Genomic DNA, 72089 nt, shown 5'->3' on the forward strand with positions numbered 1-72089 from the left:
ACTGCTCTCTAGCTTGGTGGCAGAGCAAGACTCCGTCTCAAAAAAAAAAAAAAAAAAAAAAAGAAAGAAAGAAAACATTAAGACCCATAATACAGGTAAAGAATTCTGAATTAAAGAATTAAGACCCATAATACAGGTAAAGAATTCTGAATTAAAGATGAGTGAGAATGGCTATTCTATGTGGAAAGAATTAGAGATGCTTAATAGAAGTAATGAAGACATCTTAAAATCTGCCTGAAAGGGTAAGTGGGGGCTTACATGAGTGTGAAGAATGGAACAGCCTAGGTGGAAGAGCAGGGAGGAGAAATGTTCTGGCATGTTCTACAAAGTTCCCGTGTCCTAGGTGCTAGGAATTCTGGAAGATAAGCTGGAGAGAAGTTGTTTATGGATGTTGGGGGACTTCCAACATTAGGCTAAAGAGTTTGGATACTTTTCATTGAGTGCCAGTGATTTTCTGCACAGTTGACATGATCAGAACCATATGTAGAATGTGAAGGCAATAAGATATAGAACAGGTTGGTGTGAGGGAATACTGGATGAAGGATGTCAGAAAGGACATACGGAAAGTGTGCCATTCACTATACTTGACAGCTGGTTTATGTGACAACAGGGAACCAAAATTGAACCTGTATTTTTATGGTTGAATGATGGGGCCTGGAGACAAGAAAATGACGACTCCATTTGGGGAAGGTTGAGTTTGAGTGCTCAGCATGTTCTTAATAGATTCAGCAAGTACTTTGTAAACACAGGACAGGAGCTCATGAGAAAGGATGGGACTATAGATTTGGATTTGGGAGTCACCTGCAAAAACGTGAGAGGGGTGTCAAAGATCAAAGTAAAGAAAAAGAAAACTAGCATGATGCTGCCTCATAAGCTTACATTTTATAAAGGATCAAAGACAAATTACTGGAAATTTAACTAAGAGTACAACAATAGCAACGGCAATAATACTGTGTAAATTTATTTTGCTGTGGGGGGCGGGTGGTAGATTTTGTCTTGTCAATCAGTACATCTCCAATCCCTTCACAGTTCCTGAAACATAGGCCATTGATAAATAGGTTTTTTAAACGAATTAATTATATTCGCACAGTGCTTTACCATTTTTAAGTTTAATTATCAATGTTCTTAGCCTCTCAACACTTTTTCATTTATGTGATAAGAATACTATTTAACATCCTACATTATTATACTTACAAAGACTTTTCTTTTGTGTGTAGCAAGAGGGAATCATATTTTCATCACATACTTTCCTGCAGTTAATGGACAATCTCCTCCCATTTATCCTGTGTCTAGTATAAAGCTGATCCCTTCAGAGTAGTCATCACAGGGGAAACCTTGAGAGAGAAGAAGGAGGCATACATAGCTGGCATCACTTCAAAGAGTATGTGTTTGGTCACAATGCAGAAAGACATCTGTTAAAAATCAGTGCCAGAATGCAGTTTGCACTTCCATGGTTGTGTTAAAGAGGTTCTTGCATGGTGTTACAGCACAGATTCCTCAGAAAAATAGCTGCAATTATATGAACTTCAGAGGGAAATTGTGAGAGGTCAATAGGGTGATGCTCGTAAATACAAAGTGCAAATTGCAAGCACCCAGGAGTGGTGATACATATGCTAGTTTTCTCATCACCATTAGCAAGTTCATCAGTCACCTGGGTGGCAGCAGTAAAACATTTCTAAAAATATTCCAGGTAAATCCCTTAATGGAGAAACATAAAGTTACCTCCAACCTACAGACATGAGGCCCTAATTGGATCATAGCTTTAGTGTTAAAAGTTCTCAACCTTCCTTGCATTCGTAATAGGCAGGGTGCAGCTCTTTACACCTGTGGCTTGTTAGGATCTCAATGATAGACATGTTTCCTGAGCAGAAGTCTGTTCTCTTAAATGCCAAATCCACAAGAAGAGTGTCAATAGTATGCATCTGATAATCTGATGACAAACATATTCACAATAAACACTGGTCATATTGCAAAGCCTTAGAAATATTATAGCAATCTTGTTCTGTTCTATTTGTAAGCTATTGAATGAGTTTTACTTACTTAGCCTTACAGTCTTCTTGCATTACAACACAAAAATTGAGTAAATATCATGAGACTCTTCTAATTTTCGCATTCATCCAGTCAAACTAAAATGAATGTTATGAAGAAGACACAACTTTGATGTTAAGAATTATGCTCATATCTCCTGTTTACCCTTTTGCATTCTCTTAACCATCACTGAAGATGGTTTGCTCTTCACTAAAGATTGCTCTCCCTCTGGACTGCTGCTTATTCTGTGTGGCTGTCCTGTATCCTAACTGACAAAGATACAGATAGATGAATAGATAAATAGATGCATGTGATATGTAATATATGCAAAAATATTACTTTGGTAGTTTCTAATTTGCTAAACAAAAACATAAAATCTATTCTTAGATACATTAATTTTATGTAGCATATTATTTGCAAAACAATCTCTGAAGTTTATAGGACACATATTATTAACACTTGACAAGCAAAAAGCTGAGGTTTATCGACTTTAAGTGTTTTGGTGAAGATCACATAGTTAGTCCTGGTATCAATTAGAATGTTTTTGTTGCCAGCAAAACAAATCTACCTAAATGAAAAAATTGAATTTGTTAGAGAGTCTCAGAGATGCGTTATGAAAGAAATGACAGAAAATTTGAAGATTCAAGCTCATAAAATAACTTAGAATGTCTCAGTCTCACACTCATCTCAAGAGCACTCCTGAAGCAAATGATTTCTTACTGTTTTAAGTCTGCTTTGTTTATCTCTCAAGATTCAAATTCTGTGGAGAAGGATCTTGTTGGTCTTGTTTGGGTGATGTATCTGCTTTTTCCACAGATGTTTTCTTGACACATTGATTATAGTCCCACCAGACTGGGTCAAGTGAGAGAAAGACAATCCTTCCAAGAGGTAGAGTAGATACTGGGTAGTCACAAAGCCACAAGTGGCCCTATAGGTCTATATCCTAGATTTGCTGTTCTCAATTCAAATACCTTTGCTGTGATAGGAATAGATTTTTGCCCCCTGCAGTCAGCATTTATAATAGCTACAGACATACTAACAGCCAGTTGAAACATTCTGGGATGTGAGCTACAGAGTTAGAACTGTTTTAGAATTATGTTAGGACGCATGCACCCTGCTTTCTCAGTCAGCTTCACTGCCAATTCCTGACTACTTTTTCATGTTTGTGAGGATCAATCAAATTGCTTTGGGTGGTTCCATTCTAGATGGAATAAAATATAAGACAATTGGTAAAAGTAATAATACCACTGTCACTGGTAAGGATAATTTATACATAAATAATAAGCTGTATTCTAATGAGGTAGTATTTTCTCCAGGTTTAATTAGCTTGGAATGTGAGTTATAACCTCTTTGTGAAGGAGGAAATCAATTAAATTCTTTGCAGAAGGAGAAAAAGCAGTCTGAATATTTTCAACACAAAAAGGTAATAATTTTTCCATATTAATTAAAGCCAGTTCTCATTATCTAAACATAAATCATGGTTACTACTCTTAATTTCTGCAACAAGAGGACAAGGCAAATGTAAAGAGGAAAAGCATAAAAGAAAACTGAAAAGGATAAGGAAATATGGAAGATTCAATAAATTTTAAGTTTCTGGCAGGGATCTCTATAGCACATTATGTATTTCATCATAACTGCCAATAAACAAGTTTTGTAAGCCAAGACAGATAAATTGTCAATACACACATTAGTCTGAAGCTACCTAATGTATTTTACTCATTAATTTATTAAATAGAAAGTTTGTTTCTTCCAAGGATTGGTCGTCAGAATAGATATACTGAATTTATTTATTGAGTACTTATCTACTTGCCTTGACCCATAGATTATAATAGAATGGTAAAACAACATGCTTTGAAGCAACATATTTGGGTTCATATTTGGTCCCTGACACGTATAAGCTTGGGGAATTTTTTTTAACCTCTGAACCCTAATGAAATCCTCTGTAAAGTAGTAACAATAATTCCTTTCTCATAGGCTTATTGAAATAAAACAACTATGTGAAATTTCTCATGCATATTTGACAATTGCAAATATTTGTGCAAATGTGCTTATGGTATCATAGGGAAAACAAAGGTTTTTAAGGGCATAGCAGTAATTTAAGTTCTAATTGGAAAGTAAAATAACACAAAGAATTGGTCAAGCCAGCTTCACAAACATTCAAAACCTTACTTAATGGGAAGCTTCACTAACAATTTTAAGACCAGAAGTCATCATAAGGTGCAGGGAAAACAGAAAACCTGGGGCCATCAGCATGGTTTCCTGGGTTCTTGTTTGCTTCTTCAGAGACACTGTAACCCAGAGGAACATGAGATTCTTAAGCACTGTGTGTGGTTTGATCATTGACCTAGAGGAGATTTATCTCAGACATGAAACATTTCCATGTTATACCCAGGTAAATAGCTTACATGACACTTTCTAAGAAAACATGTCTCATAATCAACAGATTCCAGATATTTTCACAAGTAATCTTAGACCAGGTGCATCCTTTTGAAAGCATCCATAGGTAAGGACCCTCCTGCTAGCATATGCCATTGGTGTGTTTGTCAAAAGGACTCTTGCTAGGGGCAGGACAAGTCAATGGTGACTAACTTCTTTCTTTTGGAGAGGGGTGATGGCAGACCTGCTTCTTAACCCTTTATTTTCTCAAAGGCATTAGACAATAAAATATGACAATTAAAAGGAGTGTAAATATATGCATGTTAGGTATAATCTAACTCCACCTTTTAACTTATTTCTTGCAACTTTATTCTCAAACCCATATTGGTAATGGTAAACGCAGACTGCTCTCAAAACACATAATGTACTCATCATTGTATCCTGGTTCCCAGAACAGGGCCTGACACACATTGGATGCTGAATTAATGATTTTTTTGTTTTGTTTTGAGACAGAGTCTTGCTCTGTCACCCAGGATGGAGTTCAGTGGCATGATCTTGGCTCACTGCAGCCTCAACCTCCTGGACTAAAGTGATCATCCCACTTCAGCCTCTCAAGTAGCTGGGACTACAGGCACACACCACCATGCCTGGCTAATTTTTCAATTTTTTGTAGAGAGAGGTTTTCACTATGTTGCTCAGACTGGTCTCAAATTCCTGGGATGAAGTGATCCTCCTGCCTCAGGCTCCCAAAGTACTGGGATTACAGATGTGAGCCACCACGCCCAGCCTTATTTATTTATTTATATTAATTTCAATTTTTATTATAAAGGGTACATATGCAGGTTTGTCAACAGGAGTAAATTGTGTGATGCTGAGGCTTGTAGTCCCAATGATCCCATCACTCAGGGAGTAAGCATAGTACCCAACAGGTGTTTCTTCACCCACGTACCCTTCTCTCCCTCTCCTGTCTAGTGGTCCGCAGTATCTATTGTTCCCATCTTTATATTCATGTGTATTCAATGTTTAGTTCCCACTTGTAAGTGAGAACATGTGGTATTTGGTTTTCTTTTTTGGCATTAGGCTGCTTAAGATAATGACCTCCAGCTTTATCCATGTTACTGTAATGGACAAGACTTTATTCTGTTCTATGAATGCATAGTATTCCATAGTGTCTATGTACCACAGTTTCTTAATCCAATCCATTGTTGATGAGCACCTAGGCTGATCACATGTCTTTGCTGTTGTGAATAATGTTGCGATGAACATATAGTTGCAAATGTCTTTTTGATAGAATGAATTATTTTTCTTTGTGTATATATCTAGTAGTGGAACTGATGGATCAAATGGTAGTTCTATTTGAAATTATTTGAGAAATCTCCAAACTGCTATTCACAGTGGCTGAACTAGTTTGCATTCCTACCAACAGGTTCTTATAAGCATTCGCCTTTCTCCATAGCCTTGCCGACATCTGTTGTTTTTTGACTTTTTAATAATCACCATTCTGACTGATGTGAGATGGTATCTCATTGTGGTTTAGATTTGCATTTCTCTGCTGATTAGTAATGCAGAGCACTTTTTCATACATGTTACCTGCTTATATGTGTTCTTTAGAGAAGTGCCTGTTCATGTTCTTTACTTATTTTTAATTGGATTTTTTGTTTGTTTTTTGCTTGTTGATTTAGTTTTAAGATCCTTGTAGATTCTGGATGTTAGACATTTGTCAAATGAATAGTTGAGAATATTTTTTCCCATTGTGTAAGTTGTCTGTTTACTCTGTTGGTAGTTTCTTTTTCTATGCAGAGGCTTTTTAGATATAATTAAGTCCCACTTGTAAGTTTTTGTTTTGGTTGCAACTGCTATTAGGGATTTAGCCATAAATTCTTTGCCAAGGCCTGTGTCAAGAAGGGTATTTCTAACTTTTCTTCTAGGATTTCTATAGTTTGACATCTTACATTTAAATATTTAATCCATCTTGAATTAATTTTCATATATCATGAGAGATAGGAGTCCAGTTTCATTTTCTGCATACGGCTAGCCAGTTATTCCAGCACCATTTATTGAGTAGGGAGTCCTTTCCCCTTTGCTTATTTTTGTTGGTTTTCTCAAAAATCAGATGGTTGTAGGTGTGGGTTTATTTCTGGGCTCTCTATTTTGTTCCACTAGTCTATGTGTCTGTTTTTGTGCCAGGACTATGCTATTTTGATTACTGTAGCCTTATAGTATAGTTTGAAGGTTGGGTAATATGACACCTGCAGCTCTGTTCTTTTTGCTTAGGATTGTTTTGGCTATTTGAGCTCTTTTTTGGTCCCAAATGAATTCAATATAGCTTTTTTTAATTCTGTAAAAAATGATTCTATAGATAGAAAACCCTAAAATCTCTTCCAAGAGGGTCCTAGGACTGATAAATGAATTCAGGAGAGTTTTGGGATATAAAATCAATGTACAAAAATTAGTAACATTTTTATATACAAATAGTGTTCTAGCTGAAAACCAAATCAAGAACATAATCCCATTTACAATAGCTACAAAGAAAATGAAATACTTCAGAATTCATCTAACCAAGGAAGGGAAAGATCTCTACAAGGAAAAGTACAAAACACTGCAAAAGAAATCAGAGACAACACAAATAAATGGAAAAATATTCCATGTTCATGGATTGGAAGAATCAATATACTTAAAATGGCTATACTGCCCAAAGCAATTTATAGATATAAAGCTATTCCTCTCAAAATATCAATGAATCAATTAATTAATATTACTTTCAGGAGACTTTCAGGTGCTTAAACATAATAGACTGTGCTTTCTATCTAAAGCATTTAACAGTAGCCAACACATAGTAGGTGTTCAATATATGTTTGTTGATACAAATTTAAGAACTGCATATGTCACAGTCACTAGTGACTTCTTGTGGATATTAGGAAGTGCAAAAAGGGTGGATTTTTCATGCTTACATTGAAATTCCAATGCATTTTATTGAATACCGGAGTATACTAAAGAAAGTTAACTTTTAGAAACATGTGAGACTTCTGTGCATATTGATATTTGGAAATTTGGGCTATCAGCAAGGTTGCCATTTCTTACTTATTTACTTAACTCATCAGAAACAACAACAAAAACATCTTCAGTAAAAGCCATTTGCCTAATCTGCACAAACCCAAAAGGTTTATATTAGTTTCCTAGGACTGCTGTAGCCAAGTACCTCATACTGGGTCTCTTGAAACAACAGAAATTTACTCTTCTAATTCTGGATGCTGGCTATCCAAAATCAGTGTGTTGGCAGGGCTATGCACCCTCTGAAGTTTCTAGAGGAGCATCATTCATTGTGTCTTCTGGCTTCTGCTAGTGCCATGTGTTCCTTAGCTTGAAGCAGATTGACTCCAATCTCTCCGGATTAGATCATCGTATGACTGCCTTCTTCCTGTGTGTCTCTATATCATCTCCCTACTCTGTGAGTTTTTCTCTGGGTCCAAATTCCTTCTTTTTATAAGGACACGAATTAAGTGGCATATGGGCCCACCTTAATGACCTCATCTTAACTTGATTATATATGAAAACATCCTATTTCCAAATAAAGTCATATTCACAGGTACTGGGAGCTAGGGATTTGGCATATCTTTATCTGGGACACAATTCAACCCATAACAAGGATTATATTTGTGTGTGTGTGTGACTACAATATGTATATATTATTTTATATATCAAAATTATGTAATACTATATATTCTTAATATATAATGTAAATATAAAGTATATATTAAATATAATGTATATTTACGAAAGAAAGAAAAAAATGACACTCGAAGAAACGAAAGCTTCTGGAACTGATAGCTTCAGTTCCAGATAATAAAATATATATTTTATATATATATTTATATATAAATATATATATAAATCCCAACTTTCCAGTTTGACTTTGGAAAGTCTATCCTGACAACTTGAATTATTCCAAGACAATTCTGATAAAAATCTGTTCTTTTTTGTTCTATACAAAGTAATGGATTCTACATCAACATGTACCTTTATTTGGCTAGACTACATATTAAGCCTTGAATCAACAGACCTCAGAATTTTATATTAACCTCAGATTTTTTCTAATCTAACAATATTCCCTAATTCTTTTTTCTTTATTTATTTATCATTCCTTCAGTGCCTTCTGTTTTTCATAAACTGTGAGTCATTTAATAGATCAAAGAACCAATAGACTAAGTAGCTTAATGAGGGTAGTTTTTAACCAATGGAAGAACATACATTTGAAAAGATAGATTTTGATTTTCAATTACGGCCTTATCTGAATAATAGGAATAATAAAAATATGTGGCCTTATTTCTGGTTTTAATTCTTACATTTAAAGATCTTGGAAGTCATCACCCCTCCTGCTCCCAACAAGAAAAATCTGAACAAATTGAAAATCAATGACTTTTATTAAAGGCATCAGTGATTTCAAGTAACAGGGCAAACTATCCCCTTAAGTGTGGAAAGACAGTCAAATTTATCAGATCACAGCTGGAATCCACCTACCTGGAGCAGAAGCTACTGGAGCCATTAACTGATAGGGACACCAGTTTATTTCATTATCCAGTAGAAAGACTGAAATGGTAATTTGACTAGTTTTTGGAGGATCAATGTGGAATATTTTGACAGTGAGAAATTCCTTAAAACCCAGTGTTAGGGAAGTCTCACATTTTCATGGATTTTACCTCCAGGAATAGTACCAGGCTCTTGCAGTAAAGATCATGGGTTGAAGGGGGGTAAAAGTAATAACTATTTTGAGATATACCCAAAACTTTTCCTGTTAAAAATGCGTAGTCAATGACAACAACAAAAATGACTTTACGAGAGCCTGATCTGCTATGGGAGAAGGGCAAATAGCCAATTTGAGTATCCCCAGTTTTTTGGTCTCATCTAAGGAAAGAAAAAACTGCTGAAAAACACTTTTGAAGGTCACTGGCCAGGAATTCAGTCCACTAAAAGCCTGAGACTTAATTATAAGATTATAGAACACTTCTCCAACTTCATACTTTATAACCACAGCAACGGAGTGCCATTATAACAACAGCGTATTAAAAAAGAAAGAGCTGTAATGTACAGACTATTTCAAAGGTATTCTTAGGCAACTCCAAAGATAACAATAAAGAAAGAAAGAAAAAAAAGACACTCAAAGAAACCAAAGCTTCTGGAACTGACAGCTTCAGCAAACATTAAACACAGCCCAGCACTTAGTTAAATTAACGTAAAACCTCACACTATAGGAATATTTACATCAGTTCCTATTACACAATATATTATGTCTTTCAACAAAAAATTACAAGGTATGATAAAAGGCAAGAAAAGACAGCCTAAAGAAACACAGTAAGCATCAGAACCAGACTAATATATAACACATATTTTTCTATTATCCTATAGGGATTTCAAAATAACTATGATTAATATGTTAAAGAATCTAATGGAAGAGTGGACAATATTGAAGGACAGATGGGTAATACATGCAGAGAGAAGGAAACTGAGAATCAAAAGAAAATGCTAGAAAAAAATGTGCTTCAACAGAATTGGAGAGTACCTTTGAATAAATTTCCTGTAGACTAGACACAGCCAAGAAAAGAATCAGTGAGTTTGAACATGTCAATAGAAACTTTCCAAACCAAAATGCAGAGAGAAGAAAAAGAATGTTAAAAAAAAAAGAACATAATATCCAAAAACTCTGGGACAATCATGAAATGTGCAACATATGCATAATTTAAATACCTGTAAGGGAAAAATAAGAGAAAGGAACCAAAGAAATATTGGAGATAGTAATAGCCAAGCTTTTTCAAAGTCAATAATGGACAACTAGTTACAGATTCAGGAAGCTCAGGGAGCACTGATCAGGATAAATACCAAAAATCTAGGCATGACATATTCAAACTGCAGAAGACCAAAGATAAAATCATGAAAGAAGCCAGAAAGAAAAAACAAGTGAACAAAGAACCAAAACTTTATACCTACAGATTAAGGCTAACAGTTATACCAGACACTGTGCAAGCAAGAATAGTTGAGTGAAATATTTAAAGTGATGAAAGAAAATTACCACCCAACTAGAATTCAGTATCAAGTAAAAATTAGATGAATGGCAGTGATGGTTGTACAACGTGAATGTACTTAATACCACTGAACTATATACTTGGAAATAGTTAAGATAATAAATTTTATGCTATGTGTGTTTTTACCACAATAAAAACAATTGGAAAAAAAGCTAGGAAGAAATAAAAAGACTTTCTTAGATAAATAAAATCTGAGGAAATCCAGCACCTGGAGAACTACCCTGCAAGAAATATTGAAAGTAGGTCTTCAAAGAGAATAAAAAGTCACAAAATCAGATCACATAATAAAAGGGTGCCAGAGAAAAAAATAAAGTTAAAATTAAAAAATCTTTTATGTTTCTTATTCTTAAGACATCTAATAGAAAACTCTTCATTTAAAGTAGTAATAGCAACAACATAATGGATAATTAGGGTATATGGATAATGACATAAAGGACAGTAATGTTATAATGGACAAGAGGGAGAAATTGGTAATACTTGGTTGTGAGATACCTGTACTACCTGTGAAACCATATAGTGTTATTTGAAGGTGGACTTAGATTAGTTGCAAAGGTACATTAAAACTCTGAGTAACTGCTAACTTTTTTGAAGAAGTAAAATATGTGCTAACAGTGGAGATAAGATGGAATCATATGAAAGCGCAATTAAAACCAAAGAAGGCAGAAATTCCAAGAAAATATATTTAACGTGTACGTACCTGACAGCAGACCATCAAAACATGTAAGGCAAACACTAATGGAACTACAAGGAAAAGGAGACAAATTCACTATTAGAGTTGATGATCTTAACGTCCCTCTTCAGTAATTTTTAGATCAAGCAGGCAGAAAATCAGTAAGGATTTAGTTAACCTAAACAGGGTATAGTGGTGCATGCCTGTAGCCCAAAAATATGTGGCCTTATGTCTGGTTTCAACTCTTACCTGTAAAGATCTTGGAAGTCATCACCCCACTTCTTCCAACAAGAAAAACCTGAATAAATTGAAAATCAATGACTTTTATTAAAGGCATCAGTGATTTCAAGTAACAGGTCAAACGATCACCTTAAGTGTGGAAAGACAGTCAAATTTAGCAAATCACACCTGAGATCCACCTACCTGGAGCAGAAGCTGCCGGAACCATTAACTCATAGGTACACGAGTTTATTTCATTATCCGGTAGAATCAATGAAATGGTAATTTGACTAGTTTTTGGAGGAGCAATGTGGAATATTTTGACAGTGAGGCTGAAGTGGGAGGATCTGTTGAGCCCAGGAATTTGAGCCAGACTGAGTAACTTGGTGAGTTCCCATCTCTAAAGACTAAATAAATAACAATAGAAAATTTTTAAAAAGATTACCGGAACAGTACTATCAATCCACTTGATCTAAATGACATTTAGTGAATACTCTCTCCACCAGCGTAATACACAGTCTCTTCAAGCTCACAGGGAAGTAAGATAGATCACATTCTGGGCCATAAAACTCACCTGGGAAAAGTTTAAAAAATAGAAATAATGTCAAATATATTCTCAGACCACAAGAGAATTGAGATTGATGTCAATAACAGATGATAGCTGGAAAATCCCCAAGTATTTGAAAATTAAACAATATACTTCTTCATGATACATGAAACAAAAAAAAGATCTTACAAGAAGTTTAAAATTTACTGAAATAAAAAGTAAAATACAACTTTAAAAAATTTGGGTTTCTGTGAAATCAGTGCTTAAGGGAAAACTTACAGCATCCAATTGTGTGTGTGTGTGTGTGTGTGTGTATGTGTGTAGTATTAAAATGATATATATGTATTAAATATATATTAGATTATATACATTACATATATATTACATGTATTAATATATTATAAGATATATATTACATATATTAAATAGATATTAGATACATATTACATATATTAAATATTATGTATATTAGATATATTACATATATGTATTGTATATTAGATATATATCATATATGTATTTAATATTTATTAAATTATTGGTTTATATCCTTATTTTAATATTTATATATGTATTAAAATAGCCATAAGTATTAAAATACATATATATGTACTTACTACATATGTGAGTATTAAAATGAAGATATAAAACCTATCATCTAGGCTTCTACTTTTAGAAAACTGAAGGTAAAAAAAGTGGAATTTAATCATAAAGCAAACAATAAAAGAAAAATACAAATTAGAGTGGAAATTAATTACATTGAAAATAAATTATTAATTAAAAAAATCAACAATACCAGAAATAATTATTTGAAAATATCAATAAATTCATAAACTTCAAGTAAGGCTAGTCAAGGAAAAGAAAATGATGCACATTTCCAATATCAGAAATTAAAGAGGTATCATTAAAATTGATATCAGAAACATCAAAAGGAAAATTTAAAAATATATTTTCAATAACTATATACTGCTAAATTTGAGAACTTAGATGAATGAATCGATTCCTTGAAAGACAAACTCCCACCTCATAGAAGGAGAAATAATCTGAATAAAATTGTATCTATTAAGGTGACTAAATTTATTAAATATTAAATTAATATTTAATAAACTTATAATAAATTATATTTAATAAACTGCCAAAAAAGAAAGAAGCAGGTTTAGATGGTGTCACTTTTGAATTCTACCAGAAATTAAGAAAGAAGACATAACAAATTTTTGCAGTCTTTTCCAGAAAATAAAATTAGAAGGACTATTGCCTAATTCATTCTGTAAGAACAGAATAACCCTAATACTAAAACTGAATTAAGATGTTATGAGAAAGGAAAACTACAAAATGATAACTCTTATGATCGTAGATGTAAAAATCCTCAGGAAAGTAATAGCAAATAAATCTAGCAGTGTATAAAAAGAAATATGTACCATGAAAACGTGGGATTTATTTCAGATGTTATGGACTGAAAATTTGTGTTCCCCAAGAATTCGTATGTTGAATCTCTAAACTCCAATGTCATGATATCTGTAGATGTGGTATCTGGAAAACAATTAGGATTAGATTAGGTTATGAGGGTGGGGCTCTTATAATGCAATTAGTGGCCTTATAGGAAGAGGAAGGAAGAAATATTTCTCTTTCTTGGTATCTTTCTCTCCATGCATGCAGCCAATGAAAGATGATGTCAGGACATCTGCAAGTCAGGGAAAGAGCCCTCACCAGCAACTGAATTGGCCAGCATCTTCATCTTGGACTCTCCAGCCTCCAAAACTGTGAGAAATAAATTTCTGTTGCTTAAGATATTCAGTCTATGATATTTTGTTAAGGCATCCTAAGCTGAGTAATACACCACATATGCAATGTTGGCTTAATTTTGGAAAAACTGATTAGTGTAATACACTGTATTAACAAGGCTAAAGAAGAAAAATATTGCAAATATATCAATTGATGTAGAAAAAACACTTGACAAAATCCGATACTCATTCATAACAATTCTCAGAAAACTAGAAATACATGGGAACTTATCCAACTTGATAAAGAACATCTGGAAAAACTCTGCAACTGATATCATACTTAATTGTAAGTAACAGGAATACTTGCTATGATCAGCAACCAGCAAAGATGTGCCCTCTAACAACTTTTATTCAACATTATAATGGAAGTGTTAACTAGTGCAACAAGATAAGAAGAGGAAATTAAAAGGATGTAGATTAAGAAAAAACTAAAACTAACTTTGTTTGTAGATGATATGATTGTTTATATAGAAATTCTGACAGAATTTAAAAAATCTTAGAAATATTAAGCAGTAATTATAACGTCACAGAATGCAAAATTAATATGCCACATTCAATTGATTTTTATATGCAAGCAATACAAAAAATGGAAATTATAATGAAAAAAGAAATATGATTTATAATAATGCCAAAATAATAAAATACTTAGGTATAAAGCTATAAAAATAGGTGCAGGATCCCTATGACAAAAACTCTCTGATGAAAGATACAAAAAATGGTATCAGTAAATGTAGCAGATTTTATGCACATGGATTGAAATATAATCAATGTTAAGATTTCAAAGTTTGGCAGGGTGCAGTGGCTCATTCCTATAATCCCAGAACCTTGGGAAGCCAAAGTAGGTGGATCACTTGAGGCCAGAAGTTTGAGACCAACCTGAGCAACATTGTGCAACCCCAGCTCTACTAAAAATACAAAGATTATCTGGGAGTGGTGTTGCATGCCTGTAATCCCAGCTACTTGGGAAGCTGAGACATGAGAATCACTTGAACCTGGGAGGCAGAGGTTGCAGTGAAGCGAAATTGTGCCACTGCACTCCAGCCTGGGTGACAGAGCAAGACTCTGTCTCAAAAATAAAAAGATTTAAAATCTTGCACCTTGATCTGTACATTCAGTGCAATCCCTGTTAATATTTTAGCAAACTATTTTGTGGATATCAATCAAATGATTCTAAAATTTATTTTGAAAGCCAAGCCTCAGAATGGCCAACTAAATAATAAAGAAGAAGAAATTGGAGGACTGATAATAGCCAAATTCTAGAGCTACTATTAAAGATACAGTCATTAAGCCAACATGGTATTAGCAAAAAAAAATATATATATGTGTATATATATATATTTAAAAAAAAACAGAATAGAGATGCTAGAAATTAACCCATACAAAAATAGCCAATTGATCTTTGAAAAAGAAACAAAAGCAATTCTTGAAGAAAGGATCCTCTTTTCAGCAAATGGTGCTGTAACAATTGGATGTCCATATGTAAAAGGATGAATGTAGAAATAGAACTTATATTTTTCACAAATGTTAACCCAAATTGGATCACAGACTTAAATATATAATACAAAACTGTAAAATGTCTAGAAGAAAACTGAAGAGAAAATCTAGATGACTTTGGCTTTGGTACAACATAAAAAGTACAATCTATGAAAAAAGTTATAACTTGAAGTTTATTAATATTAAAATTTTTGCTCTGTAAAAAAGACTGTTAAGATAATGAAAAGCAAGCCACAGACTTGGAGAAATTATTTGGAAAACACATATCTGCTATAGGATTTGTGTTAGAGATATACAAAGAAGTCTTAAAACTCAAGAATAATAAAATAATGCAATTAAAAAATGAGCAAAGGATCTGAATAGACACCTCTGAAAAGAAGATATACAGTGGCAAATGTATATGAAACTATGTTCAACATCATAATTCATTTGAGAATTTCCAATTAAAATAAAAAGGAGATACCAGTATACATTTAATAGAATGGCTAAAATCCTAAACAGGGGAAGCACCAAATATGCACCTGAATGTGGAGCAACAGAAACTCATTTATTGCTGGTGGGAATGCAAGATGATACAACCACAGTAAGACAACTATGCCCAATGGTTAGGCAGTTCCTTGCAATGTTAAACATAGTCTTATCATATATCCTAGTAGTTTTGCTCCTAGGTATTCTAAGTGAAAAATGTATCTACACAAACACACACAAAACCCTGCACATGATTGCTTGTTGCAACTTGTATGTAATTGCCTAAAACTAGAAGCAGCCAAGAAGTTTTTCAATGGGTAAATAGATTAACAAACTGTAGCATGTCCATACGATGAAATATTATTCAACAATAAAAATAAGTGAGCTACCAAGGCTAAAAGACATGGAGGAAACTCAAAGCGCATCTCTACTGGAATGAAACAAATTTGAAAAGGCTACATATTGTATAATTTCAATTATATGACATCCTGAAGAAGGCAAAACTTTGGGTACCTTAAGAAGATCAGAGTTTCAGAGTCCAGGACAAGGGATGAGTAGGTAAAGAACAGGGAGCTTTTGGGTGGTGAAACTATACTTTGTTATACACATGTGATACACGTATGATACATACGTGACAGTGAGTACTTTTTTTTCTTCCACTTTTGTTTTAGGTTCAGGGGTATATGTGCAGGATTTGCAGTTTTGTTACATAGGTAAATGTGTGCCATGGTGGTTTGCTACTCAGATCATCCTATCACGTATGTATTAAGCCCAGCGTCCATTAGTTATTCTTCCTGATGCTCTCCCTCCCCTCGCCGTCCCCACTTTGGCAGGCTCCAGTGTGTGTTGTTCCCTCCCTCCATGTATTCATGTGTTCTCATCATTCAACTCCCACTTATAAGTGAGAACAGGCAGTATTTGGTTTTCTGTTCCTGCATTAGTTTGCTGAGGATAATGGTTTCCAATTCCATCCATGTCCCTGCAAATGGCATGATCTTGTTCTTTTTTAAGGCTGCATAGTATTCCCATGCTATATGTACCACATTTTCTTTATCTAGTTTATCATTGATAGACATTTAGGTTGATTTCATGTCTTAACTATTGTGAATAGTATTTCAATTAACATATATGTGCATGTATTTTTATAACAGAATGAACTATAATTCTTTGGCTGTATACCCAATAGTCGGGTCAAATGGTATTTCTGTCTCTAGGTCTTTAAGGAATCTCCACACTGTGTTCCATAATGGTTAAACTAATTTACACTCCCACCAACTGTGTAAAAGTGTTCTTTTTTTCTCTGTAAGCTTGACAGCATCTGTTGTTTTTTGGCTTTTTGGTAATAGCCATTCTGACAGGTATAAGATTATATCTCATTATGGTTTTGACTTGCATTTCTCTTATGAACAGTGATGATGAGCTTTTATCCATATGTTTATTAGCCACATGTATGTCTTCTTTTGAGAAGTGTCTGTTCATGTCCTTTATCCACTTTTTAATGGGGTTGTTTGTTTTTTTCTTGAAAATTTGCCTAAGTTCCTTGCAGACTCTGGGTATTAGACATTTGGCAGAAGTATAGATGGCAAAAATATTCCCCCATTCTTTAGGTTGTCTGTTCACTCTGATCATAGTTTCTTTTGCTGTGCAGAAGCTCTTTCATTTAATTAGATCCCATTTATCAATTTTTGTTTTTGTTGAAATTGCTTTTGGCATTTTTCTCATGAAATCTTTGCCTGTGCCTATGTCCTGAATAGTATTGCCTAGATTTTCTTCTAGGGATTTTATAGTTTTGGGCTTTACATTTAAGTCTTTAATCCATCTTGTGTTAATTCTTGTATAAGGTATAAGGAAGGGGTCCAGTTTCAATTTTCTGCATATGGCTAGCCAGTTCTCCCAGCACTATTTATTAAGGAATCCTTTCCCAATTGCTTGTTTTCATCAGGTTTGTTGAAGATCAGGTGTGCGGTTTTACTTCTGAGTTCTTTATGCTGTTCCATTGGTGTATGTGTCTGTTTTTGTACCAGTACCATGCTGTTTTGGTTAGTCTTGTAGTATAGTTTGAAGTTGGGTAGCGTGATGCCTCCAGCTGTGTTCTTTTTCCTTAGAATTGTCTTGGCTATTTGGGCTCTTTTTTGGTTCCACATGAATTTTAAAATAGTTTATTTTTTATTATTTTTATTCTTTTTTCATTCTGTAAAGAATGTCAATGGTAGTCTAATGAGAATAGCATTGAATTTATAAATTACTTTGGGCAGTATGGCCATTTTAACAATATTGATTCTTCCTATCCCTGAGCATAAGGTGTTTTCCATTTGTTTGTGTCCTCTGTGATTTCTTGGAGCAGTGGTTTATAGCTCTCCTTGAAGAGGTCCTTCACTTCACTTGTTAGCTGTATTCCTAGGTATTTTATTCTTTTTGTAGCAATTATGAATAGGAGTTCATTCATAATTTGGCTCTCTGCTTGCCTGTTGTTGGCAAGCAGAGAAATGCTACAGAAATGCTAGCAATTTTTGCACATTGATTTTATATCCTGAGATTTTGCTGAAGTTGCTTCTCAACTTAATAAGTTTCTGGACTGAGACAATGGGGTTTTCTAGATGTAAGATCATGTCATCTGCAAACAAAGATGATTTGACTTCCTCTCTACCTATTTGAATACCCTTTCTTTCTCTCTGTTGCCTGATTGCCCTGGCCAGAACTTGCAATACTATGTTGAGTAGGAGTGTACAAAAATTAATTCAAGATGGATTAAAGACATAAATATTAGACCTAAAACCATAAAAACCCTAGAAGAAAACCTAGGCAATACCATTCAGGACATAGGCATGAGCAAGGACTTCATGACTAAAACACCAAAAGCAACGGCAACAAAAGCCAAAATTGAGAAATGGGATCTAATTAAACTAAAGAGCTTCTGCGCAGCAAAAGAAACTACCATCAGAATGAACAGGCAACCTACAGAATGGGAAAAAAATTTTGCAATCTAGCCATCTGACAAAGGGCTAATATCCAGAATCTACAAAGAACTTAAACAAATTTACAAGAAAAAAAATCAAACCACCCCATCAAAAAGTGGGCAAAGGATATGAACAGACACTTCTCAAAAGAAGACATTTATGCAGCCGAGAGACACATGAATAAATGCTCTTCATCACTGGCCATCAGAGAAATGCAAATCAAAACCACAATGAGATACCATCTCATACCAGTTAGAATGGCAATCGTTAAAAAGTCAGGAAACAACAGATGCTGGAGAGGATGTGGAGAAATAGGAACACTTTTACACTGTTGGTGGGACTGTAAACTAGTTCGACCATTGTGGAAGACAGCGTGGTGATTCCTCAAGGATCTAGAACTAGAAATACCATTTGACCCAGCCATCCCATTACTGGGTATATACCCAAAGGATTATAAATCATGCTGCTATAAAGACATATGCACACATATATTTATTGCAGCACTATTGACAATAGCAAAGACTTGGAACCAACCCAAATGTCTATCAATGATAGACTGGATTAAGAAAATGTGGCACATATACACCATGGAATACTATGCAGCCATAAAAAATGATGAGTTAATGTCCTTTGTAGGGACATGGATGAAGCTGGAAACCATCATTCTCAGCAAACTGTTGCAAGGACAGAAAACCAAACACCACATGTTCTCACTCATAGGTGGGAATTGAACAATGCGAACACTTGGACACAGGGTGGGGAACACCACACACTGGGGCCTGTCTTGGGGTGGGGGGAGTGGGAAGGGATATCATTAGGAGATATACCTAATGCTAAATGACAAATTAATGGGTGCAGCACACCAACATGGCACATGTATACACATGTAACAAACCTGCACGTTGTGCACATGTACCCTAGAACTTAAAGTATAATAATAAAAAAAAACCCCTCAAAACTTAAAAAAAAACACAAAGAATAGGTGCAGTGAGAGAGGGCAACCTTGTCTTGTGATGGTTTTCAAGGGGAATGCTTCTAGCTTTTGCCCATTCAGTATGATACTGGCTGTGGGCTTGTCATATATGGCTCTCATTATCTTAAGATATAGTCCTTTAATACTTAGTTTATTGAGAGTTTTTAACATGAAGTGATGTTGAATTTTATCGAAAACCTTTTCTGAATCTATTGAGGTAATCGTGGTTTTTGTCATTGGTTCTGTTTATGTGATAAATCACATTTATTGATACGCATATATTGAACCAATCTTGCTTCCTGGGGATGAATACAACTTGATTGTGGTGGGTAAACTTTTTGATGTGCTGCTGGATTTAGTTTGCCAGTGTTTTGTTGACGATTTTTGCACTGAGATTTATTATAAGGTATTTGCTCACATGAGGCTGAGAAATCCCACAATCTGCTATATATAAGCTCAAGACCCAGGAAAGCCAGTGGTGTAAATTCCAGTTAGAGTCTGAAGGCCTTAGAATTAGGAGTGTCAATGGTGTAAGTCCCAGTCCAAGGACAGGGGAAAACCAATATCTTAGCTCAATGAGTCTGGCAAAAAAGGAAAATTGAATTGGTTCTATCTTTTTTTTTTTTTTTTTTGAGCTCTCAAGAGGTTGGGTGATGCCCACCTACATTGGAGATGGCAATCTGCTTGACACTGTCCCCCAATTCAAATGCTAATGCCTTCCAGAAGCACTCTTTCAGACACACACAGAAATAACATTTAATCACATAGCTGGGTACTATGGCCCTGCCAAATTGACATAGAAAATTAAACATTACAGCCTGTAATAACAAAGGCCAAAGGAATTACACATCGTTACTGTACTGTGGCTGATAAAGTTACTTTCCTTGGGCATAGGGGTTAAGAATTCTGATATTTCTCTATGTGTATACTGGAATTAAACAATTAAGTAAATACATGGTGAATGCTGGGAGCCAGACTTCTCACTGTAAGAGTGGGAATTTGCATACAGTGGGAGGAGGAAGCTAGAATAACACAAGTGGTAATAGGTTAGACCTAGAGACATTGCTAAGAACTCATGTTCACCATCATATAAATATATATATTTAGATATAGAAATATTTTTAAATATGTATATATACATGGGTTATTATAACATGCATTTATTTGCACTATCTGCTGAGGGGGTCCTAAAAGAAATTACACCTCAGTAGCAATGATCATTTCTAGAACACAGATCTTGTTTCTAACACTATGCACCAGTGAAAGGACCCAGAGCTTGTAAGAGAAATATCTGATTCTTTGACTAGGATAGGCAATGTACAATCTGAGCCTGGAGCATCTTGTAGTACAAGAAAATATAGAAGTGCTTAAATAAATAAACAAACACAAAAACACACTGAAATGTGTCAACAAATCTGCGCAGAATAATTCTAAATAAATTATGTAGGTTTTCTGCACTCAGGAAGAGGGAGCTAAATCCCAACTCTTTAAATATGGACTGTGCATAGTGACTTTTTTCCAAAGAGTACAGTATGGGAAAGGGGGAAACTAAAGTAACTTTATGGTGCAGACAAATGATAACACTACTTCAGCCAGATGATCAAAGCCAACATCAACAGTCATAAAACATGCTGATAGTATGTACCCTTGCAATGGTAAAAATGAATGAATGAAAATACAGACAATATCTAAGTCCCTGATAGCATTAGAGAGCCAGTAAATGTGTCTTTATCTGTGTATCTCAGAATTTTTTGTTTCTCAAATGTGTGTGTGTGTATATATATATATAAAGTTCATTTATATAATATATAAAACTCTATTTTTAGTTGACACATTATAATTATACATGTTTAAGGGATACAATTGGATGTTTTGACACGTGTATTGTAGAATGATCAAATCAGGGCATATTTATCACCTCATGTACTTATCTTTTTTTGTGATGAGAACATTCAAAAACTTCTCTTCTGGCTCTTTTGTAATATAGAATACCTTACTGTTAACCATCATTGTCCTATTGTACAATAGAACACCAGAACTTATTCTTCTTATATAATTGTAGCTTCCTTAAAGTTGACCAAACTCTCCTGCCCTCCTTCCTCTCCCCAGTGTCTAGTAACCACTGTTTTACTCTCTGCTCTCATGATATTAACTATTTAAAGAGTTTTTTTAGGTTCAGCATATGAATGAGATCATGTAGTGTTTGTCTTTCTGTGTCTGGCTTATTACACTTAACGTGATGTCATCCAGGTCCATCCATGTTGTCTCAATTGACAGGATTACATTTTACATGACTGAATAGAATTTCATTGTGTGTACCATATTTTCTTTATCCATTCATCTGTTGCTGAACACTTGGGTTGATTCCATATCTTGGCTATTATAAATAGTGTAAATAATGCAAATAGTGCTGTAATTTGACATACTGTTTTCATTTTCTTTGCATATATACCCCATAATGTGATTGTTGGATTATATGGTAGTTCTCTTTTTAATTTTTTGAGCAACTTGCATGCTGGTTTCCATATTCTGGCTATACTAATGTACAATTCCAGCAATATACTATATTAAAAATACAGAAATGAAAGCTATATGATCATTTCAATAGACACAGAAAAAGTATTTGACAACATTTCACATCCCTTTTTAACAAATTAGGCATAGAAGGTATATGCCTCAAAACAACAAAGGCCATATATGACAAATTCACAGCTAACATCATACTGAATGGGGAAAAGTTGAAGGCTTTTCCTGCAAGATACAGGAGTATTTATGTGTTTTTCTATGTAAGAAAAAAAAAGTCCTACTAGACTGGATTAAGTCACTGTTTCATTGAGTTTTCTTTTACTTGTGTCTTAACATAATACTTTAAAAGTCCTTTTTTTTTTTTTGCTTTTTGTGAGCATGGCATTGAAAAATGTAAGCTGAAATGATCACTTTTGAAATTTTTAAATGCACAATTTTAATACCTGTTTTCCTTTGCCATAAAATTTTTATTACCCTTCTTTTTTGTTTTTCTTTTTACTAGAAAAATTATCTTTGCAGAGAAGAAGCTCATTTTCCCTTTCATCACTAAGAAATAAGGTTCTATGAGTGCATGCATTTCTGCTCATTTTTGTTGTTGTGTTACTATTATATAAGACAGGAGCTATCAAATAGTAAATGCGCAATAAATATTTGATAAAAGAGTATATCTCTATATTGTCTTCATTTACCTTTAAAACTCTTCACTTCACCTGAGGAGATACTAATTGAAATCATGGAAGTGGCTGGATTATGTTAAAACAGATTCTTGGTGTATGTCTACACACTAGGTTAAATGAAAAAGAAAGGGGGTAAAATGGGAACAGATAGTATCAAAGAGATGGGAGAAAGCTCAGAGGATGTTATGTCATGACATTCAAAAGAGGTTGAAATTTCAAAAATGAAGTTCTCAGTAATATTTCAGAGAGCAATGAGGAGCAAAGCTGCTGGATTTGTTGATGTGGAACACAATGATACAATTTTGAAAGGAAGAGTGGTTGGTAGGAAATTGAAGCAGTCGGGAAAGATTTTTCCTATGACTTTATGGTTGTGTATATATGTGTAAGGTCAGACAGGCTGTGCTTAGAGTATTTCCTGCCACATGATAAATGTTGTTGCTGTTCCTTTTATATTATAACAATTATATTTCAGAATGTTTTATTTATAGTTTAAAAGGGAGAAAGTGCATATTACATATTGTTTAAGTAGCTTTTGTGATCCTTCACAGCCTTAAGCATATTGCTGAATACACATCAAACTATTAATAAACACCATTCATTTCACTTGTATTAATGGTTCTATGTTCCTATTCCCTTTTTTTTTTTTTTTTTTTTTTTTTTTTTTTGGAGACAGTCTGGCTCTGTTGCCCAGGCTGGAGTGCAGTGGCGCAATCTTGGCTCACTGCAAGCTCTGCCTCCCAGGTTCACGCCATTCTCCTTCCTCAGCCTCCTGTGTAGCTGGGATGACAGGCGCCTGCCACCACGCCCGGCTAATTTTTTGTATTTTTAGTAGCGACGGGGTTTCACCGTGTTAGCCAGGATGGTCTCGATCTCCTGACCTTGTGATCCGCCCTCCTCGGCCTCCCAAAATGCTGGGATTACAAGCATGAGCCACCGTGCCCGGCTTCCTTTTTTTTTTTTTTTTTTTTTTGAGACGGAGTTTCGCTCTTGTTGCCCAGGCTGGAGTGCAATGGTGCGATGTCGGCTCACTGCAACCTCAGTCTCCCAGGTTCAAGCAATTTTTCCTGCTTCCACTTCCCAAGTAGCTGGGATTATAGGCATGTGCCACCACACCTGATTAATTTTGTATTTTTTTTTTTTTTTTTTTTTTTTTTTTAGTAGATATGGGGTTTCACCATGTTTGTCAGGCTGGACTTGAACTCCTGGCCTCAAGTGATCCACCCGCCTTGGCCTCCCAGAGTGCTGGGATTACAGGCGTGAGCCTCTGCGCCCGGCCCCTATTCCCTTTTTTAAACATTGATGATAGCTTGCAAAACAATGGAAATTTATACTTAATGATTAACTTATACTTAAAATGTATTGTAAGTTTGATGCTTGTAGTCAATAAATGGTTAGAAAAATACCTGCAATATTTTAGAAATAATAAATAGTAATACAAAACTCATTTGTGAATGTCTATATAATTTTCAGAGTACCTTATCTTCCATTGTTTTAACCAACTTTACAGCAACCTCACAAGAAATCATGATATGATATCATTATTTTCAGAAAAGGTAATAAAACTTATGATTGGGCTTGGGTTTAAATAACTGTCTTTGCCATTGACTATTTGTGTGACCATAGTAAATTCACTTAATCATTTCTAACTTCAGTTTCTTAAACAGTAAAATAAAGTTATGTCTACTTCACACACTCATTGAGACTACTTAGATAAACAAGTTCTCAAAAATATTTTCTTTCCATCTTCCTTTCTGTTACCTTGCTATGCACAAGCAGACATAGCCATAAACCAGTTCTGCATTAGTTAAAAAAAGAAACAAATAGAATATGTGTCTGACAACAAGCATCATGGCTGAGATTAAACTCAGTCCTTTGAATATGCAAAGGCTTTTTTGTAGCTTTAGACATACTAATATTTGGAAGTGCTAATCTTTGGTGTATTCCTTATTGGTTACATAGTGCACTTGATTTTTAAGTTTCTAAATTTATTCAAGAATATTTTAGTTATAATTTTGCTGAAAATTAAATGCAAAGTTTAAGTATCTCTAAAGGTAAATTTCCATTCCCTTAATAATAGCATAGAGAAATTACTCAGAAGTTCCTTTTATTCCAGAATCTCAGAAATTGAGTGTGGTAATGACAATGTATTCTCAGCCTTAATGTGGTAATCCCCAGTGGAGATCTTCACATTTTTAATTATTTAACGATGTCATTTAAATATTATCTGTCCTCTATGAATATTTCATGTTCATCAAAAATTCCCTGAGAAAGTAAAAATAACCTGTACATTTGTTAAAGAAGATAGTATCAATAATAACATCCAAATGGTATTTCATTGCCTTTGACATGGGGAATAGTTTTTAATCCACTGGTTTCAATCAATCACCTACATTTTTTTAAGAGTATAAAGACTAAGGGTATATTAACCGAAAGAGCCTTGGAAACAGGGCATTAATAACAAACTAGAACTAGAAAGAAGCTCTGTCTCAAGATTAGATGTTATTCAGGAACATGTGGAAGAATCTCTAAAAGTGAAAGTTGAGCCATCTTTTTTTTGAGACAGTCTCACCCTGTCACCCAGGCTGGAGTACAGTGGCGTAATCTTGGCTCACTGCAACCTCCCCACCACCGAGTTCAAGTGATTCTCGTGTCTGAGCCTCCCAAGTAGCTGGGATTACAGGTGCCTGCCACCGCACCCTGCTAATTTTTGTATTTTTAGTAGAGACGGGTTTTCACCATCTTGGCCAGGCTGGTCTTGAACTCCTGACCTCGTGATCCACCCGCCTCAACCTCCCAAAGTGTTGGGATTACAGGCGTGAGCCACTACACCGGGCCGAGCCAACTTTATTGATATGAGCAGTTTGACCAACATGGGTTATGGACTGAATTCCCCCAAAATCATATGTTGAAGCCCTAACCCCTACTTTGACCATATTTGGAATAGGTACTTTAAAGAAATACTTAAGGTGACATGAAGTCATGAGTGGGACTTTAATTCATTATGACGGGTGTCCTTACAAGAAGATGGAGGGACACCAAGGATGTGTGTACACAGAGAAATGGCCATGTGAGGACCCTACAAGAGGCAGGCATCCGCAGGACAAGGAGAGAGACCTCAGAAAAAATAAACTCTGCCAACACCTTGATTCTGGATTCTAGGCTGTAGAACCGTAAGAAAATAACTTTCTATTGTTTAAGCCACATGCCACATGGTCTGAGGTCTTGCTATGGCAGCCCTAGCAAACTAATACATTAGGAGGCATCATGATCTATGGAATACCAAGAGCAAAGTTTCATAGTTAGACAATTATGGGAAATATAGTTAAATGAATTGCCACATATAGAACAACTAGTAGGTGTCAAGTGATTGAGACAGATATCTTTCCAAAGCACACCCCTAATGCTGGCATTATTAGCTTCAGTATCAGATAAAGAAATTAAAATTTGGAGGAATTAAGTAACTTCCCCAAATTAAAGTAATAAAAATAATTAATTAAAAATTAGAACCTAGGGGTTTTTTTTTTTTAACTTAAAGTGATGACCTTGCCATTATGCCATAATGTGCTTTTTAAAAGTGACATAGTGGCCGGGCACGGTGGCTCACATCTGTAATCCCAGCACTTTGGGAGGCCGAGATGTGTGGATCATGAGGTCAGAAGATTGAGGCCATCCTGGCTAACACGGGGAAACCCTGTCTCTACTGAAAATACAAAAGACATTAGCCGGGCACGGTGGCGTATGCCTGTAGTCCCAGCTTCTCTATTAGGGAGCTGAGGCAGGAGAATCGCTTGAACCCGGGAGGCGGAGCTTGCAGTGAGCCAAGATCACACCACTGCATTCCAGCCTGGGCGACAGAGTGAGACTCCCTCTCAAAAAAAAAAAGAAAGAAAAAAAATGGACATAATTTCTGCTTTCAATGGTCCATTTAATATTAAGTCTAAACATCCAACCTGAAAAGAACAAATAGAAAGATAAATAAATTCTGTTTGATGATTCTAAGTTCGATTTTTCACTTGGCCCCATGTAGCCCCATTGGTGCCATTTCCTAGTGCTCTAGTGGCCATTGTAAGAATGGGGTTGTGGATCAAGGCCCCACTCCATCTGAGAAGTTGCTGAACTCATTTTCTGAAGTGAAATGACACACACTACTCATTTAACCAGTCGGCCAGGAGCATGTATTCTCCCCTACACGCCATCATTCAGCTTCCAAGTGATAACCTTGCAAAAGAGGAAGGCTGCAAGTTTCAATCAGTTCTGCTTACAGCGGGGCAGGGTGGCTACACCAGTTAAGCCAGAGAAAAGCATTAGAAAGCCTGTATTTTTTTCCGAGATCCATTCCACATAAATCAATCTCGCGTTGCTAGGTTGGCAAAATTGTGTGTGAATCAACTAAATCAGAGCCGTTTTGAGAGGAAAAACATCAGCAAAGAACAAGTTACTGGGAAAACAGGAGAACAATGAAGCTTTCTCTGGCATATGAGGACCTTTAATTGTTACCCATACGGAGGCATGCATGTAAAGGTAAAGTAAATCGAGCAAAGGCACCCAGTTATTTTTTAGCTTTTTGAGGTATAATTGGCAAATACAAATTGCACATATTTAAGGTGTACAATATAATGTTGTGATATACATATACATTGTGGAATAATTACTTCAGTCAAGCTAATTAACATATCCTCCCCTCACATGTTTACCACTTTTATGGTGCATGTTGAGAACATTTAAAATCTACTCTCAGAAAATTTCAAGAATACAATGCAGTGGTAACTACAGCTACCAGGGTGTGCATTATATTACAGAACTTGCTCATTGTGCATAACTGAAACTTTGTACCTTTGAGCAACATCTTCCCATTTTCCCCAGCACCCGCTCCCTGACAACCATCATTCTACTCTGTTTCTATGAGTTCAACACACACACATAAGTGAGATCATGCAGTATTTGTCTGTCTGTGCCTGACTCGTTCACTTAGCGTAATGTTCTTCAAAGTGCACCCATGTTTTTAAAAATGACAAAATGTTCTTATTTTTTAAGGCCGAAATAAATTCCATCATATATATTAACATAATAATGGATAAAGAAAATGTGATATGTATGTGATATATATTTTCCATTGTATATCACATATTATTATATATATCACATATATGCGATATATATTTTCCATTATATATGTGATATATATTCCATTATATATAACATTTTATATATATATTACATGTATATAACATTTTATATATATTTCTTTATGTGTATATATCATGCAGTATTTGTCTATCTGTACCTGACTAGTTCACTTAACGTAATGTTCTTCAAAGTGCACCCATGTTTTTAAAAATGACAAAATGTTCTTATTTTTTAAGGCTGAAATAAATTCCATTATATATATTAATATAATAAATGGATAAAGATAATGTGATATATATGTGATATATATATTCCATAATATATAGTAATATTTTCTATATATATTACATATATAACATTTTATATATATTCCTTTATGTATGTATATCTCATACATATATAGATGTATCTCATTTTCTTTATCCATTCATCTGTCAGTGGACACTCAGCTTGATTCTATATTATATCTTGAATAATGCTGCAGTGTCATTGGAATACAGATATCTCTCTGAGATTCTGATTTTATTTCCCTTGGATGTATACCCAGAAGTGGGATTGTTGGATCATGTGGTAGATCTATTTTTATTTTTTCATTTTGTATTTATTTTTTGAGACAAGGTCTTGCTCTGTCACCCAGGCTGGAGTGCAGTGACATGACCACGGCTTACTGAGCCTCAAACTCCCAGGCTGAAGCAATCTTCCCACCTCAGCCTACCTAGTAGCTGGGACTATAGGCACGCACCATCATGCCCAGCTAATTTTGTTCGTATTTTTTTTTTTAGAGATAAGATTTCGCCATGTTGCCAAGGCTGGGTTTGAACTCCTAAGCTCAAGCAATCCACCTGCCCCGGCCCCCAAGTTGCTAGGATTACAGGAAACATTCTATTTTTATTTTTTTTAAATCATATACTATTTTCTATAATAGCTATATCAATTTATCTTTTTCCCAACAGTGTATCAGGGTTTCCCTTTCTCTGCATACTCCCCAAACTTATTTCTCTCCTTTTAAATTAAAGCTATTAACAGGTGTGGGATGATGTCTCATTGTGGTTTTGATTTGCACTTTCCTGATAATTAGTGATGTTGAGCATTTTTTTGTATACATGTTGGACATCTGTATGACTTCTTTGGAGAAATGTATATCTAGGTCCTTTGCCTTATGTGATGGTTAATACTGTCGACTTGATTGGATTGAAGGATGCAAAGTATTGATCCTGGGTGTGTCTGTGAGGGTGTTGCAAAGGAGATTAACATTTGAGTCAGTGGGCTGGGGAAGACAGACCCACCCTTAATCTGGTGAGCACAATCTAATCAGCTGCCAGCAAATATGAAGCAGGCAGAAAAATGTGAAAAGGCGAGACTGGCCTAGCCTCCCAGCCTACACCTTTCTCCCATGCTGGATGCTTCCTGCCCTCAAACATTGGACTCCAAGTTCTTCAGTTTTCAGACTTGAACTGGTTCTCCTTGCTCCTCAAGCTTGCAGACAGCCTATTGTGGGACCTTGTGATCGTGTAAGTTAATACTTAATAAACTCCTATCTATGTATCTATGTATCTATCTATCTATCTATCTATCTATCACCTATCTATCATCTATCTATCTATCATCTATCTATCTATCTATCTATCTATATCTTATTAGTTCTGTCCCTCTAGAGAATCCTGACTAATACACCTGATTTGTAATAGGGTTATTTATTTTCATACTATTTAGTTTTTGAGGTCCTTATATATCTTGGATATCAATCCCTTATCATATATGTGGTTTGCAAATTTTTCTCCCATTTTGTATGTTGTCTCTTTACTCTGTTGATTGTTTCTTTTACTGTGCAGAAACTTTTTAATTTGATGCAATCTCATTTGTCATTTTTACTCTGTTGACTGTGCTTTTGAGATTATATTAAAAAAATCATTGTCCAGACTGATGTCAAAAACTTTCCCCTGCTTTCTTCTAGTAGCTTTACAGTTTCAGGTCTTATGTTTAAGTCTTTAAATTATTTTGAGTTGATTTTTCTATGTGGTATGAGCTAAGGATCCAAGTTCATTCTTCTGTGTGTGGATATTCAATTTTTTCAATACAATTTGTTAAAAAAATTATCCTTTGCCTATTGTTTGTTCTTGGCACCTTTGTTGAAAATTGATCAACTGCAAATGTATGTGGATTTATTTCTGGGCTCTGTATTCTGTCCCATTGGTTGACATGGCTGTTGTTATGCCAGTGCCATATTATTTTGTTTATAATATCTTTGTGGTATAATTTGAAATCAAATAGTGTGATGCCTCTAGCTTTGTTCTTTTTTATTCAATATTTCTTTGGCTATTTGGGCATTGTTGTGGTTCCATTCAAATTTTAGGATTTTTTTGTGAAAAAATGTCATTGTAATTTTAGTAGGGATTGTATTGAACCTGTAGATTGCCTTTGATAGTAAGGATATTTTAGCAATATTGATTCTCCTAATCCATGAACACAGATAGCGTTCCATTTATTTGTATTTTATTTAATTTATTTCATTAATGCTTTGTAGTTTTCAGAGTATACTTCTTTCACCACCTTGGTAAATTTATTCCTAAGAATATTTCAATGGTTTTTCAAAATGGAATTGTTTTCTTAATTTTTTTCTAGCAAGCTCATTGCTGACATATAGAAACATAACCTATTTTTGTGTGCTGATTTTGTATCCTGCAACTTTACTGAATTTGTTTATTAGCTCTAACAGTTTTTGATTCTTTAGAGTTTTCTATATGTAAGATCACGTCATTTACAAACAGAGACAATTTTACTTCTTGCTTTCTGATTTGAATACTTTTATTATTTTTGCTTGCCTATTTCTCTGGCTAGGACTTCCAACGCTATGCTGAATAGAAGTGGTAAGAATGAGCATCCTTGTCTTGTTTCCAGTCCATTGTTGAGTATGCTGTAAGCTTGCCATATATGTCCTTTATTATGTTGAGATCTATTCTCTCTATACCTAATTGGTTAAGACTTAAAAAAAAAAAGTGTGGAATTTTTTCAAATGCTTTTTCTATATCTACTGACATAATCATAAGATTTTTATTTTTTCATTGTTAATATGGTCTAATCATACTAATTGATTTGTATGTATTGAAACATCCCTGTATCTCAGGGACATGCACTACGCAATCATGGCAAATGATCCTTTTAACCGGCTGCTCAATTTAATTTGCTATTATTTTGCTGAAGATTTTTACACCTGCATTTGTCACGGTATTAGTCTGTAATTTTCTTTTCTTGTAGTGTACTTATCCAGCTTGGTATTAAGGTAATGCTGGCCTCAGAAAATGAGTTTAGATGTGTTCCTACCCCTTCGATTTTTGAAAGCGTTTGAGGATTGCACTTCATTCTTTTTTAAATGTTTGGTAGAATTCAGCAGTGAAGCTATCAGGTCCTGAGTTTCCTTTTGTTGGTAGGTTTTTGATTACTGAGTCAACTTCCTTACTCATTAATGATCTGTTCATATTTTCAATTTCTACATGACTCAATCTTGATAGTTTACTTGTTTCTAGGAATTTATTCATTTTTTTCTAAGTTATTTAACTTGGTGATGTAAAATTGTTATATATATATATCTATATATAGATATATATAGATATATATATATATTTTTTTTTTTTTTTTGAGACAGAGTCTCATTCTCATTCTGTCACCCAGGCTGGAGTGCAGTGGTACAACCTCAGCTCACTGTAACCTCCGCCTCCTGGGTTCAAGTGATTCTTGTACCTCAGCCTCCCAAGTAGCTGAGGGGACAGGCATGTGCCACTACACCTGGCTACTTTTTTTATTTTTAGGAGAGACAGGATTTTGCTGTGTCTCCCAGGCTGGTGTCAGACCCCTGAGTTCAAGTGATCTGCCTGTCTCGGCCTCCCAAAGTGCTGGGATTACAGCCATGAGCCACCATGCCCAGACATGATAAATTTTTGATTATTTATGTTTCTATGGTATCAGTTTTAATGTCTAATTCTTCATTTATATTTGTCTGTTTTCTCTTTTTTTCTTAGTCTGCCTAAAAATTTAGTAATTTTGTTTATCTTTTCATAAACTCTTATTTAAATTGACTTTCTATTTTTTTTGTAGTCTCTTTGCCACTTATTTCTGCTCTAATCTTTATCACTTCCTTCCTTCTACCAAATATGGGCTTGGTTTCTTTTTTCTTTTTCTTCTTCCTTAATGTGTAAAGTTAAGTTATTAGAGAGCTTTCTTTTTTCTTAAGAATATGCTATTGTTATAAACTTCCCTGTCAGAACTGTTTTTGTTGCATCCTATAAGTTTTGGATATTATGTGTTTTCATTTTTCTTTATATCAAGATATTTTTTATTTTACTGTTTGTTTTTTCTTTGACCCATTGATCTTCAGAGGCGTGTTTTTTAAATTTTACATACATGTGAATTTCCCAATTTTCCACCTGTTATTTCTAGTTTTATATTATTGTAGTTGAAAAAGATACTTGATAGAAATACAGTCTTTTAAATTTTGTTAAGAATTATTTTGTGGCTTAACATGATCTATTCTGGAGAATGATCATTCAGCTCTTAGAATGTGTATTCTGCTGCTGTTGTGTATAGTGCTCTGTATATGTCTGTTATGATACTTTTGTTCTATTATGTTTATCAGATTTACTGTTTTCTTATAAATTTATTTCTTTATGATCTAGTCATTGTTGAAAGTGAAATTTTCAAGTCTTTAGTTATTGATGTATTTATGGCTGTTTTTTTCTATTTCTTTTCTTTTTTTTTTTTTTAGAGATGGAGTCTGGCTTTGTTGCCCAGGCTGGAGTGCAGTGGCATGATCTCAGCTCACTGCAACCTCAGCCTCCTGGGTTCAAGCAATTCTCCTGCCTCAGCCTCCTGAGTAGCTGGGACTACAGGTGCACCCCACCATGCCCAGCTAATTTTTTGTATTTTAGTAGAGACAGGGTTTCACTGTGTTGCCCAGGCTGGTCTTGAACTCCTGAGCTCAGGCAATCCTCCTGCCTCGGCCTCCCAAAGTGCTAGGATTACAGGTGTGAGCCACCATGCCCAGCCTTCTATTTCTTTTAAAATTTGTTTTATATATTTAGGTGCTCCAATATTGAGTGCATGCATATATTTATAGTTGTTATATCCTCTTGATGAATTGATCCGTCTATAATTATATAATGACCCTCTTTGTCTTTTATGACAGTTTTTGAATAAAAATCTGTTTTGTCTGATATAAATATAACCTCCTTTGATCCCTTTTGTTTACCATATGCATGGAACAAGCATTTTTCATCCTTTTACTTTTGCCAATGTGTATAATAAAATTAAAATGAATCTCTTATAGGAGGCATATGGATCTTCTTCTTTTTAATCCATTCAGCAATGCTGATATAGTTTAGATATTTATCCCTGCCAGAATCTCATGTTGAAATGTAATCCCCAGTATTGGAGGTGAGCCCTGGTGGGAGGTGACTGTGTTATAGGGGTGGATCCCTCATGAATGACTTGGGACATCCTCTTGGTGATAAGTAAGCTCTCACTCTTAATTCAGTGAGATATTTAAGCTGACATTTTAAAATTTGGACAGTATATTCCAAAGGGTCATCATAATTTTTGACTTGCAGTGAAAGAAGGCTGCCAGGAAGGATGATCAAGAGCTCTGTCATAATCAGAGAAAAAAGATAATTTGGGAAGGCTTGGAACTATGTCTCCAAGTGTTAATGTGGTGATTGGATCATAGACATGCACTAATGCCTTCACTTGATAGCACTTTTTAGTTTTATTTGTTATTATCATTTTATTCTTCTTTGCAAGGAAGTTGTTATGGAAGGATATATGAATAATTCTTATTTAATTGGAGGTTTTGTGTGTATAGTAGTAGTAAAGAGAAGTATAGTCAGAAAAGGGAAGAAGGAAGTTAGAAGAGATACCATTTGATATCATCCATTAAACTTTAGGTGCATATTATGACTTAATTTAAATGACCAATCCCTTTCCGAAGAGTTCTTACAGTGACTAGACTGTATCTTCTTTACTGTTTGCTAAGAAAGACAGTATAGCTTACAGTGATTCTGATGAGAAAACCCCTTTTCTCCTGAAAAAAATCTGAAGTCATCAGGATGTCTTTTTATCTTTGTATAATATATTATGCTAATATTCATCTTAGTGATTGTCTTCCTTCAGAGTACAGATTAGAGCCCGAATTACTTTAAAATGTCACTCACTTCATCTTGCACTATTTCTTATCACCCCTCCCTGTCCCCAATACTCAAGCCATGTTTGACTTCTCTTTTTTTTTTTTTTTTTTTTCTTTTTTGAGACAGAGTCTCGCACTGTCACCCAGGGGCTGAAGTGCAGTGGTGCAATCTCCACTCACTGCAACCTCTGCCTCCTAGGTTCATGCCATTCTCCTGCCTCAGGCTGCCGAGTAGCTGGGATTACAGGCACCCGCCACCACGCCCGGCTAATTTTTTGCATTTTTAGTAGAGACGGGGTTTCACCATGTTAGCCAGGAGTCATGATTGACTTCTTACAGGCCCTGGATAAACCACATAATTTAACACTTATGTACTTGTATATACACATGTTGTTCCTTTTTACTGGAAATTATCCTCTCTATTTTCCACATTTCAAAATGAATTCCTCCTTTTATTTTGAAAATCTCTTCCTTTTCTTGTCTCTACATAGAATCTCACTTCCTCCTTTGTGCTCCCATGACATTGAGCATGCACCACCATTCTTGTAGGACACATGCTCTTTTACTATTGCTTGCCTTCGGTAAGGTCTGTTCTCCTTGGGTACTGACTGTCTCTGAAGCAGGGACTATTTTGTACTCATGTTTTTTTTTTTTAGTGTCTGTGACTTGGCCTTGTGCATGTTAGATAAAATGCCTAGTGAATGAATAACTTGAATTTATAAACAACTGTACTCAAGCCTCATATGAAATCTACTTCTCTCTCCATAATCCAGCCTTACTTCTACAGTATGATTATGGAGTTTTTGTTTTGTTTCTGTTTTTCATTTATCTACTACTGTGTGACAGAATGCCCCCAAACTCAGCAGCTTAAAGCAAAAACAATCATTTCTTTATTTATCTCTAATGGGTTTGGGGATTTACTGATCTCAGCCACGTGGTTCTTAATCAGCATCATACAGTTAAGAGATTATGGCTTGGTCAGAAATCATCATGAAAACTTCTTTACTCACCTGCTTAGCAATTCACACTGGCTGTTATCTGAGATCTCAGCTGGGGCTGTTGGAACACCTACATAGAATTGTTTTCAAACATAATGTAGGGAGTTACTGAAAAGCAGCTAAAGTCACCTACTATTTTTATATCATGCTTACATAGGCCTATGAGGGTTTGATCATGTTGTTCTTTCTACATCTAAAGTAATTCTCATTTCTCTTCTATCTAATTATAAATCAACTCATCCTTTAATTTTAGTTTTCCTGGTCAATCATTCATTACTCTTTTCATCTTTTATTTTTTTTACCCAGAATCTTATTTATGAGAAAGGACATATAACAAAATCCATCAGACTTTTATGATAAAATGCTCAACAAACTAGGAGTAGAGATAACTTCCTCAACCTGATAAAAGTCATTTATGAAGAATCAACAACCACCATCATATTCAATGGTTAAAGACTGAAAGCTCTCCTGCTAACATCAGGAGAAAGAAAAGTTAGAATGCTAACTTTGATCCTTCTGTTTAACACTGTACTGGAAGTTCTCAGTGGAGCAATTAGCAAAAATAAATAAATAATGTCCAAATTAAAAAGGAAGAGGTAAAACTATCTGTATTTACATATTACATAATCCCAGATATGGAAAATTCACAATGGATAGCACTTCACACCTGGCAGAATTTTAAAAAATGAAAAAAAAAGTGTTGGCAAGGTTAGGGTGAAATTAGAACAGTTGTACATTGCTGGTGGGAATGTAACATGATATCCACTGTAGAAAATGGTTCAGCAATCATCTCAAAAATTTAAACATAGAGTTACCGTATGACACAGCAGTTTCAGTCCTAGGTAGGTATATATACCCTCCCAAAACTGAAAACAAATAATTTCACATCAATGTTCATAACACTGCTATTCGTAATAATCAAAGATAGAAAAACCCAAATGTCAATCAATGGATAAATAAACACAAAAAATGTGGGGTTTTTTTGTATTTTTATATATATGGAAAGAAATATAAATCATATATGCGTTTTATATATGTGTGCTTTATTCATATTATAAATGTGTATAAGTGTATATACGTGTATGTGTGTACACACACACATACACATATATATAAATGGAATATTATTACTCATTTTTTAAAAGGGAAAAAGTACTATAAGGAAAGAAAAAGCCAGACTCAAAATATCACATATTGTATGTTTTTATTTATATAAAATGTCGATAATAGGTAACTTCATATAGACAGAAAAGAGAAGTTGAGTATTATATTAGTTCATTTTCATGCTGCTGATAAAGACATACCCGAGACTGGGTAATTTACAAAAGAACTAGGTTTAATTGTACTTACAGTTCCACGTGGCTGCAGAAGCCTCATAATCATGGTGGAAGGCAAGAAAGAGCAAGTCACATCTTACATGGATGGCAGCAGGCAAAGAGCTGGGGTTTTGTCATGTTGACCAGGCTGGTCTTGAACTCTGGCCTCAAGTGATCCACCTGCCTTAGCCTCCCAAAGTGCTGTGATTACAGGCTTTAGCCACCTCACCTGACCAGAAAATGGTTCTTTAAGACAGCAATAACATATAACAAGTGATGGCTGCTTTTTCCTGGAGTCTTTGCCCTCTGGCTCTCTGCTAATAACTCTGTAAACCTTACCCTGTGAGCCCATTCAGCCCTGTACTAGTACATATGCCATGTCTCACATTGTCTCTTTCTGAATAGCATGACCATGTAATGTATTATCCCTGCTGAGATAATTTTGAGAGTAAAGGGACTTTCTTATTAAGCAAACTTGGACAATAGACATAAACCTGGACTATTCTGGGCAAACCGGAATATGAGGTCTTCTGGTTTTGAAGATGTGGACAAGGATTGTATCAAGGTTTTCATTGATCCAATTTTACAAAAGCCAGTAGTTCTGAACTTGTGACTCCCATGGGGAGGCAGTCAAGTTCAGGTTTTAATACCTGAATCGCAGGATTTGATGCAAAAGGCTTGTGATTCCTACTGCATTGTCAGGAGTTTCGAAAATTTGCCATTGGTCAAAACCAGGCTCAGTATCCAGGTTACTGGCAACAAGAATGCCCTACTGATTTTGATGTTGCGCATTGAATGCAGATTTTTTTTTTCCTCAGATGATCACACCCACTTTGCTTCACTTTCATGTCCAGAGCTGCTTAGACTGATTTCTGCAACGTGCACAGGCATTTTCATGCTGAGGATAAAGGTATTCTGGTATTTAGACAGGTATTTAGACAAAAATTAGCTGGGTATGGTGGCACACACATGTATTCCCAGCTACTCGGGAGGCTGAGGCTGGAGAATCTCTTGAACCCAAGAGGTGGAGGTTGCAGCGAGCCAAGATCACGCCACTGCACTCCAGCCTGGCAACAGAGCAAGACTCCGTCTAAAAAAATAAAAAATAAGAATAAGGAAATATGCCTCAAAATGACATGCACAGTCTTAAGCAAATTAGCTCCCCTTTTACTCATCTCACTTCCTTATCTCTAAAAATAGAAAACTATAGCTACAAGTCTTTGGTAAGCATCAAAGGAAACCATGTAGGTAGAATTGGGTGTAATGCCAATTGTTTTACAATCAGATCGATCAGATTGAGCTGGATAAAATATTCCCTCTGACATTCACGAAGTATGTTACTTTATATACATTATCTCACTAATATTAGGTTAAACTCTTCCTTCTTCCTTCTTTAAACAGTGACGGCTGCTCAAAAGGGTTGGAAGAAAATTTCTTAAAGCTTACATAGCAGAATAAATGTCTGAGAATAGGTAAGAGAAAGAGTTGGGGGGAAAATAAAAGATTAGTGAGAGGTATTTGTCATCTAGATATTAATACATTATCAAGCCTTGTGATAGTCAATGTGCTGTTGGTAGAGGGATAGATCAACATATCACTGGAACCTGAAAGATAATTCAGATCATATATCCGTGTATATAAGAAGGTAGTATATGTAAAATTAAGAGTCCAATCAAATAAGTGGGAAAGGATGCAATATTTAGTAAGTGGTGATGATGTACTGGATACAAATAAAATTCAACATCGATTTTAATGTATACAAAATAAATTCCAAAAGGAATAAAAAATTAAAAGAACAAAAGAGCAACAAAAAACTTGCAAGAAAATCTAGTAGAAATTAACCAAATCTGCATACTCTGGATTAATAAGATTAAAGATAAAGATGAAAAATTAAGAATAATTTAATGAGGAAAAATTTTCATATATAAAGATAGTAGTCAAAGATTTGAAACAAATATATTTCTGATAACAAAAATATTTTACCTATCATATACAAATAGTTCCTATAAACTGATAAAAAGATAGCCAAATAGAAAAATAGATAAAATATATAAATAGGAAAATCCTTTAAAAAACCTAATGACATATAAATATAGACAAGGTATTCAAAAATCAGTTAAGACATAGCCAACTTCAAAAAGAATCATAATATCTATTTCTGTTATGATTGTAAGAAAAAATAATATTTTCATACACTGCTAAAATAAGTTAGAGTTTTTTCATCCTTCAGGATAGCAAACTGGCAAGGTCTATCAAATTTTATATTGGATACATGTTTTAGTCAATTTGTGCTGTTAGAACACCTCAGACTGAGTCACTTATAAAGAATATAAATTTATTTTCCCACAGTTCTGGTGGTTGGGAAGTCCCAGATCAATGTATTAATACCAGTAGGTTTGGTTGTCTGGTGAGGGCTCATTCTCTGCTTCCAAGATGCTGCCTTGACACTTTATCCTCTGGAGGGTAGGAACACTGGGTCTTCACATGGCACAATGCAGAAGGGCAAATGATAGCCTAATGCTATATGAGGCTTATAAGGGTTTTAATCCCATTAATGAAGGAGGAACAACCATGACCTCTTACAGGCACCAGCTTTTAATATTATCACATTGGCAATACCTGATTTTGGAGGGCACATATTCAAACTATAGCCATACTCATCTTGACCCAAGAATCCCATTTCTGTAAATCTATTGCAAGTAAACAAATCTACAGTATGTAAAGACACATTTATAAGCATATTTATTATACCATTGTTTATAGTGGAAACAAAGCAATAATAAAGTCAATACCTATCAATAGATGAATGCAATAATGAATTCATTGGGAAATATTTAGCCAATAAAATAGATTAATTTGACATATATCACTTAGATTTGGAGAAACTTCCATAAGATAGCACTGAGAAAAACAATGTAATATTAAACTATATAAACTATGATTCTATTTTCATAAAAAAAGATAAAAAATTTATATGTATGCATATGTGTTTATGTACTATATTTTATTGAACCTAAGGTACCGTTGATTGCAAAACCCACTATCATTTCATATAAGAAAACATGCTGAGATTAAACCATAACAGAAGGCTTTCATTGGGGGGTGGAGGGGGACAGGGTCCTGCTTTGTCACCCAGGTTGGAGTGCAGTGGTGCAATCACGGCTCACTGCAACCTTGATTTCCTGGGCTCAAGCAATCCTCCCATTTCAGCCTCTCGAGTAGCTTGGACCACAGGCATGCACGAGCATGCCCATCTAATTTTTGTAGTTTTTGTAGAGATGGGGTTTCACCATATTCCCAGGCTGGTCTTGAACTGGAAGGCTTTTTTATAACTTAAAAAATCAACTCTCATTTAAAGTGCTCATTTAGATTCTACTAAGTATCGAAGCTTATCTTATATAACTTTATTCATACCTAAAAATGAACATATATAAAAAATAAATTAATCAAATTTCATTAAAACTTATTCATATCCATGGCAGGACTCTTCTGAGTCCCTTTTCAGCTTGATGTCCTAGATATTTTAGGTTTCTATAGAATGTCTTCTGAAATCAAGATCACTGAGGTTTCTTTTTTTTTTTTTTTTTTTTTTTTTTTTTTTTGAGATGGGGTCTCACTCTATCACCCAGGCTGGAGTGCAGTGGCGTGATCTAGGCTCACTGCAACCTCTGCCTCCTGGGTTCAGGCGATTCTCCTGCCTCAGCCTCCCAAGTAGCTGGGACTACAGGCATGTGCCACCACGCCCGGCAAATTTTTTATATTGTTAGTAGAGACGAGGTTTCACTCTGTGAGCTAGAATGGTCTCAATCTCCTGACCTCGTGATCATCCCGTCTCGGCCTCCCAAAATGCTGGGATTACAAGTGTGAGCTACCGTGCCTGGTCCACTGATGTTTCTTAAATGAGAATTCCAGCTGTGTCTACAGGCTTTAAAGATGTACAGGCATATGTATGTAATCATATGATCATGGAAAAAACTATGGTATATAAGGCTAACATGCAGTATCTATTATGGGGATGGTATATCTAAAAGAAAAAACATATTGCACTTAAAACACACAGTCATAATATGTATAATATGATAACTTTTTGCATGACTATGATACTATATTTGTGTTTTCATAGATACAGATTTTTAAAACATATTCTTATGCAAGGAAGGCGTGTCCATGAATGACTTCATATTTTTATTGTGACTTCTATGTGCTCTGCACGGTTGCTGGAGTTCAGAAAACATTGGAAAGAGTTAAATGAGAATGCATATCAGGTAGTTATGATAATTATTAGTGTTATTATATCATAGTGTATGACAAGTAAGATAATGTTTATCATATTGTGTATTGTTTTCCTTTCCTTCCTAGACACTTTTCCATTCCTACACCATTTCTCATAGGATTGCTGATAACATTGCTGGTATTCAAAATTGGTTGACTGAATGATGAACAACAGAAGTTGGCTGGAATTAACATTTCCTACGGTGAACTTTGTAAAATGTCAGTTATTCAAGATATTCAGTGGAGAAATGGTTCTATGAATTTAGCTTGAGAAAAACTGTAAAATTACAATTTTTTTCTGAAGATTCAGATTGATTTATGGAATCTGCAGTAAAAGATTTTGTTGTACTGGTTGTTTTCTATAACACTTGATGGAGGAAAGTGTGTTGTGTGTGTAAAACGTATTATCATCCTCTAGAATTTGTGTTCTACGGAGCAAAGAGAAAGTGGTTTAGAAACACTGGTTTTGATTACTAGCAGGAACTGAAAAGGTGTGGACACATCACTTCATACATCTCTAGTGCAGACAGCTATAATTTCTTTTGATATTTTAGCACAATGATTTAGGAGGGAATTAGTGTACATTCTTAAAAAGCAGCTTTTTCTCCTTTGTCTCATCTTGACATAGGGAACATAGTAATTGAAAGAAATGGAGACAATGATGCCAGTAATAAGGAATGCATGCATTTATATCCATGCTACAAAGCCCTAACATGAATTTCTGCTGTCACTTTTATTATTTTTAAGAAGACTCAGAGATTCATTTGGTGATCCTGGGAAGAGTGAATTGTATTGCAGACCCGGCATGAATGACCCTCTCAGGAAAACATCTTTAGTGGTTTTAAAGTCTTGACCTTTTAAAAGCCAATTAAGCTCTATTGGAAAGAAGGAATAGTATAATCATCCTTTGTAATAAAGAATGAAAAGTTTCCAGAGATAAGGTAGAGGAAACACTGGGAACTTTTCACAAATGGGAATGTCTTAATTCAGAGGTCTATGTCCACTGGAAGCCATCAAGCTCTCCTGACTGAGAAAGGGAGTAGAAGGCACTACTCTGCTTTTGAATTGAGGGCAGGATATGGAGGCCACATTGGACATAACTCCTAGGGAGCCTTAGGTGGATAGCTGTGTTGAGGATGAAAATTGGAGTTGAAGTACTGAGCAGATTTCCATGCTCAGTCTCAAATGATGGACATCACTTTTCTTCAATGTTCAGGAGGTCTAATCTAAAAAGACTGACGTTTTGTTTGTTTGTTTGTTTGTTTGTTTTTGAGATAGAGTCTCACTCTTGTCACCCAGGCTGGAGTGCAATACCGGGATCTCGGCTCACTGCAACCTCCGCCTCCCGGGTTCAAACAATTCTCCTGCGTCAGCCTTTTGAGTAGCTGGGATTACAGGTGCCTGCCACCACGCCCAGCTAATTTTTGTACTTTTAGTAGAGACGGGGTTTTGCCATGTTGGCCAGGCTGGTCTTGAACTCCTGACCTCAGGTGATCCTCCCGCCTCGGCCTCCCAAAGTGCTGGGATTACAGGCGTGAGCCACCGCACCTGGCCAAAGACTGACTTTTAATGGCAATGATGTGGCAGGGAGAGAAACAGAAGCAATAACAAATCAGTTAAACAATTAGAGTCCAGGACTTTCCCTGTTTTGTCCTAGGAATAGAATCCATTTTGCATAAATCTTTGTTTTTTGTTTTTTTGGTTTTTTTTCTCAACAACAGTGGTGAGAAGTCCAGTCCCCTCTAAAAGAACAGTACTGAACTTGCTACTATTCCAGTTGAGGTTTTGACCTTTTAATAATCAGCTTTAGTAATAAAGGGCATGAGATATACTTCTACTCCATATATAGTGTAGTATTTCATATAGAAGTAGTTCTCATAGTGGTTTTAGACTGAAATGATCTAGGCAAATGGATTAAAATCAGACTCCTCAGGCTTTTTTTTTTTTAATCTCCTAGAAATGCTAATTCAATAGAGGGTAGAAAATCTCATTTTACTTTATTTTATTTTATTTTAGACAGGGTCTCACTCTGTCACCCAGGCTGGAGTGTAGTGGCATGATCTCGGCTCACTACAACCTCTGCCTCCTGGGCTTAAATAATTCTTGTGCCTCAGCCTTCTGAGTAGCTGGAATTACAGGCACACAACACCACATCCGGCTAGTTTTTGTGTTTTTAATAGAGACGAAGTTTCACCGTGTTGCACAGGCTGGTCTCGAACTACTTAACTCAGGCGATCCACCCACCTCGGCCTCCCAAAGTGCTGGGATTATAGGCGTGAGCCACCGTGCCTGGCCAGAGTCTTCATTTTTTAATAAGCTTCCATGATGAGGATGAAGTAGTCGATCAGGGGACAGAATTTAGAAAAGACAGCTGATATGGTTCGTATTTGTGTCCCTGCCCAAATCTCATGTTGAATTGTAATTCCCAATGTTGGAGGAGGGGCCTAATGCAAGATGATCAGATCATGATGGCAGATTTCTGCCTTGCTGTTCTCATGATAAGGAGTGAGTTCTTATGAGATCTGGTTGTTTAAAAGTGTGTAGCACCTTCCCCTTCTCTCTCTCTTCCTTCATTTCCCACCATGTGAGAATGAGACTTGCCTGCTTTCCCTTGGCCTTCCGCAATGATTGTAAGTTTCCTGAGGCCCCCCCCGCAGCCATGCTTCCTATACAGCCTGTGGAACTATGAGTCAATTAAACCTCTTCTTCTTTATAAATTACCCAGTCTCAGGCAGTTCTTTATAGCAATGTGAGAACGTACTAATACAACAGCTCTAGGCCATTAATTGTTTGAAATGGGGGTATAAATGGAACATGGTGATTCTTCGTAATTACTTTTGCAAGCCTAATGGTGATAAACCTGACTTGTAAAAAGTTAGAGGGAATCCTATGGTTTCTGAAATGAGTGATTACCATTATCATATGTAATATTAGACTATATTCAAAGTTAAAATTATCATGTTTTCTAGAGAGTGTAAAATTATCTATGAAACCAGTCTAAGTTGAAAAAAGATTGAGAAGCAATTAATAAGTAATTAGTTGTTTATCTTTAATATGTCTGGACTGAGAGGAATCCAAGTATAGTGGAAATAATTAGACTTTGAAATAAAAATGGCTTGAGTTCACGTTATGACTCCAACACTTCCTACATATGTGATCATAGACAAATTACTTCACCTCCTTGAATTTGGTTTGCACATTTGTAAAATGAAGAAGACAAGATCTACCTACAGAGGCTGCTGTGAGGATTGTATAAAACTAAGTGATGCTGCAAATGCCAAGAAATTGAATCTTTCTTGTTTATTACTGAACCCCCACCCCAAGCACCATGCTGAGCATGTAATAGGGGCTGAAAACCTCCACCTTCTAATTAATATAATTTAGAGGTAGAAGATTGTACTCTCAGCTATCAAAACAGCATCAATTTCACTCTGTAATTAAATGTTTTCTCCTCTGGTTTGATGATACCATAATATATTATTTTTTAATTTCTGTATGTGCTCTGTTAACCACTCACCCATTTATCCATGGAGCATAAACACAGTCAAGTAAATGTTAAAATGTAAACCTCTGTAACACTAAAGAGAATCATGTCACTCATGTTTTCAGCTTAATGTGCATGTTTTTCTGCTTAACAGTGAAATGGGAATTGAAATGAAAATTGCCAAAACAAAATCAATGCTTCTTCCCCTTCGTCTCCACTCTCTGTAAACCATGGTTCAGTGTATACATATCAACTGAACAGTGATATATGTAACTATATATGAGTATATATTATATATATATATAAATACACACACATACGAATAAAAAAATACTTCAGGGTAATACCATTCTTCAGTAATTGGGAGCAGAAAGCTAACAGAAAATAATTAAAATAATTGCTTCCTTGCTTTTTCCTGCCTTGGAAGTTGACATATCAATATGACTAAAATACTGGGGAAATCCCAGAATGCAAAGAGAAAACACTTGACAGTTTTTAACTGGATATGTATATCTGTGTGCATATCTATGTTATTATCTATACAAATACCGTCTATATATTTTGAGTTAGAGATTTAAATACTCTTTAATTACAAGTATTTAATATTGAATAACATTAAGGACAATTGTAGGCCCTAAAAATCTATGTAAATCAGTACTTTTGTGTGTTTTTAGTGGTACTAAACACAAGGTTTCCTTAGATTCTTTAACTTTTAGTTAGGTTAGAGCATTATGGTTAGGTAAGAGTTTTTATGGATTCTATGTTTCCTTCAACCACTTACACATAGTTAACACTCTGAAAACAAATTTTTTTTTTCATATTTGCCACATTTATTTATTTATTTATTTTTTATTATTATTTTGTTTAATTTATTTTTTTAATTATTATTATTATACTTTAGGTTTTATGGTACATGTGCGCAATGTGCAGGTTAGTTACATATGTATACATGTGCCATGCTGGTGCGCTGCACCCACTAACTCGTCATCTAGCATTAGGTATATCTCAAAATGCTATCCCTCCCCCCTCCCCCCACCCCACGACAGTCCCCAGAGTGTGATGTTCCCCTTCCTGTGTCCATGTGTTCTCACTGTTCAATTCCCACCTATGAGTGAGAATATGCGGTGTTTGGTTTTTTGTCCTTGCGATAGTTTACTGAGAATGATGATTTCCAATTTCATCCATGTCCCTACAAAGGACATGAACTCATCATTTTTTATGGCTGCATAGTATTCCATGGTGTATATGTGCCACATTTTCTTAATCCAGTCTATCATTGTTAAAAATAGGGAAAAAAGAATAGTTAATGGCTATAAATCGTTCTCAAAAAAATTGTTCACCTTTTAGTTATGTCATTTGAGTAAATCATGTTATCACCTTATCTCTTTGAGACTTAGTTCCTTTATCTACTTATGTTTACATAAAATAATGAGATCTGTGTTATTCTAATGTTAATCCAGTTCACTTAAAATCATCAGATTTTAATTGAACCATCTCAAGCACTAAACTATGGGTGACAAATATATGGATTAGAAATTCTCTACACACCAGATGCTAAAAACTGTTTGTGTGAGTAGTAAATTAGTAGAAGCATAGAAGATATGAGGAGTGGTGTCTGTTTTAGTATAAGTTACAAAATAGGACAAAAAAAAATCCCCTTTTATTGATCCTGGCACAATGAAACTGCATCTCCTTTTGTGTCTCCAATTATCTCTCTCTCTCTCTCTCTCTCTCACACACACACACACACACACACACACACACACGCAGTTTTTAGCATCTGGTGTGTAGAGAATTTCTAATCTATATATTTGTTACCCATAGTTTAGTGCTTGAGACATTTTTAAGGCTCAACTAAAATCTGATGATTTTAAGTGATCTGGGTTGACATTAGAATAACAGAGATAGCATTATTTTATGTAAACATAAGTAGATAAGGGAACTAAATCCCAATAAGATAAGATGATAACATGATTTACTCAAATGACATAACTAAAAAAAAAAAAAAATCTGAGTGTCAGAGGGGAGTTATCTATACCTGGAATTTATTGGAATCTCAAACTGAACCTTCTAGATCTACATGGTGGCCACCAAAATTGGAGCCCAGGCTTATAGAGGAAAGAGTTTGGGCTTTTGAGTCAGACATGGGTTCTGGGAATCACTGCAGTATTTACTATCTGTAGGATATTGGGTAAGTATCTTAGCCAATTTGATTTCTAGCTTCTTCAACTAGAAAATAGGGCTAACAATATTTCATAGGTGTGTTGGGCAGATTACATAAGCTAATGTACGTATTTTACTATTTTCCTGAGACATCGTAGTAGGTATGCAGAAAAGAAATAGCATTTCTAAATTAAAAGTTCTTTAGGCTTAACAAAGCCATACTATTTAGTAACAAATTCTTCCAATTAGGCTTACTGAGAAGCCTAAAGTTAGAATGCTAGAGACCATTTACCCTGAAATTAAAAAGCATCTTCTATTTCCAAAAGGGTGGGCAGTTCCTCATTCTCAAACTTCCATTCAACTGCCCATTATCTGCCAATTAACATAGGCCCTGGGGGTCAGAGCCCATCTAATCTCCCCGGTTTTACTGCTGCTTACACCCATGATTCCCCAGGTGCGTGCTGAGGCACACTGAGATGCTACACCAAATTCCAGGGACACACTGGGACATTTTAACTTGTTAGGAAAACCAAGTGATACTCCATTTCCGTCAGGCACAGTGTGAATTGCTAGTTTGCTTTACATTCGCTTCAATGCTGTGGTATCTTTGGGAAGCTGAGTTTTCAGCAGTTGCTGGGATAAAAATTAAACCCCATGTTTCAATGTGAAACAGGAAATGAGGAGGGCAGTGTCTGACCTCATTGCAAGCTTTGAAAAGGTGGCCAGTGCCCCACACGTGCATACCTCCCGTTAGCAATCACCACTTGTGGTCATTTAAGAAAGAAGAACATCAATTTTTCTTGGAAATTATATGCATTACTTTTTCAGAGAGCTATAAGTTGTTAAGAAACAAATACTTGTTAAGTTTTTTGGATAAAACTACCTAATAAATGAAACAGTTATGTATTTAACATGATTCTTCAAGTGTAATTTGTGACCTACCCACACCCAAAATCTCCTGGAAAACTTATGAATACTCCTGAAACTTAATTTCTGAAATCTACTTTATAAATAAATCATCTAGTTATTCTTATATATGTTAACATTGAAAAACCACTCACCTAAATTCACATTTTTGTTCAACATTGCAGGTTATATCGTATTTACTTTGCAGCCAAAACTCTTTTCTTTGAAATACCTGTTTGCATTTTTAGACCTCAGTACCACCTACAGCTGAAGAAATACCACCCGGCCCTGTTTCACCTTTTGTCTTTAAAGCAATCGGAGCCACAGAAAAATAACCAGGAGGCTAAAGGCTGGAAGTCTAGTCCTCCCTGTTATCATTGTTTATGATAGTAGCCAGGTAGTATTGATTTGTCACCTGGTGATGTTAATTACCAGCCAAGCATTCAGATTGTTACTTTTTTCTCAGCTCTCAGCTTGATCCCTGAAGTTTCAGCATGGAGTCGGGAAGCGTTTAATGGAAAGTTAATCAGCCAAATCCTCCCAGTTTAGAAGTTACTCTCTGGCCCTGGCCCATGCTTAGAACACTGGGGTGTCCATGTAAGGTGGGGAAGCAATTATTTACTGAATGCTTCCCAGAGGGCCCCAAAGAGGTAATGACCCTCAACAGGGGCCTTCTGGAGTCCCTTAGAGCCACTTATTTACCACAGAGAGAATGTCCTGACTCATTATGTTTTTAAAGATTTGTTTATTTTTGTCAAGGAGAGAAGCAAATAAGCAAAGAGGTGCTTGCTTCTGAGGTGCCAACAAGGAGAATTTTTGTTTGTTTTTTAAGTAGCAGCATCCTGTCTGTATTAGAAGATGTGTGTGAGAGAGACTCCGGTAATCTAGATTTGATTTGCATGTTAACTTTTCTGCTTTCAATCAATAACTGCTTAATAAAGTCTCTGGCTAAGCATTCTGAAATTGATTTTCTAAGATAATTTGCATTTAATAATTTGAAGTGCTTTGCACAACAGCCAGTATTTAAGGGGAAGAAACAGAAGGTGGTGTGATTGCCATACAGAGAAGACTCCAGCTGTGTTGTGGATAATGGTGGTCTCTGTTGGAGATGACAGAGTTCACAGGTCAGGATCATCAGGCTACTGGGAGACAGTTTCACATGGTGAGAAGAGTAAAGCTCTGGGGACTACCTGGTCTTGAATTCCCCCTCTGTTCTCGGACACATCAATTTTCCTCCATTAAACTTAGAATCTTGTATCTATAAATTAGACGTAATACCCACTACACAAGGTGTTGATTCTTTTCTGAATATTCCAAAATATATCCCTATCCCCCATCCCAGATGATTTACCTTCTTTATTGTGGACCACCCTTATTTCTTACTGAGGAATCCTTTGTTTCTGGCCCTCACTTACTTCTTGTAGTTGTACCCTTCCTCAATCCATTTTCAATGCTATAACTGAATATAATTTTGTGAAAATTAAAAATGTATATATATAATATTATATATATAATATTTTATATATAATATTTTTTATATATATATATATTTGTACTTTCCTGGCTCAAAAGCTTGTAATAGTTCTTCTGTACCTTAGGATTATGGGACTGCTGTGAGTCCAGTCCCTGCCAGCCTAATCTCTCACAGCTCCTCATGTAAGCTCTACCTTCCATCCTCACCAACATTCTGTGACTTTCTCAGGTTTGCCAATCAAACCTCTAAGACAAGCATTCACATTAGCTGTTTTCTGTTTCTGGAAACCTCATCTACTGCTTGTCGTCTGAGTATTTGCTTCTCATTATTTTGGGTTCAGAATACAATTACTTCTTTCAAAATTTTATCTTGTCCATGGAGATTTTAAGTGTTCTTTCCTGGACTCCTATATTCTTTTACAGAGAGTTTCTCAATATAATTTCTACGTTAGACCTCCCCAGGCAGCACTGTAATTATCTTTCTTACACTCCGTGAAGTCTGGGACCAGCCCTGTGTTGTGCTTAATAAAAGACAGATTTGGACAGAATTTTTATCTGTAAATAGGGGCTACATTTCAATAAGATTGTTGTATGAAATAAATAAGTTACTAAATGAAACATATCTGGAACAGACACTCAATAAATTTGTTTCCCATATATACTTGCAATGTGGGTTATCAGCTTATGTTTGAGCAATTCATTCACTCATTCAACAAATGTATGAAGTGCCAGCATATATTAGGTACTGTTTCAGGCCCTGAAGACCCGGAAACAAGAAAACACACCTTTCTTCCAAGAGAATCATATAATAGTAGAATGTGTATACACCAGGAGTTTGAGTCTTTGTGGCTGATTTTTGTCAAGTTGTATGAACTACCTTTTGGCATTGAGGAAGCTAAATTTCACAGTTAAATATGGTCCTGAAATTAAAATATCTACTTGGGAACATGGCCACGTTATCAGATATGTTGAATCTTCCTGAAAACCCTTTGGACCATGTCTTACCAAATCAATGAGTACAATCAAAATTGGGCTGAGAAACATGTGCGAGTTCTGTCAGGAGAACTGGCCTATCTGTAAAGGTCCCGTGCATCCTGATGGACTCTCTTGTGTTGGGTATATGTTATGCACTGAATATTTGTGTCCCCTCGAAATTCATATATTGAAATCCTAACACCCAATGTGCTGGTATTAGGAGGTGGGGACTTTGGGAGTTAATTCATTAATGAAGGTGGAGCACTAATGAATTAGATTAGGTCCTTATAAGAAGAGACAGGAGAAGATGCTCTTTGTCTCTGCTCGCTGCCATGTGAGGCCACAATGAGAAGATGGACATTTGCAAACAGGAAGCCAGCCTGCAACAGATGCTGGATCTGCTGGCACCTTTATCTTGGACTTCCAGCCTCCACAACTGTGAGAAATTACATTTCTGTTGTTTAAACTACCCAGTCTGTGACTATTTGTTAAAGAAGCTCAAACTAAGACACTATACATTGAGAAATACAAGAAGGAAAAGGAAAACAGAGATGCAATTCTGTTCTTTGGAGGACCATGATCGCTTGTCTGGACCCAGAAAATATTTCCTGTTTGCTACACAGATGCCGTCCCATCCTTCCAGGTGGGTAATGATCACTGATTTTCTTCCTGTGATTCACATTCAGAGAATGGAATTATCACTTAATCCACAAGGTTTAATAACTCTTGGGTACTAGTTACTGTGACAGGGGCTGGAGGTAACTGGTGAATAAGACCACACAGGTTTTTCCTTCATAAAGCTTTCAGTTGAACACAAGACGCTAACATTTTAAAAGATAATTTATATAATATACATTTAACTAAAACTATAATAAATGCAGTGTCAGAAAACTGCAAGGTTCTAAGAAAAAACAAAACACACACAATCACAATCTCACGTATTCTGCGTAAAGAAAGACTAATGTGTTTATTTGAGGAACCTCATTTAAGAGGTGAAAGTAAATGTTGGCATTACACTGGCAACAGAAATGTTAGAGACTGGGAGACTATGCAGTAGAGACATTAGAGTCAATGGTTCACAAACTAGAAAAAGCCGGAAGCATTTGAGAAACAAAAAAATAAGGCCAGGGTGTCATAAGGGTTGAGACAAATTAGGAAATTGGTTCAGATGAGGCCAGCAGGAAAGGCAGGAGTCAGCTCATGCTGAGCTAGGTCACGTTCATTTTTTTAGGCACTATGCTAAGTGCTTTATAGACACTACCCAATTTAATTATCGTAGCACCTTGTACATATTAATATCATTCTCTGACGGTTGAAGGAACCAAAATTGGGACAACTAATGTGACTTGTCTGAGGTCTTTCCGCTGGGAAATGAGAGACTGGAATTCAAATCAAAGCCTACCTGACTGTGAAATCTATAATAATAATAATTAATATTAGACTGTATTATACTGCCTCCATGCATATCAGACATTAATGGTTTTCACTTGTTCTCAATTTAGCTCCAAGAAGCCAAGGAAAGAACATACTTTATCCATTCCTCCATCTCACAGACCTTTGCTTTCTCTTCCTTTACCTTATGTGGCTTACTAGAAGGGGCTGCTCTGGAAATGTACAGGAGGGGCATGTCTTCTCTGCCATGGACTTGAATGTCTAGTGCTCCTGAGCCCAAGTGTTCAGGGACAGGATGGGCATTTCACAAGGACACCAGTCCCACCCACCCCCAGAGATACTGCCATCTTTTGGGATTGCAAATTTATGTGTTATGTCTCCCTGAAATGGAATGACTTTGTGTTTTAACACCTCACTGAGGACATTCCATCTGCGTTCCTTTTATATGTTCAAACACAATTTTCTTTTTTCAGAGTTCAAGACTTCAGCAGAAAAAGAATCACCTCATTAAAGGAAAATTGTGCCTTATCCCCACTACTCGAAGTCGCAACCATCTCCCTGGTCACAGCCACTTTTTTCCTTTTTTTCTGTAAGTACAGGATCCAACATTTGCACAAATTAAAAAAGCCGCGTCTAAAATAATAATTTCTGTAGGCTCAGCAACACTATTCTTCACTGCATTTGTATTTGAAATTTCAGTCAAACAGTGAATGAACGTCCCCCTTCCCTCTGACACAGCCGCTGCAGATTGTGAATTATGGCTGAATACCAAAGTATTATTTAATGCAGCTGGGAGAGAAAGGTGTGAATGATCGCCCATTACCACTTTATACCCAGAGATCAGTCTCCAAGTTCAAGGCTTTTCTCTTAGCCATTCCAGAAAAAATTACACAGGCCGCTACTAGCTTTTATAACTCCCTTAGGCAATGCTGGAGCCATAAACATGATGAGAATGAAGTCTTGCCATGTGTGTCTAACAGCGCCAAGGAGAGTGGCTAGCTCAGTGCTGACTCAGCCCTTGGCTCATGTTAAAGGTTTAACACATTACCTAGTTGTCTCTTTGGGTATCTCATTCCAGGCAGGGTCAGACTGTGTGTGCATGGTTACTAGTCTCCAGATACATCCTGTTATACAACCGAGCTCTCCTGATGTCATTCTGAGAGGGAAAGAAAGCTTTGCACTAAGCTCAAATGCCAATGATGTGGGGCTCGTTTCCATGGTCTCTGAGCAAGTAGGTGTCCTCCATAGGCTAAGACTTATGTATCTTCCACGCTCAAATTCACCTTTTATGAGGTTCCCATCTCCAATTTGTTATGGCCTTCAATTTAATCATCTACAATCATCTATGATGCCAGCCAGTACCACATGGCCTCACCATCCATAGCTGATTGATCCACAAATGGACACTTGCCCCAAAGAAAGTCAGTCTGCAGGTCCATGGAGGTGAGCTGTAAAGAAAGCTCTGCCCAACCAGTCCAATGGACACTTGGTAGATCAATCCTCTTCCTGGAGGAATTATATCTTGAAATATATAAAGATAGTTTGGAGATTGGTAGAAGGGCCACAAGTAGATGTGCCAAGATATGTAATGAATAGCTTACTTAGGATAATGACAGAGCACCAGAGTGGGCATTGGCAAACTCTTTCTATGCAGGTAAAGAAGAGCCAGTGAGGTCAAAAGATATATATATAGAATACAGACTAACCTTTCAGTTGCTAAGCTAGGTTTTTATCTCTTTAACTTTTTACTATACATCCTTTCCTGCTTATTATTTTTATAATTCTGATTATGCATCTTTTCTTGTGATTTTCTTATGATTTTATAGGCTTATAGCTGTGTAACCATCTTCATTTTGATGTGGCCTGGAAGCACAGCTAAGGTCTTATCTTAATTATTTCTACAAGATGCCTGCAGTAATTTTGCTGTGAAGCATTTGTTACCATTCAATAAATATTCATTGCTTGGGTAACTCGAGTAACTCTTAATTTTTTGCAACCAAAACAATCTAATTAACCCCAGAAAAAATAAGTGAGAAGATGTAGCCAAACATAACATACCTAGCATAGTGCTTTCACCAAATGGTCTTTAGTATGGAATTTCCATGTGATGTTTTTTCACTTATGACCCACTTTATTTTTCTTGTAACAGCACTCCATTGTATGTGTGTGTGGTGCGGCAGGGGATAAGGGGAATAATCTCTCTCAAGTATAAGAAGGTAAGTGACTCTACTGGCAAATAGGATTTCTCTACTCTTAAATATTTCTAGTGAATCGAGGGACTGAACAAAGCCTGGCACTGGGAAAGACAAACATACAGCTATAAGAAAATCATTATGTGAAACAATACATTATAGCAGAATGATCCCTGACTTAGGAATGGAACGTGGATGATAGGGGGATTAGTAATTCTAGATCCAGCTTGGATTCCTTCTCGTCTCTGTGACTCATCTCACATGGGCAGGCCTCTGGTATAAAGGGAAAAGCTCTCTAATTAGGAGCCCTAGAAGCTCTTCTGTGAGAACACCCTGTAAAAAAAGAGAAAGTGTGAAACAAAATTATTTTCATACTGATGGGGAGGGAGAAGAGCCCTGGAGGCTTAGAAGAGATATATAGTAGCCTAAAAAAAGTCAAGGCCCTGGAGAATTTTGCAATGTATGACCATGAACTGACACCTCTAGGCAGTAGAGCAATAGAGTAGTGTGGGAGGCAGGATGTCATAGACAGAAAAAGATCACCCAAAGATATCAGAACCTAATGGCTAGAAACTGGAAATGCTAATTTATATGTAAAAAGGGTATTTTTTTGAGGTTCTTCAAAAAGTTAAATGTAGAACTACCATGATGATTCAACAACCTCACTTCTAGGTATATAGCCCAAGAGATGGAATTAGTATGTCCGAGAGATATCTGCACTCTCATGTTTATTGCAGTGCTATTTACAAAAGCCAACATATATAATCAACCTAAGTGTCTAACAGATCAATGGATAAAGAAAATGTCGTATATATACACAATGGAATACTATTAAGCCATAAAAAAATCCTGTATTTGCGGCAACACGGATGAACTGGAGGATATTATTTTAAGTGAAATGTGCCAGGAACATAGACAAATATCACATGATCTTGCTCATATGTGAAATCAGAAGAAGCTGCTCTCATTGAAGTTGAGAGTAGAATAGTGGTTATCAGAGACTGGGGAGGATGGGGGGAAGAAGGAATAAGGCAAGATTGGCCAAGGAGAACAAGGTTCCAGTGAGATAGGAGGAATAAATTCTGGTGTTTCATTGCAGAGTAGTATGACTGTAGTTTGTGATTATACTGTATTGTGTATTTCAAAATAGCTAGAAGAGAAGATTTTGAATGTTTTCCCAATAAAGAAATGATTAATGTATGAGCTAATAGATACCTTAAACACTCTGGTTTTTACACAATGTATTCATGTATTAAAACATCACACTATACTTTATACATATATACAGTTATTAAATGTCAATTAAAACCAAATTTTTAAAAAGGTACATGAAAAGGTCTTTGATTAATTGGTATGCATATATGGGTGGATAGGGGAAATGAAACCTGGTGTTAGATAGATCAGTTGGATGACAATACTTTATGGTAATGTATTGTACATTTTGAAATAGCTAGAAGAGAATAATTTAAATATTTCTAGCATAAAGACAAACATTTAAGGTAATGGATATCTCAAGTACACTGATTTGATCTTTACAGATGATATGCATGTATTAAATTATCATATGTACCCCAAAACTATATGCATCTGTTATGCATTAACCATTTTTTAAATTTTCACTTTTGTTTTTTATATTTTCTAACTTTTAACCTGAGGGGTACACGTGCAGATTTGTTACACAGGTAAACTTGTGTCATATGAGTTTGTTGTACAGATAATTTCATCACCCAGGTATTATGCCTAGTACCCATTACTTATTCTTCCTGATCCTCTCCCTCCTTCCATCCTCCACCCTCTGATAGGTCTCAGTGTGTTTTGTTGCCCTCTATGTGTCCATGTATTCTCATCACTTAGCTTCCACTTTTAAGTGAAAACATGCAGTCTTTGTTTTTTTTGTTCCTGTGTTAGTTTGCTAAGGATAATGGCCTCCAGCTCCATCCATATCCCTGCAAAGGACGTGATCTCATTCTTTGTTATGGCTGCATAGTATTCCATGGGTATATGTATCGTATTTTCTTCATCCAGTCTATCATTGATGAGTATTTAGGTTGATTCCATGTCTTTGCTATTGTAAATAGTCTTGCAATGAACATATGCATGCATGTGTCTTTATAATAGAATGATTTTTAAAGAATGGGTCTTTGCAGATGCCATTAGGTTAAGCACCTTGAGATACAGTGATTATACTGGATTATCCAGGATGACTTTAAATGCAATCTTGAGTGTGAAAGGAAAATGCAGTCTGACCACACAGGCAGAGATTGCAGTGAAGCAGCCACTGACAAATCCACTGGCAGCCACTAGAAGCTGAAAGAGGCTAGGAAACAGCTTCTCCCCTAGCACCTCTGAAGAAGTACAGTCTTACTAATAACTTGATATGACACAGTGAAACTGATTTCGGATTTCTGATGTCCAGAACTATGAAAAAATAAATTTCTGTTGTAAGCCACTAATTTTATTAGAATGTGTTACATAATTATGTAACGAATAATTATGTAAACATAATACACAGATTACATACATCTGTTATGTATAAACATAACACAACAACTCTAGGAAACTACTAAAACAGAGGGGAACAACCAGAAAGGCAGATAGAATAGGTGGTAGACACTAATGCTAAAGGTTCAACTTTCTGCCCATCCAGGGGACTTTATGCAGCAAAGGGACCTTGGCTTAGACAGAATGGTACAAACTTCCTAATTCTTGGTCTTATTTGAGATTTTCTACTAGTCAAGCAAATATAGCTTTGAGCATAAATATGGGAGAGTTTCTATAAATAAGGTAACAGTTAAAGTACTTTGAGCAATAATGGAACAGTGGGCTACTATTCTTATGTCGCCTTCCTAAATTTGGGAGCCTTTTGTTGTTGTTGTTCTTGTTTTTGTTTTAATGATGAATTCATTGATATACAAAAGATTTGTTGATTAGGAAGCAGCTAAAAAAAAAAGTAACTTTGTGGAGGCTTTCCTAGTGGTCTCTGGCATTTCCCAGGTTAGATGAATAGGATTTCTGAAGGTGAAGCCTGCTCAAATGTGCCCGGTTCTTTTATGCCCTGGCTTTTTTCCTCCATGCTGCTCTCCAAGGCTGCTACTCTTGGCTCTCAAGTCTGCGGTTGGCTACTCCTATTCACTCTTTCTGACTCAGTTTAAAACTTGCCTCTTCAGATTGGCCACCCAATCTAAATTAGGACTTTCTTATTCAACTCTGTCACTGAACTATGTTCTACTCCTTCAGCATTAGAACAAAGGACTGTGTGCATTTATAGATGAGACTATTTGCTTGCTGTCTGTCCTCTACTCTGTGCATTTTATGACTCATCCCTCTCCAGTGCATCAACAGAAGTCATTGGTGATGGGATTTGTCTGGTGCTTTGGAATCCCAGTGATTTGTAAAGGAGAGCCAAGTTTTACATACACTCAGAAGTAAGCTTCACATTTTTATTTATTATCTTTCAACATAACTCATTTATAGTCTAGCTTATTATGGAAATAGAATAAGATATTTTGGAAGGCAGTGACTATAATTTCATCCACCTATTAGAACCACTCTCTTCAGCCCTCAGGCTGCTGGGTTATAGCAGCCAGCTCATGGTCTTTATGACAGGAGTTCCCTATGACTTATCCTTTCAATCCTTACCCCAAGGCAATCACACGAAAATCTCTGTTTTGTACTCAACTTTTAATTGGAAATGGTCTGTGAAGTCATATTATCTGCAAAAATGTTTCCTGCCCACAATAAAGACTGCTTTCTACATTGCTAAGCAAGAGTCTTTAGTATTTTTGGTGCCTAAAAAAGTGGCTGGCACAGATAAGGAGATCTGTAAATGACTACGAAAAAAGAAAATCAGCTCTCACGTTTATATAGAACTTCCCAGTTTGCAAAGGACTTCTAAAATCCTTTGCTCACATAAACCTTAGAAGAGGCAGGACACAATCTTTATTCCTTCCTTTGGTTTGTAAGACATTTATTCTCTTGCCCTCTTGGCACTTAAATGTGCTGTCTGGTTGCTCTCCTCCTCTTTTCCTGTAGATAACCTTGCCCTCTAGCTTGTGGGATACGTGTCAGATTCATAGTCTCTTAAAGTTAAAAGGAGCCTTAAAATCAGTGCAACTGCTTCGTTTTACACAAAGGGCAGGTAGGTGGCTTGGAGAAGAGGAGTTAGTTAATGGCGAAAACAAAACTGGAGACATTCTTTTATCTTATGCTGCCCCTCTAAAATCTTTTTATCCCCTTAACAATATCCTATAGATATTTATCAGTAAGTACTGTTGAAGACAACATGCCTTTCATCCAGCTGGGTCCCAGACTTCAAAAATCAAGTGATTCCCAAATTCAGGCCCTTTTAACCTGATCATTCTATCTCTCCAACCTATTACCTTAGATGTTTATATCTGCCTTCTTATAAACTCCTCTTCTCTTCCCAGGTAACTTCTAAAATTTTTGATGTTGTACTCATAATTAATGATTGGTTTTCATTATTATTTCCAGAGAATGAGTCCAAAGGGATATATTAGGAGTGGTGAGGGGAAAAGCGGACACAGCCTAGCTAGTATAATCAATATAAATTGTGACAGCTACTGATATTGCCAATGTCTCAATCATATCATGCACATTCTGCTGCTGCTGGGGATGAAGACATCTAACATCCCCAGCATTTGATCTGTGTTGATCAGCATTTGATCCGTGTTGAAAAATACCTTCTAATTTACAAAATGAATGACTTTCCCTTGCTACTGGAATATGACCTATTACGATATATCTGACTGAGCCACAGCTTCCCAAGCTGGAAACTCTGGAGAAAATTTAGCAAAGGTTTTTCTAAACCTAGAGAGTAATAAAAGGATGGTTATTGGGTTTGAGGAAGTCTACCTAAGTGTGGTTAAAGTAAACCATATTACTACTTCCTAAGGCAAAAGACTGGTCTAAAAATTAAAATTAAAATTAAATGCGAACTTTTTATCTCCCTTTGAACCTATCAATTTATTTGACCTATATCTCTCATTTTCTTTACCCACAAAATACTGAATAATAATTATCTTGAAAAGCTGCTGAGAGGATTAAATGAGACGAATAAAAACATTGTAGTGTGATGTACAGAGTATAATGAATGATTAAGAAAAGCAGCTCACCCTCCCTTGCCCTAGTACATTTCCTTTGCTTCCTCTTTCTCCCTTCTGTGATTGTATTAAAATGGTCTGGAAAACAGTAATGTATCTGCCTGGGGAGGACTCCCAGCATGACGGCTGGGACGCAGAAAGAATCAGAATCACTAAAGCAACACACATATAGCCGAGGGAGGCAGAAGGCAAAGGCTTCTTTGCAGGCTTTAGGTTTCTGTTTAAAGTTGCAAAGACAGCTATTCCCCAGTGAACCCTCAAGCCAGGAAACTAGGTGATGCTCTGTGAAGTGATTTTCTCTCATACCTGCTCTAATGTATTGATGCCTTCTCAATACCCAGAACATGTATTCTCAGCAGGTGAACAGGAATTTTCATGTATTTCAACCACAGGAATAAATGGATATCCAAAACTCACTTACTGTGTAAGGAACAGCAACACCAAAGAAAAAACACACAACAACCAGAAGTAATGTTCAAGGTAGCCATAAATAAATGATGGAAAGCTTTACCTTTAATTAAATTATTTATCCTTAGAAGGACTCAAGGCATATGAAACAATAACAGTTTTCTAAGAATAAGAAATAGTCGAAATATTGTAAATTAAAAATAAGGACATCAAAGTTTGAAAGACTTTAGTGCTCTTCTTTAGTGAAGAGCATTAAAAAATGATAAATTGTTGCTGAGACCATTTGAAGAATGCCTAGAATATAGAAAGCAGAAGGGATCTGGCTAATGGAGCAACAGAGGTGTGTAGACAACTCACATCTTGTATCATGTCTGGGACAAGATGACTTGGAGATAAAAGCAGCTTCCCCTGGGTTCCCCTTTGAGAACCATGGAGACACGTAAGCGCAAATTTACTGTGAGAAACAAGCTTCCTACACAGAATGTAAAGCTCTCCAGTGGATCACACCTAGAGTTGATATTGAAACTAGAGAGACCAACTACCCAGCCTAAGGCAACCCCTGGACACTCAAAACAAAACCAGCAAAGGAAGGAAAATGGGAATTGGTCAGCTGACCCTGGACTAACTTGGTTAAGTGTCTCTAAAGTGAGAGAGTCCTGGACAACTTTGGAGTAGATTTAGGTGACGATTTCAATAACACCAGAAAATTGGCATATTAATGCATTTTAAACACCTCTCTCCTTTTCTTAAAATAATTGGGCATCAACAGGGCCACATGTAGAAACAAATACGAACAAATTACAAAATATACTAGTTACATAAGCCACATAATCTCATGGGAAGGTTATGAAAGAGAATAGCCAAAAAGTTCTGCTAATTTGGCAACAAGTTGCCAGTCATTGCTGATGGTGGTAAAAATTAGTGGTGGCCTTATTTTGAGGATCAACCAAAAAGGCACAGTATGCATGAAATCAAAGACACATACAAAGAATGTGCCTTACAGTAATATTGCAAATAGCTTATTGACTATCATTAGGGAATTGTTAAAGTGATAATAAACAAGTAAACATATGCAGCAGGGGTGGTGTTTCTAATTAGTTAAATCCAGTTGTTTCTTGGCTATGGAACAATATTCTATATTTGCCCCCTCTTTTCCGACTCCAAGGAGTACAAGTTTGCCATCCTTCCATTTAGAGGGGCTTACAGTTGTCCAGAGTGTTGAAGACTTTTTCACAGGGGAGGATATATGAGCAATTCACAATTCATTTTCTTTCTAATCATCTGAATCTTTCTTGCCGGCTCTTGGGTCTGTGACCTCTCCAGTGTTTTTCTCAGCAGATGTAAGGGGAGAAGAAAAGTGGCCTTCGAGGTACCACTGAAAGATCAGAAGGAAGAAAATTACACAAAAAATGCGTGAATCAATAGTTCAAAGTATAGCTTAGCCATGATATTAAATACAGATATAATATGAGAAAGTGGTAATTGTCCATTTTATTTTTTAAGAAATTATTGCCAATATCTATAATTGCTGCTGAGCCTTATGTGTGTGTTCTCTAACCAGCCACTTTAATGAATTGCCATTAATAGGAAATTTCTTGGATCTCAGTGTACAAACACTTCAATCTGCAAATAGAGCTTCATCAATTTCCTTCTTTCCAATGTCTCTTAAATTGTGGCTATTCTTCTTTAGCATATAATGTAAAAATCCTACAGTTTCACGATTCAGTATAATTTTGGATTTTCGCTCATAATCTCTTTTCTTTCCTGAAACTTCTCACAGACCCCTTACCCACTTGTTCTTAGCTGATGACCTTCCTTCCTATTACTTTGAGAAAAATAGGGACCATCTGACTGGTGTGACCTTGTTTTACCTTCATCACATCTACAAATGCACCTACATCTTTATCCATATTTTCTCATTAAAATGACAGAACCGTGCTCCTCTCTAAGGTCAATAAATCCATTAGTATACTGGATCCCAGTGTATTTTCTTTGAGCAAGTAAATTGCCTCTGCAGAAAACTCATTCATTCATTTTCTCTTTTACTGTTTTATTCTCCTTGCCCTTCTCTCTCTCCATAAATTGCTACCACCGACAAAACATGATCTAGTATCATTCCTGTTGAAAACAAAGCAAAACCTCATTTAAGAACATATCTTGCCTTAATTTTTGCCCTTTTTCTGTCCTTTTCTGCCTCTTTAACCCATTTCATTCTGGCCCCCTCTCCCACTATTCTACCAAACTCATGTCACGGTCACCAATGACCTGGATGTTATCAAGACTAAGGAACAATCCTGAGTCTTAGACTTACTTAACGCATCAACATATTCAGCATGCTTCAGCTTTTTGAAACAATTTTCATTTTGGTTTTGTTAACCCTCTTGTTGCAACTCTTACATTTATTTACTCCATCTTCCCCGCTCAATCTCTTAAGTGTGTAGAACATCGGGGTCAAGTTTGGGATCCTCCTCCTTCCCTATCTCTGTCATATCTATTTGGATGTCCAAATTGTTTCCCATGGTTTTAAATACTGCTTATATTTGGCTGGGCACACTGACTCATGCCTGTAATCCCAACACTTTGGGAGGCTGAGGTGGGTGGATCACTTGAGGTCAGGGGTATGAAAACAACCCGGTTAACACGGCAAAAACCCATCTCTGCTAAAAATGCAAATAAAATTAGCTGGCCATTGTGGCACGCACCTGTAATCCTAGCTACTAAGGATGAGCTGAGATCATGCCATTGCACTTCAGCCTGGGAGACACAGCAAGACTCCGTCTCAAAAAAAAAAAAACTAATTTTTTAGTGACTCCCAAATGCCTTACCTCATGTTATGACTTCTCCCCTGAGCTTGCATATTCATGTTCATGTAAGCAACTATCTCCCTGCTGTTACTGAAACTGATTTGTGGCCCCTGCTTCTCCTAAAAATCACACTCTGTCTTGCGTATCACCAAACAATATCATTATTTCTCCAGTTGCTTAAGCCAAAAATGTAATAGAGAGTCTTGATGCTTTCCTTCCACACAATTTGCAAGCTCTATCATTTCTGTCTTCAAAATATCTCAAATCTATCCACTTTCCCCCACCTCCATCTCCACTCTCCACACCAAGGCACAATCATGTTAAGCATAAACTACTATAGCACTGATTTCTACATACTGATTTCTCTGCTTCTACTCTTGCCTCTGCTCAATTCCATTTGTCACACAGCAGGGGACTCTTTTAAAAATGGAAATCGTATTCTGCCATCTTCCCACTTAAACTTTAACACTGCTTTCCACTGCACTTAGAATAAAATCCAATCTCTCATCAATACTTGGTGTCTGTTTGCCCCTCTGATGTTATTGTGCTTTGCCTTTCCTTTGCTCACACACTCAACTACTCTGTTTCCTTCGTTGTGGTTCTAAGCTCTTTTCAACTTTAATATCTCAGCTTTCATCAGTTCCCCTAATGCTTATCTCCAGGCTTTCCTTGCGGCTGGATGCTCTTTATTCCTCAGGTTTTAGCTAAAATGCCACTTTGTTAAGGCTCCTTCCTTGACCACTCTATCTAAGAGCTTTCTTTCCCCTCATGTTTTTAATCATTCTGTGTATTTATTTTCCCTACTCTACACGCACATCTAGAATGTAAGTTCCCTAAAAGTAGGGACTTCTATGTTTTCTAAAACTCACTATATTTTGACCACACATATAGGAAATAAAATAGTATAGATATTAACATATTTATTGAATTAATAAACATATTTAAAAAGATTATTTTAACATGTTTAAAAAATACCCCACTATTTATTATTCTTATAATATATGTATCTTTTATTTAAAATAATTTTTGAGCTTTTAAAAAACACCTTTCTGGAAGAAATTGAGATATGATTAAGTTCTTTAATTCTTGGCACCTACCAACCACATTATGTCTTAAGTAAACAGATTTCTTGATATCAAACCATCCTTCATTCTCAGCTTCTCCATTATTTGTTTAAGTTGTGTTAATGTTTTAATTCTTTGTGGTGTTCTTTTTGGTGATACTCTATTTAAGGTTTTCATATAGAGACAATGAGATTATTTATAGCCAATAATTTGTAGTTTCGTATAGTTATCTTATCTCTAGAGCAGGAGTTCTCCACTGGGTGAAATTTTGTCTCCCAGGTGACATTTGATAATGTTTAGAAAAAATTGTATGCTGTCCTAAACTAGGGGAGAGAAGTATTACTAGCATCCTGTAGGTAGAGGCCAGAGATGCTGCTAAAATCTCACAATGCACAGGACAAATGCCCATAATGTAAAATTATCTGGCCCTCAATGTCATTAGAGCTATGGTTGAGAAACCCTTCTCTAGAGGTTATTATATCTCCAAACTTTGCCCTCTACATCTATGTGGCGTGTAAAAGCCTCCAGCCCTGGCAGACACCCAGGTTTGGCCCAAAAAGAGCTGTTCTTGACAGAAACATCAACTGGGAAATATAGCAATAAATTAGAGCCCTCCAGGCAGGGATTAATGTGACTTCAGATCTCCAGGTCTGCATTTGAGCCAGCTGAATACAGTTTGTATATCTACATCCAGGATATACAGTTTCTTTTTAGTATGTCCCATGCCTGTTAAAATAACCTAGGAGAGATACTGCTGAAGGGTTTAGTTTCTGATTAGTTTCTCATCTTTTCTTCCCTGATCTTTTCTGCTTGAAAATCTTAATTTCAAGGAAAATCTTAATTTCTAGTCAATGCAGCACATAAAATACTAATATAGTTCTAGCATATTAAATTCATCCTATCCATTTGCTTTGGTTAGCTATTTATTTTATAATTAAGCTCTGTTGTAATATCTTTAAAAATATTGATTAATTTATATCAAAATCACTCTGAAGAGATACTACCATAATATCAATTTAACCTCTGAAGAACCTGCGACAAGTCTTACAACTTAGTAGACCACCAGTGCAATGTGGCTCAAGATTTTATACTTCTCATCACTCTGCTATCTTACCATTCTAAGAAAAAAACTAATTAAGCTAATAGAATAAAAACTAAACTTATTAACATGGGCGTTTAGGAGGAGAAATTGTTTGGTTATGATTGCTCTGTTTTTCTATGTATTTTCCTCATATTCAAATACTCATTTGAAAAAAAATGTGCCAAGTACTTAATGTTTTAGAAAGATAAAACAATCAGGGGTAAAAAATTAAAAAATTTAAAAATCTACTCATTCACTCAGTGTTTAAATGTAAAACATGAATCAATATTGCTTTTTTTTCAAAGCAGCTCAGCTGCAGAGCCACTGTTATAAGTACTCAGAAAGACAATAAGCGCTACTATTTACCATTTGAAGATTCTGGTATCTGTCAGCTCTTATGCCTGCCAACTACACTATATGCATTCATTTAAATTGCACATGCAGTCCTAAATATTTGAGAAATCATTTTTATGTCCAGTTTAGAGACAAGGAATCTGAGATTATAAGAGGTAAATTGACTTGCCCACAGTTCTGCAGCTAACAAGTGGTAAAGCAGGATTTAGTCCCGGTGTTCCCATCCCTTGCAAAGCCCCTCATGCTTTTCATAACAGCAGCCTTTATAAAAAAGTTGTATTCGAAACATGGTTTGTGACAACTAAACTTAACTCTGCTAAGGTATGAGATTTTTTTTTCCCCAGGAACACTGAACACTGAACAAACAGGAAAGATACTTTGAGTAAGGGCGATTCTAATGAGGGATATTCACAAACAACAATGTAAATGAGCTTGAGTTAGGGATGAGTTTTATTAGAGGAAGACCATATTCTAAAAGCATCCTCTCCTGGAGTAATTTCAAGACCTTTCTGTATTTCATTATCCAATCCTGGGATTGAATAGAGCCAGTATAAAGTCTTAATTTTATATAATTGCTGGCAGTATTCATTTAGCATCCTACTAAAGGGGAGCAAAATTCATTACTGAGTGACCCCACATTTTTTTAAAAGGCAAATAAGTGGTAGTATTGATCTCTAATGGTGCTTGGTATCAGTTTTGCAAGCCTAGTTTTGATTTCAGATGCCTTGATATCTGTTAATGATCATTGTTGTTTTTTTTTAAAGGTAATGATTCAAAGATTTAAATGCTAAACTTCTGGGACTTTGGGACTTACTATAAAACTAAGTAAGATCAACAACAACAAAAACAATGCTTTCTATTGAAATTTGTACAGTTTTGCAAGTTCGTTTCTGCTCTTCGTCTGTTGAAGCATCAATAAAATCCAAGAAAAGATGCTGGGAATCAGATTCATGCCCAAAGTGACCCTGTGGCAGTTGAGGATTGATTGGGCTAGAAGGCCAAAGTTTAAAGCGCAAGTTAATCTGAGACAGATAAATGAAAGAGAAGATGAGAAAGAAAGGTGGCGTCAAAATAAGAGGAACTAGGGCCCGGGCTTGGTGGCTCATGCCTGTAATCCCATCACTTTGGGAGGCCGAGGTGGGCGGATCACCCGAGGTCAGGAGTTCGGGACCAGCCTGGCCAACATGGTGAAACCACGTATCTACTAAAAATACAAAAATTAGCCGGGCATGGGGACGCCTTAATCCCAGCTACTTGGAAGTCAGAGGCAGGAGAATCGTTTGAACCTGGAGGTGGAAGTTGCAGTGAGCCAAGATAGAGCCATTGCACTCAAGCCTGGAGGATGAGAGCAAGACTTATCTCAAAAAAAAAAAAAAGGAACTAGGACACAAGCAAGAACAGAAGTAGGATATGCAAATGCTTTCTTTGAAAGCTGGGGGCAGGTGAATGTCTTTACTGTACTGCTAAAAAGGTACAAAATAGAGGCAGGCACTCTTTAGAGAGGTTTAGTTTGAGAATAAGATTTTCAAACTCTCCCCCCAATGAAGTACAACTAGCCTTAAATTCCACCCCACCCACCACCCCACCCACAAAAAAATAAAAAGAAAAAGAAAATATCTATAAAAAAGCATTAGCCGTGGAAGGGACTTAATCTTGAAAATGAAAGCAACAAAGTTGTTAAATGTAGACAGGCACTAAGCTGCTTACAACAGTATTTGCTCACATTATATGCATCTAATATGTTATTTGCTCATTGTTTATTATGTACTCCATGCTCTCACAAGAAGATTAGCTTTGATTTTTTTCTTAATTTTGGTGGCTTAAATTTGAAAATTTAACTTTGCATTAAAGGAGGGTTTTTATTTAATTAAAGAATGTATTCTGGAGCTTGATTACAAATTAAAATCCAACATTTGCTTAACGTGGATGGGTTTACAATTATAGGAAAAACTTTTTGCACTTCATGATTTAGTGGCTGTTTAACTTTGTACTCAATATAGTAATTAATATATGTTGCTGCATTTAATTTTCTGTTTAATTTTTTAAAGTAAAAAGGTAAAGGATGTTTGCTGCTTTTAAGGAGATTTACCTGCATAACTTCATTACTCTGTGTGATCGTATAATGGCCCCATCTCAGTTATCCACTAAACTGATGTTTACACCTACAATGTCATCTGTTCTCTTTCAAAACTAACGGTGTCACACCACTGGTGTTGGTTTATGTTATACTTATTTGATAGGCCTAAATTTATTAAATATCTTTTATGACACTTGGGCTAAGTTATGCTTATATAGAAATGTAATATACAAAACTATTGTCCTCAAGGAGATTATCTTAAGTGGGAGAGACAGATAAGTAAAGTAAGTCTTCAAAAAACCATGTAATGTGTTACAAGAAAGCCATGGGGTGTATCACAATTAGGTTTTCTCAGTTTGCATTCCTTCATGAGATTTATCAACCTCTTTTTTTAGATTTATAACACAATTTTCCACTATTTTTTACTTGCGTTTCCATATCAGTCAATTGTATTACAAAAGAAAAATTGGTTAGCAATTCATGTATCTGTAATTTTATCTAATAACAGAATAAAATACAAAATCATGTGGCCTATAACTAATCCAACATATTTAAACTCAGCCTGTGGGTTCAAATGTTAAGCCAATGTTTGGATAAAGAGCAAATAGTTGTAGCAACAGATGCTGCCTGGGAAACCTCTGTGTGGCATAATCAGTTCATAAAGTGAGGAAGTCTCTACAATGGAGAGTGTTTTATATACAGCATAAAAATCTGTGAGTAAGAATAAGTTTCTAAAAAATTTTGTTGGTGGGAAGAATGTCCAAAATGTATTCCTTCCTTGGCAAATTAGCACACTGATACACGTATAAACTCTATCAACTGGAATAATACCTGCCTTGTACCTTGCTTCTCACCTAGTCAAGTAATTTTCTCCCTGGAAGTCAGCCAGGAATATGGGAAAAGCTTTGTCTAAATTTCAACCTTAGAGCAGCATACAGAGCATGTAAATTGGCTCTGAACATTTTAATCCAATACAATGTGCAGTATGTTAATAATGCATAAATCGTTGAACATTTTTCTCAAAACAACAACAAAAAGAAATAAAATTAAATGCTCTTTGTAGCAAAATCTAAGCCTACAAACATTTTTCACACACACAAAAATTTTTTTGAGAAACTTAGCAAATGTATTTTTGCCGGTGGGGTGTAAAGATATGTATTTGAGGATAGGAATAAGTTCATAATGTTATTATGCCATGTATGAAATAGGCTTGTGGTTCTGAATAAAGGTATTTCTGGTTATGCTAGTTATAATAAAAATAATGGAAAGCAGCCTCAATATCTAAAGAGATAATACTGGCAAGATAAATTAATCAATCACTCAGTGGAATACTATACAGCAATTTTAATTGATATTTTATAGTTTACAGACACATGATAATTTTGAAATGATAAATAAAAAGGAATTAATCAATAGTGTATACATGGTATACTTGCAATCATATAAAAAAGAAAAAATACATGCCTGGCTCAGTGGTTCATGCCTGTAATCCCAGCACTTTAGGAGGCCGAGGTGGGTGGATCACAAGGTCAGGAGTTCAAGACCAGCCTGGCCAAGATGGTGAAACTCCGTATCTACTAAAAATACAAAAATTAGCCAGGTGCAGTGGCAGGCGCCTGTAATCCCAGCTACTCAGGAGGCTGAGGCAGGAGAATCACTTGAAGTCGGGGGCCAGAGGTTGCAGTGAGCCAAGACTGCGCCACTGCATTCCAGCCTGGGTGACAGAGTCAGATTCAGTCTCAAAAAATAAATAAATAAATAAAAAAGAAAACATAAAGAAAAAATATAAAAGGAAAAGAAATAATATGTGAAAATGTAGTATAAAACAAAATATACAAAATATTAACTTGTACACTTATAATGTGTTCATCATTTTATTCATTTATCCACTCATTTAGATATTTGTAAAAGACCTTTATGCTATGGAAAATAGATATTAAAATTACAACAAAAAGAATAAGAGAAATCTTGCAGTTATGAAGCACACTATTAGCTAATTCTAATTATGAATTATAGGTGAATTTTTTTTAATTTTTAGCTTTCGTGTGTACATAGTATGTGTATATATTTATGGGGTATGTGGGATATTTTGATATAGGCATACAATGTGTAATAATCAGATCATGGTCAATGGGCGATCCATCACCTCGAGCGTTTATCCTTTGTGTTACAAATACTCCAATTGTACTCTTTTAGTTAAATTGTACATTTAAATTATTATTTACTATAATCACCGTGGTGTGCTATTAAATACTAGATCTTATTCATTTTTTCTAACTATTATTTGTACCCATTAACAATCTCCACCTCCCCCCATCTCCTCACTACCCTTTCCAGCCTCTGGTAACCATCATTCTCCTTTCTATCTCAATGATTTCAATTGTTTTAATTTTTAGCTTCCACAAGTAAGTGAGAATATGCAAAGTTGGTCTTTCTGTCCCTGGTTTATTTCACTTAAATAAACCATTCAGTTCCATTTATGTTTTTTTCTAATGAAAGGATCTTGTTCCATCTTTGTGGCTGACTAGTACTCCATTGTGTATATATATCACATTTTCTTTTATTATTATTATGATTATTATTATACTTTAAGGTCTGGGATACATGTGCAGAATGTGCATGTTTGTTACATAGGTATACCCGTGCCGTGGTGGTTTGCTGCACCTATCAAACCATCATCCACATTAGGTATTTCTCCTAATGCTATCCCTCCACTTGCCCCCCACCCCCCAGCAGGCCCTGGTGTGTGCTGTTCCCCTCCCTGTGTCCATGTGTTCTCATTGTTCAACTCCCACTTACGAGTGAGAGCATGCGGTGTTTGGTTTTCTGTTCCTGTGTTAGTTTGCTGAGAACGATGGTTTCCAGCTTCATCCATGTCCCTGCAAGTACATGAACTCATTCTTTTTTATGGCTGCATAGTATTCCATGGTGTATATGTGCCACATTTTCTTTATCCAGTCTATCCTTGATGGGCATTTGGGTTGGTTCCAAGTCTTGGTTATTGTGAATAGTGCTGCAACAACCATACATGTGCATGTATCTTTATAGTAGAATAATTTATAATCCTTTGGGTAAATACCCAGTAATGGGATTGCTGGGTCAAATGGTGTTTCTGGTTCTAGATACTTGAGGAATCACCACACTGTCTTCCACAGTGGTTGAACTAATTTACACTCCCACCAACAGTGTAAAAGTGTTCCTGTTTCTCCTCATCTTCTCCAGCATCTGTTGCTTCCTGACTTTTTTCGTAATCGCCATTCTAACTGGCGTGAGATGGCATATACCACATTTTATTTATTCATTCGACTATTGACAGACACTTAGGTTACTTCCACATCTTGGCTATTATGAATGGTGCTGCAATAAACATGAGAAGGCAAATATTCCTTTGATATACTGGTTTTCTTTCTTTTGGGTATATACCTAGCAGTGGAATTAATGGATCATTTATTAGCTCAATTTTTAGTTTTTTGAGGAACCTCCAAACGGTTCTCTAAATGGTTACACTGATTTACATTTGAACCTCAGTGTATGACGGTTCTTTTTTCTCCACATCCTCACCAGCATTTGTTATTTCCTGTCTTTTAGATAAACAAAAACCACTTTAACTAGGGTGAGACACTATGCCATTTTAGTTTTGATCTGCATTTCTCTGATTATCAAGGATGTGGAGCACCTTTTCATATACCTGTTTGCCATTTGTATGTGTTCATTTGAAAAATATCTATTCGTGTATTTTGCCCATTTTAAAAATCAGAGCATTAGATTTTTTCGTATAGAGTTATTTGATCTACTTCCATATTCTGATTATTAATATTTTGTCAGAAGGATAGTTTATAAATATTTTCTCCTATTCTGTGGGTTGTCTCTTCACTCTGTTGATTGTTTCCTTTGCTGTGCATGCTTTTAACTGGATGTGATCTCATTTGTACATTTTTACTTTGGTTGCCTGTGCCTATGGGGCATTACTCAAGAAATTTTTGTCCACTCCAGTGTCCTGGATATTTTATCCAATGTTTTCTTGCAGTAGTTTTATATTAGTTGGTGTAAAAGCAATCACAGTTTTTGCAATTACTTTTAGTGGCAAAAAAAAACATGCAATTACTTTTGCACCAACCTAATAGTTTGAGATCTTAGATGTAAGTCTTTAATCCATTTTGATTTGATTTTTGTATATGGCAAGAGATAGGGTTCTAGTTTTATTCTTCTGCTTATGCGTATCCAGTTTTCCCTGCATCATTAATTGAAGGAGACTGTCCTTTCCCCAGTGTATGTTCTTGGCACCTTTGTTGAAATTGAGTTCACTGTAGATCTGTGGATTTGTTTCTGGGTTCTCTATTCTGTTCCATGGCTCTGTGTATCTGTTTTTATGCCAGTTTTTATGCTGTTTTGGTTTCTGTAGCTCTGTAGTATAATTTGAAGTCAGGTAATGTGATTCCTCCAATTTTGTTGTTTTTGCTTAGTATAGTTTTGGCTATTCTGGATCTTTTGTGGTCCCATATAACTTTTAGAATTTTTTTTTTTTCTGTGAAGAATGTCATTTGTATTTTGATAGAGATTGAACTTTGGGTAGTATGGACATTTTAACAATATTGATTATTCCAATCCATAAACATGCAGTATCTTTTCAATTTTTGTGCCCTCTTCAAATGCTTGCATCAGTGTTTTACAGTTTTCATTGCAGAGATTTTTCATTACTTTGGTTAATTTAATTCTTAGGTATTTAATTGTATTTGATTCTAAAAGTTTATAAAATTCTATAAGTTATATGGAACCACAAAAGATCCAGAATAGATCCAAATAGAACTCCTGATCTATTTATTTTATTTTATTTTGAGACAGATTCTCACTGTGTCACTCAGGCTGGAATGCAGTGGCATGATCATGGCTCACTGCAGCCTCAACCTCATGGGCTCAAGGGATCCTTCAGCTTCAGCCTCCTGAGTAGCTGGGACTACTATTGTAAAATACATTACATTCTTGATTTATTTTTCAGATTATTCACTGTTGGCATGTAGAAATACTACTGCTTTTTGTATGTCAATTTTATATCCTGCAACTTTACAAAATTTGTTCTAACAGTTCAGTTCTAGTAGTTTTTTGGTGGAGTCTTTGGTTTTTCAAAATGTAAGATTATATCATCTGCAAACAAGGATGATTTGACCTCTTCCTTTACAATTTGAATGTCTTTTATGTTTTTCTCTTGTCTGATTTCTGTAGTAAGGACTTTCAGTATTATGTTGAGTAACAGTGGTGGAAGTGGGCAGCCTTATTGTGTTCCAGATCTTAGAAGAAAGACTTTTAGTTTTTCCCCATTCAGTATGATACTAGCTGTGGATCTGTCATATATGGCTTTTATAGTGTTGAGGTATGTTCCTCCTATACCCAGTTTTTGGGGAATTTTTAATAATAAAATTATATTGAATTTTATCAAATGCTTTTTCAGCAACAATTGAAATAATCATATGGTTTTTGTCCTTCATTAAGTTGATATGATGTATCACGTTGGTTGATTTACATATGTCAAACCATCCTTGCATCCCTGGGATAAACCCCACTTGGTCACGATGAATGACCTTCTTAATGTGTTGTTGCATTTGTCTTGCTAGTATTTTATTGAGGATTTTTGCATCAATAATCATCAGATATTGAACTGTAGTTTTTTTTTTTTTGATGTGTCTTTGTCTGGTTTTGGTATCAGAGTGGTACTTGTCTGATATAATAAGTTTGGAAGTATTCTTTCTACCTCTGTTTTTCAGAATAGTTTGAGTAGGATTTGTATTAGTTCTTCATTAAATATTTGAAAAATTCAGCAGTAAATCCTTCAGTTCCTGGTCTTTTCTTTGAGAGGAGACTTTTTATTTTGGCTTCTATTTCGTTACATGTTATTGGTCTTTTCAGATTTTGGATTTCTTCAT

Source organism: Pongo abelii, chromosome 9, assembly GCF_028885655.2.
Source record: "Pongo abelii isolate AG06213 chromosome 9, NHGRI_mPonAbe1-v2.0_pri, whole genome shotgun sequence".
Lineage (NCBI taxonomy): Eukaryota > Metazoa > Chordata > Mammalia > Primates > Hominidae > Pongo > Pongo abelii.